Below are 72,089 nucleotides of genomic sequence, written 5' to 3'. Positions count from 1 at the left end.
AGACGGTAGATAAGAGAGATCAGACCTCTCGTCCCTGTGCCCAGTCTGCACAATGGGGTAGGAAGTGACACCTTAAGCGAACCAAAAGTAGTGCTCACATAGTGATAAACCTAGAGGTAGTGGAGTCCCTCCATCACCGGTAATTTCAATTGGTCCTGAAGTTGCGCAAAGGACCTCAATGTCAGAGTAGAGACGTCTACAATGTCCGCCAGATGGAAGAGACCCAACGACGACCAGACCCGGACCATGGGGGCAGTCAAGCTAGAGGGAATAGCTGGGTTGTAGAGAAAGAAGATCATAGAGGAGTGCTGAGAAGCTAAGGCAAACCGTCAATGGCAGGTGTACCATATGTGTTTGGTAAAGGCCATAGGCCCCAGGAGGGGATTGTGGGGAGCTACGGGGGCCCGCTGCCATGGCAGGATGTTCGGATGAAGCTGGGCAATCCAGGGTTTTTCGATTTCTACCCATTTGGTGTATGCCTGCTTGGACGCTCAAAAAGGAACAACACGCAAATGAGAAGCCCAGTAATAGTGTATGATATTTGGGACAGATAGGCCGCCTCTATCTGTGGCCGCGAACATAACCTTACGGAGGATGCGGTGACGTTTATATTGCCATATAAAGTCGAGAATGGCCTGTTGGAGGAGGCGTAGTTCTGACATAGGGATTTGTACTGAGAGTGTCTCAAAGTAATAAAATAATTTTGGGAGGGGGGACATCTTCACCGCTGCTATGCGGCCTAGCAATGATATGTATAGGCGTTTCCATTTTGTGAGGAGGGACTGAAGTTATCGGAAGAGGGAAGGGAAGTTACTGGAGTACAATGAGGCATAGGTAGGAGTAATATGAACCCTTAGGTACTTCAGCGTGGTGTCCGACCATCGATAAGAGAAATTGCTCTGGAGCAATGTTAGATCACGGGTGGGTATAAGGATTGGAAGGGCTTCTGACTTAGAATCAGTGACCTTGTATCCCGAAAGGTCGCCGTAGTGAGTAAAGGCTTTTTGTAGGTTTGGTAGTGTAATGTGGGGATTGGTCAGAGTGAGGAGGACATCGTCCGCATAAAGGGAGATCTCAAATTTCCTGTCCCGTACTTTAAGTCCCTGAATGTCGGGATCAGTCGTATGTGTGCTGCAAAGGGGTTCTATACACAATGCAAAAATAAGCAGTGAGAGTGGGCAGCCCTGATGTGTACCATTAGAAATATTGAACGGAATAGAGGAGCTGAAGATCAACTTGACAAACGCCGAAGGGGCAGAGTAGAGGCTGAGGATGGCTTGCAGAAAGGGTCCTGCGATACCAAAGGTTTGGAGGGTTTTGAATAAGAAGAATCAATCGAGTCGGTCGAAGGCCATTTCTGTTTCAAAACTCAAAATAACTTGGGGGGGGGGGGGGGGGGTCGAGGTACGCATCGCTACAGCAATCAGGTCAACAACCCGGCGAGTGCTCTATCTGCCTTGTCGATAGGGGAAAAACCTCACCTGGTCCTTGTGGACCAGGCTGGGGAGCTACACATTCAGGCGAGCGGCGAGAATACGGGTGAAGATTTTCAGGTCTGCGTTAAGAAGGGTGATCGGTCTATAGTTAGCGCAGTCCTGAGGGTCTTTACCCATCTTGTGGATGACTACAATATGGGATGACAGCATAGACGGCTGGACCAATAGCCAGCAAGGCGAACTCACTGAGCCCCACTGTCTGGAGACCGAACCAGTCACGTCCCGAGGGGGGGGGAGAACTTGAGCAAAACCAATAGGTCAGAAACAGAAACCAATTGTGACCAACAGGCGGCAATTACGCTACCATCATAGCTTCCTAGGCCTTGAGTGGGCAAAAAACGGTGGCGTCACTAAAGGGAGACAAAAAAAAAAAACAGAATGTCCAGGCACGCCGATGAGCTCGGGTTCAGGGAACGCCAATCTCTGTGAAGGGGATGCTCCCCCAGGATCAGCAGACCTCACTTTTGGCGAGGGCAGTCGACGTCTCTTGTGACACCCCGTCATCTGCCAAGCAAGAGGAGTGGGCAGGGATGTCGTGGCAATCTCCCAATTAGAGAGGTAAGGTACTGGCAAGTCCAGCGCGGCACAGAATGGGCCGAGGTCAGCGTAGAAGAGTAAGGCCACAGTGCGGCCATTTATCCAGGCGTTCAAGGAGAAGGGGAACCCCCAGCGGTACGGGATCCGATGGTCCCTCGAGGTGTCCAGCAGAGGGCGAAGATGGCCCCCTGAATGTCCACAAAACAGGAGTCTCTGGCTTTCATCATGATCGTCTCTTTCCGGGCGAAGTCGTAAATGCAGCAAATAATGTTTATGGGTTGGGGGGTGGATCCTTTGGGTCGGAGGGCTCTGTGGGCCCTGTCCAGTTTAGTGGTATGAGATGGGGGGGTGCCCCATAATTTTGTTGAAGAGCACGTCCAGGACTCCCTGTATGTCCTCCTCCCCTGGGGGCTCTGGGAGATCACGGATTCTGATATTATTCCTCCTCCCACTATTGTCTAAGTCCTGTATATGACTAAGCTGTATAAACCAGTGTCAGGCAGCTGCTGCCAAGGCCAATAAGATAATGGGTTGCATCAAAAGGGGCATAGATGCCCGTGATGAGAACATAGTCCTACCACTTTACAAATCACTAGTCAGACCACACATGGAGTACTGTTTACATTCTGGGCTCCTGTGAACAAGGTAGACATAGCAGAGCTGGAGAGGGTACAGAGGAGGGTAACTAAAGTAATAACTGGAATGGGGGGACTACAGTACCCTGAAAGATTATCAACATTAGGGTTATTCACTTTAGAAAAAAGACGACTGAGGGGAGATCTAATTACTATGTATAAATATATCAGGGGTCAGTACAGAGATCACTCCCATCATCTATTTATCCCCAGGACTGTGACTGTGACGAGGGGACATCCTCTGCATCTGGAGGAAAGAAGGTTTGTACACAAACATAGAAAAGGAGCACTGAGACTATGGAACGCGCTGCCTGAGGAGGTGGTGATGGTGAGTACAATAAAGGAATTCAAGAGGGGCCTGGATGTATTTCTGGAGTGTAATAATATTACAGGCTATAGCTACTAGAGAGGGGTCGTTGATCCAGGGAGTTATTCTGCTTGCCTGATTGGAGTCGGGAAGGAATTTTTTTCCCCTTAAGTGGGGAAAATTGGCTTCTACCCCACATATATTTTTTTTTGACTTCCTCTGGATCAACTTGCAGGATAACAGGCCGAACTGGATGGACAAATGTCTTTTTTCGGCCTTATGTACTATGTTACTATGTTACATAGACTTCTATTATGATGGAAACCAAAACGGAATGCCTTTTAAAGGCTTCCATTTTCACTTCCGTCTTATGGATTCTGTTTTTTCCGTTATAACCATGTTATAACGGAAAACAATAACGGAATCCATAACGGTGATGTGAGCCCGGCCTTAGTTACAGGTGCTAGGGAAGATATCAGTGTAGGCACACAAACTATCAGATGTCATAAATTAGGCGCAGCATCTGGTTAAATCTGCCCATATTATTTTGCAACACCATTAGGGCTCATGCACACAAACTTTTTTTTGTCCACATCCGATCCACATATTTTGCAGGTCAGATGAGGACCTATTCACTTGAACGGGACCGCAAAAGATGCGGACAGCATCCATATGTCCATTCTGTGGCATCCGCAAAAATATAGAACATGTCCTATTCTTGTCCGGATTACAGACAAGGATAGGACTGTTCTATAGAGGCCAGGACATTCCGTTCGGCAAAATGCAGAATGCATGCGCCCGGTATCGTTTTTTGCAGATCCACAATTTATGGACTGCAAAACAGTCTATGGTCGTGTGCATGAGCCCTTAGTAACATTCCATCGGTACTTATTATTTCTTTCAGTTAGAGTCTGAGCAGTTTGTCTACAAACCGGATTCCAAAAAAGTTGGGACACTATACAAATCGTGAATAAAAACTGAATGCAATGATGTGGAGGTGCCAACTTCTAATATTTTATTCAGAATAGAACATAAATCACGGAACAAGAGTTTAAACTGAGAAAATGTACCATTTTAAGGGAAAAATATGTTGAATCAGAATTTTATGGTGTCAACAAATCCCAAAAAAGTTGGGACAAGGCCATTTTCACCACTGTGTGGCATCTCCCCTTCTTCTTACAACACTCAACAGACGTCTGGGGACAGAGGAGACCAGTTTCTCAAGTTTAGAAATAGGAATGCTCTCCCATTCTTGTCTAATACAGGCCTCTAACTGTTCAATCGTCTCGGGCCTTCTTTGTTGCACCTTCCTCTTTATGATGCACCAAATGTTCTCTATAGGTGAAAGATCTGGACTGCAGACTGGCCATTTCAGTACCCGGATCCTTCTCCTACGCAGCCATGATGTTGTGATTGATGCAGAATGTGGTCTGGCATTATCTTGCTGAAAAATGCAAGGTCTTCCCTGAAAGAGATGACGTCTGGATGGGAGCATATGTTGTTCTAGAACCTGAATATATTTTTCTGCATTGATGGTGCCTTTCCAGACATGCAAGCTGCCCATGCCACACGCACTCATGCAACCCCATACCATCAGAGATGCAGGCTTCTGAACTGAGCGTTGATAACAACTTGGGTTGTCCTTGTCCTCTTTGGTCCGGATGACATGGCGTCCCAGATTTCAAAAAAGAACTTCGAATCGTGACTCGTCTGACCACAGAACAGTCTTCCATTTTGCCACACTCCATTTTAAATGATCCCTGGCCCAGTGAAAACGCCTGAGCTTGTGGATCTTGCTTAGAAATGGCTTCTTCTTTGCACTATAGAGTTTCAGCTGGCAACGGCGGATGGCACGGTGGATTGTGTTCACTGACAATGGTTTCTGGAAGTATTCCTGAGCCCATTCTGTGATTTCCTTTACAGTAGCATTCCTGTTTGTGGTGCAGTATCGTTTAAGGGCCCGGAGATCACGGGCATCCAGTATGGTTTTACGGCCTTGACCCTTACGTTCAGAGATTGTTCCAGATTCTCCGAATCTTCGGATGATGTTATGCACAGTTGATGATGATAGATGCAAAGTCGTTGCAATTTTTCGCTGGGTAACACCTTTCTGATATTGCTCCACTATCTTTCTGCGCAACATTGTGGGAATTGGTGATCCTCTACCCATCTTGGCTTCTGAGAGACACTGCCACTCCGAGAAGCTCTTTTTATACCCAATCATGTTGCCAATTGACCTAATTAGTGTTAATTGGTCTCCCAGCTCTTCGTTATGCTCAAATTTACTTTTTCCAGCCTCTTATTGCTACTTGTCCCAACTTTTTTGGGATTTGTTGACACCGTGAAAATTTGAATCAATGTATTTTTCCTTTAAAATGATACATTTACTCGGATTAAACGTTTGATCTGTCATCTGCGTTCTATTACAAATAAAATATTGACATTTGCCATCTCCACATCATTGCATTCAGTTTTTATTCACAATTTGTTTAGTGTCCCAACTTTTTTGGAATCCGGTTTGTAATATATTATAACCCACAGTTACATTCTAAGAGCTCATGCACACGAATGTGTACGCCCATGCCCGTGTTGCGGATCAGAAATAACTCCGTAGTGCTTCCGTTGTCTTCCGATCTGTGCCTCCGTTCCGCATCTCCAAGACTGGGGACCCATTCATGCGCCTGTGTATTGCGGACCCTCTGTATGCGGCCCGCAATAAAGCCACGGCCGGGCAACGGCCGTGTGCATGAGCCCTTAGTAAACCTTACTGCATTATATAAATCAGATTATGAAGTTCTAAGTGCATTTTGACTCCATATATTAACATATATGCGATCTGTGACCTGCGCCCTGTGTTTATATCCCAGCACAAGACTCAATGAGGAGTGTCTTTAGTAGGTCTCTGCCTCTTCTTCCCCTTCCAGCTGGAACTATCCCCTACCAAGCAATATTGTACAGCTTATTATGATTACAGGGATACCAAATACTGTTTTAAGATATTTCAGGATGTTACAAAAAGTTTAATGGGTTTTGCTTTGCAATTTTTTTTTTTTAACAATACGTTTCCAGAAAATTGTAACTTTTACCAAAAAAGATGGAAAGCAATAACGTTTAAAAAAAAGAATATTTTACAGCAAACTTCACCCACTCCTGTATAGAAAAAGCTCTGCTGTGAAGATGGGATTTTTTTTTATACCTTATAGTTTTATGTTTTTTTAAATTAAATATCACAAAACAGTATTTGATGTCCCTGTAATCATAATAAACCGTACAATAAAGTGAACATATTATTTAAGGTGATTGGCAAACAGTGCTAATAAAATGGGCAGGGGGTGGGGGGCACATGGTTTGCCTGAATGGAGCACTAAAATTTCTGATGGCCTCCCTGGATCCAAGCCTGCTTGAAGCCCTGCTGGAAAAAAACCAAACCTAAGACACGGCATCATTGCTGTCATCGCGTTTACAGGGCATGGTCCAGGAGAATGAGCAGAACACTGCTCTGAGAGGCAAGATCACCGATGTTGTGTTTACAGGGCAGGGCCTTACAAGCCTCGGATGTAGACCTTATTAGGATAGGGAACCAACATAGTGGAAAATGTCACGTGACCATGATGGAGTGCAGGAAAACAGGGCATTACGAAAAAACAATCACTATTAGTAAGTGACAATATGTGTTGTTTCTTTTCAATGCTGATCTGACCATCTAAAACATTAGGGGCGAGTGCCTGCTGCTGAGCTGACCATCTAAAACATTAGGGGCGAGGGCCTGCTGCTGGTGTGACCATCTAAAACATTAGGGGTGAGGGTCTGCTGCTGAGCTGACCATCTAAAACTTAAGGGGCGAGTGCCTGCTCCTGATCTGATCATCTAAAACATTAGGGACGAGGGCCTGCTGCTGATCTGACCATCTAAAACATTAGGGGCGAGGGCCTGCTGGTGACCCTCTAAAACATTATAGGTGAGGGCTTGCTGGTGACCCTCAAAAACATTATGGTTGAGGGCCTGCTTTTGACCCTCAAAAACATGATGGGCGAGGGCCTCGCCTACCTTTGGGGTCTGTTCATACTGGTAGTCATTCCGGATTTTGGTTAGGGTTTTCACTAGGAGGTGTCCATTTTCCTTCCCTAGTTCTCAGGCCTGATTCCCTGTCCCCCCTTCCCTTCTATGCTCGGTGTGGTGGGGAAGGGGGGAACAGGGAATCAAGCCTGAGAAGATCTAAATAACTGTTACTACCTACTATTTATTTGAAAAAAGTTTTGGGGAAAAAAAGTTTTGATAGTCTCTCTCTGTATAGCTATTAGTCTAAATACTCTGCTTGCTGAGAAGGGTGACATTCTGCAAACTAAAGCCCCTATTCATTAAGGTGGGTGACAAAGTCAAGAGCCCTATCCTCTGTCCCATCCCAGGTTTGTACATTACGCTGTGATGTGCCCGCACATGGTCTCCAAAAATGTATGACTCCTCAAAGTGGCCCATATACAGATTTGCATAACTGGGGGCAAAGTGTGTACCCACTGCAGCACCCAGAGTCCACCCGTGGATGGTACCTTCTAAGGCAAAAATATTGTGGGTAAGTATCAAATAAATAGCGTCCAGAATACATTATTTCTGGGCTAATGGCATCCAAGGTCCTCGGGCCAAGAAATGTTTAACTGAATTTATACCTCTACCATGTGGAAGTTTTGTATAGAGGCATGAGACATCTGATGTTATGGTAGTACCCTGGCTGTCACTGTTATGGGAGCACTGGCAGTCTCTGTTAAGGAAGGACTCTGGCAGTCCCATTTGTGGGAGCACTTTGCCAGTCACTCTCATAATAGTTCCCTGGTAGTAACTGTTGGGATACCTCCTGGCTGTCACTGCTATGGGGGCACTCTAGTAGTCACTGTTAAGGTAGTACCCTGGCAGTCACTATTATATGAGCACTCTGGCAGTCACTATTAAGGTAGTACCCTGGCAGTGACTCTTATGGGAGCACTCTGGCAGTCACTGTTAAAGTAGTACCCTGGCAGTCACTGTTATGGGAACACTCTGGCAGTCACTGTTTGGGCACAACCTGGCAGTCACTTTTATGGGAGCACTCTGGCAGTCACTGTTGTTGGGAGCACTGTGACAGTCACTATCATAACAGTTCCCTGGTAATCACTGTTTGGACCTATCCTGGCTGTAACTGTTGTAGGAGCACTCTGGCAGTCACTGTTAAGGTAGTACCCTGGAAGTCACTAATATAGGAGCACTCTGTCTGTCACTGTTAAGGTAGTACCCTGGCTGTCACTGTTAAGGTAGTACCCTGGCTGTCACTGTTATAGAAGTAACATGACAATCACTGTTATGGGAGCACTCTAGCTGTCACTGTAATAAAAGCAGGGGTGTTGCTAGGGAAAAACATTCTGGGCCTGGGCCCCTGATGTTTTGAGGATAGGTCATCAATAAATAGAACTTGGACAACCAGGACAACCGCTTTAAGCAATCACATTCCAAATCATGTTAGGAGTCAGCATACACCTGCCATCATTTAAAGTGCCTCTGATTAACCACAAATAAAGTTCAGCTGCTCTAGTTGGTCTTTCCTGAATTTATTTTTTTTGTTGTATCCCACAGCAAAAGCCATGGTCCACAGAGAGCTTCCAAAGAATCAGAGGGATCTCATTGTTAAAAGGTATCAGTCAGAAGGGTAAAAAAGAATTTCCAAGGCATTAGATATACCATGGAACATAGTGAAGACTCCATCATCAAGTGGAGAAAATATGGCACAACAGTGACATTACCAAGAACTGGACGTCCCTCCAAAATTGATGAAAAGACGAGAAAAAAATGGTATTGGAGGCTACCAAGAGGCCTACAGCAACATTAAAAGAACTGCAGGAATATCTGGCAAGTACTGGCTGTGTGGTACATGTGACAACAATCTCCCGTATTCTTCATATGTCTGGGCTATGGGGTAGAGAGGCAAGACGAAAGCCTTTTCTTACGAAGAAAAACATCCAAGCCAGGCTACATTTTGCAAAAACACAACTGAAGTCTCCCAAAAGCATGTGGGTAAAGGTGTTATGGTCTGATGAAACCAAGGTTGAACTTTTTGGCCATAATTCCAAAAGATATGTTTGGCCCCAAAACAACACTGCACATCACCAAAAGAACACCATACCCACAGTGAAGCATGGTGGTGGCAGCATCATGCCAAGGGGCTGTTTTTCTTCAGCTGGAACTGGGGCCTTAGTTAAGCTAGAGGGAATTATGAACAGTTCCAAATACCAGTCAATATTGGCACAAAACCTTCAGGCTTCTGCTAGAAAGCTGAACATGAAGAGGAACTTCATCTTTCAGCATGACAACGACCCAAAGCATACATCCAAATCAACAAAGGAATGGCTTCACCAGAAGAAGATTAAAGTTTTGGAATGGCCCAGCCAGAGCCCAGACCTGAATCCGATTGAAAATCTGTGGGGTGATCTGAAGAGGGCTGTGCACAGGAGATGCCCTCGCAATCTGACCGATTTGGAGTGTTTTTGCAAAGAACAGTAGGCAAATCTTGCCAAGTCAAAATGTGCCATGCTGATAGACTCAAAAAGACTGAGTGCTGTAATAAAATCAAAAGGTGCTTCAACAAAGTTTTAGTTTAAGGGTGTGCACACTTATGCAACCATATTATTTTAGTTTTATATTTTTTCTTCCCTCCACCTAAAAGATTTCAGTTTGGTTTTCAATTGAGTTGTGCAGTTTATAGGTCACATTAAGGGAGCATTTACACGACCGCAAGTGTTTTGCAGTCCGCAAATTGCGGATCCGCAAAACACGGATACCGGGCGTGTGCGTCCCACGTTTTGCGGACCGCACATGGCCGGCGCTATATAGAGAATGCCTATTCTTGTCCGCAACCGTGGACAAGAATAGGGCATGTTCTATCTTTTTTTGCGGGGCCATTGAAATGAATGGGTCCGCACCTGTTCTGCAAATTTGCGGAACGGATGCGGATCCATTTATATGGTCGTGTGAATGCTCCCTAAAGGTGGAAAAAGTTCTGAAATTATTTATCTTTGTCTCATTTTATTTACATTACAGAAACCTGACATTTTAACAGGGGTGTGTAGACTTTTTATATCCACTGTATCTACAAAGAGCACTATGGGGGTCTTATTACTACTGAGGGGTCTGTAGAGAGCTTTATTACCACTGGGGGAACAATAGGGGTCCTTATTTCTACTGGGGGCTCTGTGAGGGTATTATTAATACTGGAGGGCTCTTCTACTAATGGGGGCACTCTTGGCGAGCGTTATCACGGTTGGGGGCCATGTAGGGGGCAATATTACTATGGGGGCACAAATTTTTCTTCAGAATAGTATTTGGGGGTATTGGGGAGCACAGTGAGCAGCAGGATAACACTGTAGGGACACTGTTGGGAGATGATAGAAATGTGATGAAGCTAAGATATCTGTGTGTCACACTCTGCAGAGATGAGGCAGCTGAGAGAAGTTGTACGGACCGAATGGAGACGACGATGACAGAGAAGATCTACATCAGAGGAGACGTCACCTGGAGGCCCTGGATGTGACAGGTATGGGCTGCTGTATAGCGAGTACCGTAAAATAATACAGCGTGTGTGTGTGTGTGTGTGTGTGGGGGGGTGGGGGGGGGGTGACTTAGAGAACTGGGTCAGACTCATATTCATTGGGGCTTGGGCCCCAAATCTTTTGAGACCCTAGCAAGAAGAAGTAACCTTGCAATAACTATTATTGGGGCACCCTGGCAGTCACTGTTCTAGAAGTTACCTGACAATCAATGTTATGGGCGCACTCTCTCTGTTACGGGAGCACCCAAAAGTCACTGTTATAGAAGTAACCTGACAATGACTGTTATAGGAGCACTCTGGCTGTCACTGTTATGGGGGCACCCTGGCAGTCACTGTTCTAGAAGTAACCTGGCAATGACTGTTATAGGAGCACTCTGGCTGTCACTGTTATGGGGGCACCCTGGCAGTCACTGTTATAGAAGTAACCTGACAATGACTGTTATAGGAGCACTCTGACTGTCACTGTTATGGGGGCACCCTGGCAGTCACTGTTATAGAAGTAACCTGACAATGACTGTTATAGGAGCACTCTGACTGTCACTGTTATGGGGGCACCCTGGCAGTCACTGTTATAGAAGTAACCTGACAATGACTGTTATAGGAGCACTCTGGCAGTCACTGTTATGGGGGCACCCTGGCAGTCACTGTTCTAGAAGTTACCTGACAATCAATGTTATGGGCGCACTCTCTCTGTTACGGGAGCACCCAAAAGTCACTGTTATAGAAGTAACCTGACAATGACTGTTATAGGAGCACTCTGGCTGTCACTGTTATGGGGGCACCCTGGCAGTCACTGTTCTAGAAGTAACCTGGCAATGACTGTTATAGGAGCACTCTGGCTGTCACTGTTATGGGGGCACCCTGGCAGTCACTGTTATAGAAGTAACCTGACAATGACTGTTATAGGAGCACTCTGACTGTCACTGTTATGGGGGCACCCTGGCAGTCACTGTTATAGAAGTAACCTGACAATGACTGTTATAGGAGCACTCTGACTGTCACTGTTATGGGGGCACCCTGGCAGTCACTGTTATAGAAGTAACCTGACAATGACTGTTATAGGAGCACTCTGGCAGTCACTGTTATGGGGGCACCCTGGCAGTCACTGTTATAGAAGTAACCTGACAATGACTGTTATAGGAGCACTCTGGCTGTCACTGTTATGGGGGCACCCTGGCAGTCACTGTTATAGAAGTAACCTGACAATGACTGTTATAGGAGCACTCTGGCTGTCACTGTTATGGGGGCACCCTGGCAGTCACTGTTCTAGAAGTAACCTGGCAATGACTGTTATAGGAGCACTCTGGCTGTCACTGTTATGGGGGCACCCTGGCAGTCACTGTTATAGAAGTAACCTGACAATGACTGTTATAGGAGCACTCTGACTGTCACTGTTATGGGGGCACCCTGGCAGTCACTGTTATAGAAGTAACCTGACAATGACTGTTATAGGAGCACTCTGGCAGTCACTGTTATGGGGGCACCCTGGCAGTCACTGTTCTAGAAGTAACCTGACAATGACTGTTATAGGAGCACTCTGGCTGTCACTGTTATGGGGGCACCCTGGCAGTCACTGTTCTAGAAGTAACCTGACAATGACTGTTATAGGAGCACTCTGGCTGTCACTGTTATGGGGGCACCCTGGCAGTCACTGTTCTAGAAGTTACCTCACAATCAATGTTATGGGCGCACTCTCTCTGTTACGGGAGCACCCAAAAGTCACTGTTATAGAAGTAACCTGACAATGACTGTTATAGGAGCACTCTGGCTGTCACTGTTATGGGGGCACCCTGGCAGTCACTGTTATAGAAGTAACCTGACAATGACTGTTATAGGAGCACTCTGGCAGTCACTGTTATGGGGGCACCCTGGCAGTCACTGTTCTAGAAGTAACCTGACAATGACTGTTATAGGAGCACTCTGACTGTCACTGTTATGGGGGCACCCTGGCAGTCACTGTTCTAGAAGTAACCTGACAATGACTGTTATAGGAGCACTCTGACTGTCACTGTTATGGGGGCACCCTGGCAGTCACTGTTCTAGAAGTAACCTGACAATGACTGTTATAGGAGCACTCTGGCTGTCACTGTTATGGGGGCACCCTGGCAGTCACTGTTATAGAAGTAACCTGACAATGACTGTTATAGGAGCACTCTGGCTGTCACTGTTATGGGGGCACCCTGGCAGTCACTGTTATAGAAGTAACCTGACAATGACTGTTATAGGAGCACTCTGACTGTCACTGTTATGGGGGCACCCTGGCAGTCACTGTTCTAGAAGTAACCTGGCAATGACTGTTATAGGAGCACTCTGGCTGTCACTGTTATGGGGGCACCCTGGCAGTCACTGTTCTAGAAGTAACCTGACAATGACTGTTATAGGAGCACTCTGGCAGTCACTGTTATGGGGGCACCCTGGCAGTCACTGTTATAGAAGTAACCTGACAATGACTGTTATAGGAGCACTCTGGCTGTCACTGTTATGGGGGCACCCTGGCAGTCACTGTTATAGAAGTAACCTGACAATGACTGTTATAGGAGCACTCTGACTGTCACTGTTATGGGGGTACCCTGGCAGTCACTGTTCTAGAAGTAACCTGGCAATGACTGTTATAGGAGCACTCTGGCTGTCACTGTTATGGGGGCACCCTGGCAGTCACTGTTCTAGAAGTAACCTGACAATGACTGTTATAGGAGCACTCTGACTGTCACTGTTATGGGGGCACCCTGGCAGTCACTGTTATAGAAGTAACCTGACAATGACTGTTATAGGAGCACTCTGGCAGTCACTGTTATGGGGGCACCCTGGCAGTCACTGTTCTAGAAGTAACCTGACAATGACTGTTATAGGAGCACTCTGGCTGTCACTGTTATGGGGGCACCCTGGCAGTCACTGTTCTAGAAGTAACCTGACAATGACTGTTATAGGAGCACTCTGGCTGTCACTGTTATGGGGGCACCCTGGCAGTCACTGTTCTAGAAGTAACCTGACAATGACTGTTATAGGAGCACTCTGACTGTCACTGTTATGGGGGCACCCTGGCAGTCACTGTTCTAGAAGTAACCTGACAATGACTGTTATAGGAGCACTCTGGCTGTCACTGTTATGGGGGCACCCTGGCAGTCACTGTTATAGAAGTAACCTGACAATGACTGTTATAGGAGCACTCTGGCTGTCACTGTTATGGGGGCACCCTGGCTGTCACTGTTCTAGAAGTAACCTGACAATGACTGTTATAGGAGCACTCTGGCAGTCACTGTTATGGGGGCACCCTGGCAGTCACTGTTCTAGAAGTAACCTGACAATGACTGTTATAGGAGCACTCTGACTGTCACTGTTATGGGGGCACCCTGGCAGTCACTGTTCTAGAAGTAACCTGACAATGACTGTTATAGGAGCACTCTGACTGTCACTGTTATGGGGGCACCCTGGCAGTCACTGTTCTAGAAGTAACCTGACAATGACTGTTATAGGAGCACTCTGACTTTCACTGTTCTAGAAGTAACCTGACAATGACTGTTATAGGAGCACTCTGACTGTCACTGTTATGGGGGCACCCTGGCAGTCACTGTTCTAGAAGTAACCTGACAATGACTGTTATAGGAGCACTCTGACTGTCACTGTTATGGGGGCACCCTGGCAGTCACTGTTCTAGAAGTAACCTGACAATGACTGTTATAGGAGCACTCTGGCTTTCATTGTTCTAGAAGTAACCTGACAATGACTGTTATAGGAGCACTCTGGCTTTCATTGTTATAGAAGTAACCTTGCAATGACTGTTATAGGAGCACTCTGTCACCATTGCCATGGGAATACCTCGCTTGTCACCGGGAGGAGCTGTCACGTAATAAGGGAACCGGCTGCCCCTGCTATGGGCACAGCGCATGGACACGGCTGAGGTAAGGCTCAGCACATCATAATGTGTATTCGGGCCACAGTGACATACAATTACACTCCGCTCAGCCCCGATAAGTCTCAGTACTGCGAAGCCACGCCCACAGAACCCCACTGGGTGGGTTTACTGGTGTCCTACAGCAGCCAATAGGAGACTAGCGTGGTCAGCATCATGTGACCACAACAGGAAGTGGCTCTGGTCAGGCGCTCACTACTCTGGAACATGGAGGGTCTCAGGCTGGGAGTTTTCGTGCTGGGGATCATGGTCGTCTGCGGGACCCCTGTGCAGGAAAGAGGAGGGCCGCTGCCGCTGGTCATATGGCACGGGATGGGTAAGACGTGGATAACCATTCGGGGCGGTGCAGTCTCCTCATTAGTAACCACATGGTGTGTTTCTAGGTGACTCCTGCTGCAACCCCTTCAGTATGGGCAGTATTAAGAAGCTGGTGGAGCAGCAAGTCCCTGGAATATATGTCCTGTCCCTGAAGATAGGAAACACTATCGCCGAGGTGAGAGGAAAGGTTTCCTGTTTCTGTGCAAATGAACTAGCTGCTTCCTTCTAGATGTGCACAGCTGCACTGTTATATATAGTGTACTGCTGGGTGAATCTGTGGCAGAGCAGACAGAGGCGGATGCACTGACAACTCTAATGGGATTACAATCAGTCATGGCACGCTCATGTCTACAGTGCTAACGTAAAATCACCAATATCACCTTATTGTGGGACTGCTTTCTCGTGGAACTCCTTTATCCCCAGCCTAAACCCAAATTATTCAGTTTACATTCACGTGTGCAGATTTTGCTAATTTTTTTACGTAGTTTTTGAAGCAAAATTGGGTGTGCATCATAATACCAGAAAGTCTCACATCAGTAAGTAGCATGTCCGGTGAAAATCCCTTTATTGGGAACTGCTTACATGCAAAACGTGTTTACAGAAAAGTTGCTACGTTTCGGCTATAGCATAGCCTTTATCAAGCACAATGTGATCCCCAAATGACCCTGTTTAAAAAGTGCAAGCCACACCTCCACAACCGGACGTGTCCAATCACATGATTACATAATACATTACTCATCCACAATATATCCAGGTGTGTGTATGCATCTCTTAACATATACAAAGATATCCTCCCATGTGAAGAGTGAATCGCTAAGGAACACATACCTCCGCGATGCACGCTTCCATCGCATCCCCCGTAACTGGGGAATGATATACGATCCCTGGTCTTCAAGACTATTATGAGGATGTCTGTTGCCAGTGGCTCTGGGCGGGCGGTTTGTAAAGCGTCCCTAGTACCAGAGCGCAGTCTGGGGGCGGAGCTGGAGGCGGCTCGGCGGCATCATTGATCGCATGGACGGGTTTGTCTGCGATCATGTGATCAGCGCGGGACACGCGAGTACATGACTCCGCCTCCCCGGACATGCGCACTGGATGCAGGGGGACGCGATGGAAGCGTGCATCACGGAGGCATGTGTTCCTTAGCGATTCACTCTTCACATGGGAGGATATCTGTGGTGTGGCTTGCACTTTTTAAACAGGGTCATTTGGGGATCACATTGTGCTTGATAAAGGCTATGCTATAGCCGAAACGTAGCAACTTTTCTGTAAACACGTTTTGCATGTAAGCAGTTCCCAATAAAGGGATTTTCACCAGACATGCTGCCTCCATTATCGCTCATTGGACTGTATACTCAGGAGCCTCTGTGGATCTAGGGCTCCAGATGGGCCTGCTGCATTCCGGTTGACCGCAAGATCTGGCGAGTGCGACTCCCTATTGATGTATTGCATCCCTTCAGTAAGTGGCATTTATTCATGTAGAGAAAGTTTAATACAAGCCACTTACTAATGTATTGTTATTATTCATATTGCTTCCTTTGCTGGCAGGATTCATTTTTCCATCACATTATATACACTGCTCGTTTCCATGGTTACGCCCATCCTGCAATCCATCAGTGGTGGTCGTGCTTGCACAGTATAGGAAAAAGCATTAACCTATGTGTGCTCCCATGGTCCCGGCCACCAGAGAGGCTGATGCTTTTTCCTATAGTGTGCAAGCACGACCACCACTGAGGGATTGCATGGTCTGTAACCATGGAAACGAGCAGTGTATAATGTGATGGAAAAATGAATCCAGCCAGCAAAGAAAGCAATATGGACAAGCACAATACATTAGTAAGTACCTTGTATTAACTTTCTTTACATAATAAATGCCACTTACTGAAGTGAGAGAACCCCTTTAAGGACAGACATTACTTCTCTTTTTTCTAAGGTTTTGGCTTGAAAATCTGCATCAAAATACTCGATCAAATCCTGTGCATGTGAATGTACTGTAATAATTGCATCTAGAAGAAAATCATTGCAGTGTATCGATCATTTTGCTGACAGCAGTTTTTTTTTCTTTTTTTCATTTTTTTTTTTCTTTGCTAGCTTATCTTGAAAGGGTTTTCCAGGGCTATTTTTAAAGACTGAAAGGGGTTAAAAAAGCATGATTACTCCCCTCCATCAATCGACTTCTGTTCTGCCACCGCTCTTCATGGTCCTAGCTCAACACTCTGGAAAGGCCCACTCAGCCAGCCAATCGTAGAGCTGAGGTGGGTCGCCGCTACGGCCCGTGAAAACCTCTTAAAGGCGCCACCTGGCATAGTTTGGGTGAACACACATAAGATCCGTGTGGATTTATGTGCGTTTCTGCAGCGTATCTGCACCAAAATATACGGTAATATGCGGATTAGATACGGTTTGCGGCAGATCTCACCCTTCCATTGAAGAAAGGGGAAATCCGCAGCTTAAACCGCATAACATAATTGACATGCTGTGGATTTGGAAATCTGCACGGTAGGTCATTTTCCACATGGGAAAAATCCACAAAATGTAAGTAGTGTAATCTCGTACACATTGCTGGTACTGTAATACACAGTTTAGTTTTTTTTCCTATGTGGAAATCTGCGTGGAAAAAAGTGCGTATTCCGCAACATGTGCAGGTGGCCTAAAGACTATGGACCTCTTCTGGGTCTAAATTATTATTGATTTACCTTTGCTCAGGTTATTTGGAAAATGTGGAGGTTGTGCTTTGAATTGGGCATAAATCCGCTTAGATTTGTTCAGTTTTTAATGTACATTTTACTACTTGATAACTGTGCCCCATCACTTTCATGATTGCTTTGTGCAGATAGCTTTTTTTATTGTATCCCCAGGACATGGAGAACAGCTTTTTCCTCAATGTGAATAAACAACTGGATCTTGTTTGTGAGCAACTATCAAAAGACCCCCAACTTCAGAATGGCTACAATGGCATGGGCTTCTCACAGGGTGGGCAGTTTCTGTAAGTAATACACAGAGCTGGAAAACGTGTGTTTTTTTTTATTTTATTTTATTTTTTTTCATCCTTTTTGTAAGGCAAAGTTGAATTACAACCCCACCCCCCCCCCCTGGTAAGAATATAACAGATGCCACTATCCTGGGACCCCTTAGGATAAGCATAAGGCCGCATGCACACGACAGTATCCAATTTGTGATCTGCAACTCGCGGATCCCCCCATTGTGCATGCCACTATTTTTTCAAACTCCTGTAGAAATGTCCTATCCTTGTCTAAAAAAACGGAGACGTATAGGATATGTTCTATCTGTTTTCTGGGGCAGCAGAATAGACAAACATACAGAGAGCACACAGTATGCTGTCCACATATTTTGAAATCTGTGAGACTAGTCCACCAAACGGAGCTTTTTGCAGTGGCTCACCATTTTGGCTAATAAAAGGAGGTCCTTCCCTCAAGGACCTCAGTATGCCCTCTAATAGAGGCACAGAATTGTACAAACTACCCAACCGCTTAAATGGGATAGTCTAGCGTACTGCATTTTTTTTTTTTTGTGTGTGTGGTGCATAGTGAGTTAAAAATGGAAATTATTTTAACCTGTTCATACTGTACAAAGACAGTGGTCAGACACTGATACGACTGGCCACATGACTCCTAAACCCAGAAAGAGCAGAGAGGTAATATTTAAAAACGGAGTTGTACACAGCTATACATCAATCTGCTCAGCTCCTGCTGCTCTGTAACATGCTGCCTGCAGATTGCACTGCATTTCCAGTATGACAGGTTCACTGCCATCCAATCCAAAAGAATTGACATACATAGTATATAATCTGCTTCACTTACTTGCTGTTACAAAAACAAACACAATGCACTCTGCAAATACAAATAATAAAGTAAATACAATCGTGCCATACTCACTATAGAAAATGTGCTAATGCTAAAGCTACGTTATAGATGTGAGATTCTTTGCAAATGCATTTTGTACAAAATTATTTGTGCCTGTCCACCAACGACAAGGTGATCTCTTTAGGACAGGAACCTACGCTAAATACTACATCTTCTGGTGCCATAATGGCCTCCATTAAGTTCAGGGAATGCAGGTTCCACATGCATGCTGAGCTTTTATTTATTTTTTACTGTATACCTTTGTACGGAATAGCATAGGCTACTATGCTGTTCCATACTGCAAAAAAGGTATGCTGACCCATACCCCTATAATGTATGCCTAATGCCAATATTTTGGTGACTAGGGGAAGATTTCCCACATATGTGCTGAACATAGGAGCAAAACATTATGTGAACAGGGACTAATATCTATGACAAATGGCAGTCCATGGCTGTAATGTTCAACAAGAGTTAGAGTATTATAAACTGTACAGCTTGTTAATATGAACTGTATATTTGCTTTATTACCACATTTATATTGAACAAGAGCAGTGGAAATAGTTTTTAATGTTTATAGCTAACCAGTTTCTTTTATTTTATGCAGGAGAGCAGTTGTTCAAAAATGTCCTTCTCCTCCCATGAAGAATCTTATCTCAATTGGTGGACAGCACCAAGGTAGATTACATACGTCTTTTTATATAGACGCATAACATACGTCATAAAGTAATGGGATATTGATGGGTTATGCCATCACCTTAAGATCAGTGTGGGTCCTGCCTCTGGGACCCTCACCAGTCCTGAAAATTGAAGGGATCACAGTGTCAAGAAATGACATGCCACTTCTTGATGTTGATTTCAAATCTGTGGCCATGTAAACGGCAATGCAGATTCTCATTGAAAACTGCGGGACACAGATTTGATGAAATACATGCCGAAATCCAAGTGAAAATTCTGCCATGTGAACATACCCTTGCAGACCACAGAATCGGGAAGTAAAACCTATCATGCTGCTCTCCCAACTTGAAGTAAGCATTATGTCCCAAATATTATGTATGTGGCAGAAAATAACTTCGCCACTGGGTTTTGGAGGAGCCCTTTTGCCTCAGGATTATGGTCCATATACTAAAACTTTGAAGGAGAAGGTAGACCGGCCGCACAGCCTAAATCTGTGGAACTGTTTTGGTCAGGAAAGCCATGCGGCTTCCATGGAATTCGGGAACCCCTGCTCGGATCTGGGTTATTTCTGGATATGTTGTTGGCCCAGATCAGAGCTTTCCAGGAATGTAAAATTTATGGGGATCTGTGGGGCTTTGGGGTGTTTTCTGTGTTTTGGTGAAAAATGTGTGTTTTCTGCCTGTGAGTGATTTTAAGTCAGCCCATTGTGGTTGGGGGGGGGGGGGGGGGGGTTGTGTACAATTGCTGGGAGTGTTTCCATACTGTAAATTCATGTGATTGGCTAATATAAAAACTGTCTCAGTCTTCCACAAGGTCCCCAGGGGAATATCCCTTGCTGGAAGACCTGCATAAAAGGCTGGCATGTAGCCCCATTAAAGAGTTCCTGTTTTACCCTCAACATAGAGCCTCGTCTCATGTGTGTGGGGAAAAGGCTGCATTTACACTGGGGAATGCTATATGCTGTATAATCCCTGAGCTCTTCTGAGAGCTTGTTCCTGCATCGCTCTCTGAAGGAAGAGAGGTTCACCCACTGGAACCTGGAAGCCTTGTCGTAGGTCCAGGGTGGGAAGAAGACGGCGAGATCCCAAGCTGCTGTGTTTTTTGGGGTCGGCAGTGCTTGCGGTGTCAAGTGGAGTGCTTGGAGCCCTTGGGAAGCACTAGGAGCAGCCATCAACTGGGGTACCCAGTCAGGGTGCCAGGAGATCCGTTGCAATGTACATTATAATATACACTATAACACTTCAATGGCATCTGGAACACCCACAAAACAGCCCTTCAAATGGTGCTGTCAAACACAGTCCTGAGTCAGCAGCAGCAGCTCTGGAAAGGAAGATCATTTGATGCAGTCCATGACTTTTATTTTAGAGGATTCGATACCTAGTTGTTGTCTAGCTGAGATGGATGATGTGATACACCATGCGACTTTGCAGGACGAAGACGTACTTTCTATTTAGCCTCTCTCTTTGGCATTTTGATGCGCTGTTTAGTAGATGCAAATGCTTTAGTGCGAGTGTTTCTCACCTTTCGGACGCTGTCCATTCAGCTCCCAAGATAAGTGCCAGCACAACATAAAATGTGGGATAGTTCCTCACTGCTCTGACACCGTCCGTGCTGATTGGAAAGCACCAGTGCGGTAAAGAACGTTCTCACCTGAGATATGTCAGTAGGCAGTATAAAAATTGAGACTAGTCCTCTTTAAAGGGGTTTTCCACTTTTTAGATACTGATGACCTATCCTCCACATCAATATCGGATCGGTGGGGGTCAGACGCTTGTCAACCTCACCATTTAGCTGTTTGCAGCAGGCACTAGAGCTATACCAGTGGACTGAGCCGCAAGCAGAAGGCTCTGTTCAGTATGTAGTGGCTATGCCGGCATACTGCAACTCAGCTTCCATCCACTTGTTTTCTTCCCCTCTCCATTACTTTTGCATTAACTCACCTGACATTTCAAGATTATTCCTTTAAAAGTCCTATTGTCCTGCATTATATGGAAATGGGAGAAGTAGTGCAAGATGAAAACAGATTCCGCCTGCTTGAGCACCAAGGAAAATCTTCAGTGGTAGATTCATGAAATCACTATCGCAGCTAGTCACAGTACATTACCAAAAAGAAACATGGGGAAGCAGTAAGTCGGCTTGGGGTGAAGGACGCATGAGTACTCGGCTCCGGTTTTACAAGAGAGTTTACAACGCAGCGGTAAAAAGGAAGCAAAAGCACATTGTACTGCCATTTGTGTAGTTTATCATAGAGGGACTTCAGAACAGTGCATCATCCATTCCTCTTGATTAGCGACTGCTTGGGCCAGTTTCACACAAGAATATCATGCGCACGTTTTTTGCTACTGTAATACGGCAAAGTGTCTCGGCCTGACAGCTTTCACAGGGGTGTACTTGGTCATTATTCTGCATCAGTATTTGGAGACCCGAGAGGGTTCCCCAACATGGCAGAAGAGTGCAAATCTTTCCCATATGCATTTTCCTCCGTTTATGTTCCACTTTGGCTTGCAAGTATTGTTGCTCAATACTGCCCATGAGAAAGTGGCTCTAGTGTCATTATAAGGCATGCATACATGTAGAAATAATAGAATTATTAAAATGTTTGCTATGAATAAGAACATGCTGTACAAGTTTTCATTTTGATGAACATAGTGCAAAATTGTGGTAGTAGGGGACTTGATATTATGTCGTACTTCCCCGTAGTGCCTTTTACCAATTTCTACAGTTGCGGCATGCCTTTCGGGCACAGTTTAAAACATGTTCCGCAACCTGTGAAGTGATGCCTATTATGCAACAGATCCTAACTTGAGGCTCCATGAAAGGGTTAATATCTTTAATTTATAGAAACCCACTTATTGATTCTATGGGAGATGGAACACTTCCGGTCAAGCAGAAGTGGGAGAAAGATGTAGCTCCCATATCGGTAAACCAATGGAAAGAGGTGTTAGCATTGACACCACGGCTCTCAGTTTGTGAGCGTCAGCTTATGTGACAACTACTGCTCCTTCACCGAGTATACAGAACTCCTATTATTTTTATATAGGATTGGGGTCCGACCTGATCCTTCCTGTCCGAGATGCAGGACGGGCCCTGCATCTACATAAGTTATGGGCGTGCATGCGTCTTTTGGATGAGAGTTTTGAAGACTATTTGGGATGCTTATCATGTCCGAATCCCGCTCAATCCCAGGGCTTTCATCCTAGATATTTTAGGACCATGTACCCGGGATCACAATGTACTTTTAAGTGTGAAACAATTATTATTTCAGGCCCAGAAGATGATTGCACGGCACTTGATTTGCCCGCATCGCCCCCCCCCCCCCCACTATTAATGAGATCCTTGGTAGGGTAAATGAAGTACTTCACCACCTTGAGAAAGGAGTATATACAAGGAGAAAATGTGTTTCTAAATTCACAGCCCTGTGGGAAAAAATGGTTCTCTGCTAGTAGGGAGTTTCCTCCTTCCCGACCTGTCTGATCCTTCCTGTAGATTGGGGCACCACTCCTTCTATTGTATATGTGTGGCCTACCTGAATTTCGCTATGTTGCACAGGAAAAGTCCTGAGTATGGTAGAAAAGCTGGGTGGGATGTTCTAGTGAGGTATGGCACATTCTGAGCTCTAGAACATCTGTGCTGTTGGATATATCTCAACAAGATATAGATGTGGCGCATTCTTATCTGTCTCTTCGCTTGGAGGTGGGTGAAATGTGTACCTTTTTTTTTTTTTTTTTTTTTTTTTTTTTTTTTTTTTTATTTATTGATTGGTATTTTATGGAATGCTGATCTAAATGTTTAATAAAAACTTTTTTTATTTTTATTTTTTTTAAGTGTCGTTACAAAGCTGACATATTGTCACAGAAATGTAACTTATGGCGCACCAGTCCTGTAAGATATCATACATTCATGCAGTGTTCCACCATTTCCAAAGAGAGAAAAGAAGAACCATTTACCCAGCACTATCTTATTGCGAAGGCCATATAGGGTCATAGATCCATGCCCTTGGTGAAGTGTTGTGCATGTACTGGTACATGTGTGATGGATTGTCACTTTGTTTCTTATTTTGCCCTTCTCTTTAGGTGTATATGGCTTCCCCCGGTGTCCAGGAGAAAGTACTTACATTTGTGACTTGATCAGAAAGACTTTAAATGCTGGTGCCTACACAAAATTTGTACAGGAACAGTGAGTATGAAGAGCTATTGTTCTCAACACTGGTCACTGGCTCATTCAGACAAATGATTTTCGTGTCCCGGTGCCGTATGAGTAACACCTGGACTGAACTGACCCAGTGAGGGACATTTATCAAGACTGGTGTTACCATAAATTAGGCACATCTATGCCCTGTCATGTGCTAGATACTGAAGTCTACACCTGCTACAGGCTGGCGTAGACAGCTATATCTTACACTGCTTTCTGGCGAATCTTCTAGTAATCCACTAGTGAAGCCCCCTCCCGCTAAGCCCAACCACTTTTCTCAGCACTTTGGAAAAGTGCTGTGAAGCTTTAAAAAAATCCCAAATTATGGTGCTCCTATGGCGTTCACCGTGATTTGCGACTTTTTTACTCCACGATAGTGGCTTATTGCCCTTAGTAAATGTCCCTCAGTGGGTCTGTTCACATAAGTGCTTTTTTATCAGATCATGCAAAAAAAATGACATTATGCACCATCCAGCTCTGTAAGAGTCATTCACTCAAGTCAAGGGTTTCTGAGTAAAACGGAAAGCACACAGACGTCATCCACGTGCCTGGACCACGTACTACTGGACCACGGATGAGTTTAATATCATTCGTCTGAATGGTGCTTAGTTCTCCATTTATAGGTGACAAGTATAAAATTAGCCCATGGTAAACATTTAGCTTTTATTCTTGTTGGTAAATGAAAGGAATGATGGGACTGATTACTATGTGGAGTTGCTCCATTCGTATCTGTACTGGTATAAAGTAATTTCATAATTTGTGTCTCTTTTCAGTTTGGTACAGGCAGAGTATTGGCATGACCCGCTGAATGAAGACCTCTACAGAAATGGCAGCATTTTCCTCGCAGATATCAACCAGGAGCGTGTGAGGTTTTTTTTTCAAGTTTTTTTCCCCCCCTGCATTTAATTACCTGTACCTGGTTTCAGGATTAACCTGTGATAAAGAACGGGTAGGGAGATTCCTGCCAGATCCTGCGCTGCCACACTTCTCTCGGCCAGGCGCTATTTACCTGGCCTCATAGATGCACCTGAAGAGACCAATAATTAGGGTAAATAGAGCCTGACTGGGAGAACCAGAGTGACAGCACGGGATCTAGCAGGTAGGTACTTGCCCTTTTTTTAAATTTATTGCAGGTTTATCTGGAGGGTTGTCTGGTTTTGTTCTGAAACCGCATAACCCCTTTAACACTGGAAACAGTTTGGGTGGCAGTTTGTTCTTTTCTGTGATAGACTAAAAACTTTGTCTGAAGTACATATTCTGTGCAAAAACATAAGGAACAATTGTTAGAAAAAAAAACCCCTAGCAATTTTGCTTGCATTTTTTTGTTAATTGGTAATTACCGTATTTATTAATTACCGCTTTATAAGACGCACCTGATGTTAAGACGCACCTAGGGTTTAAAGGAGAAAAATAGGAAAAAAAAATATTTTGAGCCAAAAGGTGTGCTAATGGTGGTCTGTGGAGGAGGCACTGTTATGGGGGGCATCTGTGGAGGAGGCACTGTTATGGGGGGCATCTGTGGAGGAGGCACTGTTATGGGGGGCATCTGTGGAGGAGGCACACTCACAGCAGACTTTACATCAAAGTGGCGGGCAGGCCGGCAGCGTAACCTGACTCACTCATTAATGCTCCTCCCACTTCATGAATGGAGCAGGAGGAGCATGCATGAGAGAGAGGTTATGCTGCCGGCCTGCCCGCCGCTTTGATAGTGAGTACTACTACAGAAGATTACGCTAGTTTAACAAACCAGAACCACTGGTTTTAGGATTAATAGCCAGGCAGCACAGAGGAGAAGGCGATTCTTCTGCTGCTCTGGCTGTGGTGAGTGAAGGACGTGCAGGCTGGCGGGAGTACAGAGCATACAGAGAAGCCGCCAGCCCGCCCAACAATACTAAATGTCATAATTGGAAGCGCGGGCTGCCAGCATTATTTAGTGAAGACGCCAGTCAGCGCAAGGTGCTGCTTAGTGCCGCGATTTATACGCGGGCTGGAGGCTTCTGCTGCCAGCCTGCGCTAACTCCTGCTCGCCCACAGTTTCATGGCAGCTCAGGAGCCGTTAGTGAGAGCTCCTGAGCTAGCGCAGCCAGCACATTTGGGGTCACCCTGCGTTTATAAGACTCGTTGACTTTTCCCCTCCACTTTGAAGGGAAATAAAGTGTTTCTTATAAAGCGAAAAATACGGTAACTTTATTCTATAGGTAGATATGATAATGACCATACCACATGCTTTGTATAGCTTGAGAAAAGGAATAAAATTTATTTGGCACCCTTTTGGGATGCATATAATTTATGATTTTTATTTTATTTAATGTCAATAAAACAGCAATGCTATTGTTTTTTTGCAACTTTATTTTTAAATTTTTTTTTTTTTATATCCTCATTTAAAGGGGTACTCCGGTTACCATAATACAACTTATGTTTTAGACTATTTCATCATCAATAATTACCTAATATATTGTAAATTTCACATATTTACCGTTCAGTAGTTATAAAAGCAGTTTTCTTCCTCTGCTACCCACTGTTTCCTCATAAATTACCATGGCATCGACCTGTAGTTCTAAGCCTTTGTTAGGTCGAGCATGCTCAGTGTGTTGCTATCAGTTCTCCAGCTAAATGTCTTGTGAAACAAAGGGCGTGTTAGTGTGCTGGTGATTACTAAGTTGGGGGGGGGGGGCGTGACTGGGCTGTGTATCAGGCAGTCAATCAATAAACATGAACACTCACAGCCGGAAAGCTAGGGATTGTGGGAATTGTAGTTTTGTGAGGGAAGATCAGGCGCCATGATACTCTGTGCGTTGCAGGCTCACACGGAAGCTAGACAAATGGATTGCAAGGTAATATGTTTTAAACAAAAGCATTTTAATGAATTAAATGTTTTATTTTTATCTAAAGGGGTAACGCCATCAAAATTGTTTAACCCTTAGGATACCGGAGGTTATTTCATTTTTGCATTTTCATTTTTCTTACCCGTCTTCCTGGAGCCATAACTTTTTTTTTTTTTTTCCGTTTCTATGTCCATATGAGGGCCTGTTTTTTGTGGGACAAGTTGTACTTTCTAATGCCACCATTTAATATGGCTTACAATGTAGTGGGAAGCAGGGAAAAATTCCAAATGGGGTAGAATAGGAAAAAAAAACGCAATTCCTCCACAGTTTTATGGGTTTTGCGGCAAAAATGTCTGTACAATTACAACAATACTACATATGTATAGGTTTTAGATTTCTAAATACTGAAAAATTAAATTACATCACCATATTCTGACCCCCATAAACTTTTTTATAGCTATATCTACAGAGCTGTGTGGGGGCTCATTTTTTTGCGGGACCATCTGTAGTTTTTATTGATACCGTTTTGGAGTGTGTGTGACTTTTTGATCACAGTTTATTACATTATTTTGGGTAGCAAAAGCGATGAAAAATTGGCAAATTGCCAATCTTTATACTTTTTTCCGTTACGCCATATTTTTATAGTTTAATAGTATGGGCGTTTTTGGACGCGGTGATCCCCATGATGTTTATATTTTTTTAAGTATTTTTTATTTTTATTTTATTGTCCAGTACCTTTTATAGATTATTTCTATACTCCCATAGGGTGTATAGTATTACATGAATTCCTGTTTTCTTATGTTGGCCTGTCACCTGCTGGCCAACATAGGAACTGCACATCTAATACGCTGGGTCTCTTCAGAGAGACCCAGCCTATTAGAATTCATTACTGGCATCCCTGTTTGGCACACGGGGATGCTGGTATTTACACTTAATCACGGCATCTAAAGGCTGAAATGACTGCAATCGGAATTTTGGTTAGCCTCTGCTGAATGCGTGAGTGGTTGCCATGTTTAAAGATCCATGGTAGCGAGAGGGGTAATCACATATTAGCAACCAATATTTTCTGGCTTTTTAACTTCCTCTTTGTTTGAGCTTTTAGCACATATGCCGCCTTTTAGGCCCAGCCTAAGAGCATAAGGTGTCCAGTTCAGGGAGAGCAGGCATGTGAAAAGTTTTACTGGTTTAAGAGTGTAATGTGTCTAGTCATTTAGGGCCTGGTAGGAGTTTTAGGGTGAGCAACTAACTATTAATGCAAAATGGGATTTTGTCCAAAGGTTCCAGGTGTTACGGAATTTGTCTCTAGACCTAGTCTCCCAATGAGCTAGTCCTTCTAACCTGTAGATTTGGTTGACCTGGTCAGCCCAAGTTTGGACCAACGGTGAAGTTGTTCAGCACCAGAGTAATGGGATTAGTAATTTAGCGACTGTCAAAAGTAGCATGGGTAGGTTATGCCTATGCTGGCAAATGATGAAAACGGGCTTCTAGGAAGAACCAAGGCCAGGGATAGTGAAATGGAGGTGGAGCAGTTTGCATTCATATTGACTTCCATTATCTTCCAAAAGTCATGTAGCAGGGGACACAGAATATCTGAGAGCATACCTTAGCTGCGTCACATCGCCAAGACGTGTCAGGTATAAGAACTGGGGTTTTATACCACCTAATTAGTAGTTTAAAAGCGTACTCTTGTGCTTTAATGCATCGGGAAAAGCCATGTGATTTAGCAAGAATAAAACATAGTCCTGGATTAGTTATCTGTATAGAAGTTTGTGTGGTGAATCTAGTGTGAACAATCATTCATACATAGAAACTGATATCTTGTGGGGTGTGGAAGCTGATGTTAAGAGAGATTCCAGCCAGGTTTTGGGGTGACTGCAGTTTGAATGTAATGGTATGACCATTTGTGGGACAAACGGGGGGTAAAAAAATTTCCTTGTTACCAAACAAGATCCACCTAATATGTCCAATGCTGGTGCTCATTAAAGGGGTTGTCCAAGTTATATTTATTGATGACCTATCCTCAGGATAGGTCATCAATATCAGATCGGCGGGGGTCCGACACCTTGCAACCCCGCCGATCAGCTGTTTCAAGAGAAGGTGTGCGCCGTGCCAGCGCTGCCTCCCCTTCATTGTTTTCCTCCTCACTGTCTCATCTGCAGTGGTGAGCAGTTGTAATTAACACCCAAGCCGTCCCATTCATTTCAATGGTATGGATCGATATTATACAGCGATCCGTACCATTGAAATGAATGGGACGGCTTGGGTGTTAATTACACCTGCTCACCGCTGCAGATGCGACAGCGAGCAGGAAAACAATGAAGGGAAGGCAGCGCTGGCACTGCACGTGCCTTCTCTTCAAACAGCTGATCGGCGTGGGTGCCAGGGATCGGACCCCTTTAACTCCATCCCAAAACCAGGATTCTCTTATACGGGGGGTTAGAGTAATGTTTGCTATTATGCAGGGAGCCATTAAGAATCAGTGCTTCTCTGCAGCAATGAATACATTGGGTTCTGAGAGGGAATCAAAAGAACAGCAGGGGGCATCATAACAAGTATGTAACAGCAATAGCTAGACACAGGATTCCTGAAATGATTTCAATTCAAAATGTATTAGAGAATGTAACATAGTAAATTTAATGCTTAATCCTTGCAATATTCCTTTTCAACATTTTGAGCTTCATGTAAAACCTAGTGCAGGCAAAATGTGATGCAATTGGATATCGTTATTAGAGATTACAGCTTTAAAGGGATTTAGCGAAAATTGGGGCTAAGTCAGTGGATGGTATAAAATATCAAGATAAACTCTCATAGCGCTAACATATTCTGCAGCGCTTTATAGACAATATAATCGCTTGCTGTCTCTAATGGAGCTCACAATCTAAATTTCCCACCGGTATGTCTTTGGAGTGTGGGCCGAAACCCACGCAAACATGGGAAGAACATACAAACTGCATGTAGATGTCTTTTGTCAGGTTCCAGCCAAGGACCTCAGTGCTGCCTTGCTTGGCTGTTGAATCGCCCACCTCTCCAGTGTTACTGTTCCCGTCCTGCCCAAAGGTCTTTGTTAACCGGGCTGCCACACGGTTTACATTCAATAACTGGCATCAGCAGTGTACTCGTGGGGAGGACCTGAGTGGTAGGTGATTTAACATGTAAGTAATGCTTATTTTGTTACAAGCCCCTTGGATTTTCCAGAGAGAGTTTAGGAATGAAAGTCGCTGATGCAACGTGGCATGATGGTCCACACGTGACTGCTCTACAACTGTACAGCTATTATTTGTATATTTGGGATATCTGGAGGTGATGTTTAATACAGGTACCCTCCAGAGTTGCTCCCAGCTTCATCTACTGCCAGAAGTTAAAATATGATGGCAAGAGACATTACTGCACATAAAGTGGTATTGGCGCTGAAGAAAGTTTCTGGCCTCATATACTGTAGTTTCCTCGGCTACAACACTACTGTTTCCTGCTGCTGTTACCGAACATTTATGGCATTGTGCTGTGTAGTTGGTGCCAAACTTCTTAACCCCTCAAAGGGGTTGTCTCACTTCAGAAGATGGCATTTATCAATATACAGTATATATTGTATAAGTTAATACAAGGCACTTACTAATGTATTGTTGTTGTTCATATTGCCTCCTTTGCTTGCTGGATTTATTTTTTCATCACATTATACACTGCTCTTATCCATGGCAATCCCCCAGCGGTGGCCGGTTGTGCTTGTGTACTATAGGCAAAAGAGCCAACCTATTCACACTGCTGCAGTCCCGGCCACTAGGGACGCTGGTGCATTTTCTTATAGTATGCCAGCACGGCCACCGCTGCTGGATTGTAAGGTGATTGGAACCATGGAAACGAGCAGTGTATAATGTGATGGAAAAATGAATGAAGCCAGCAAAGGAAGCAATATGGACAATCACAATACATTAGTAAGTGGCTTGTATTAACTTTCTCTGCATTATAAATGCCATTTGCTGAAGTGAGACAACCTGTTTAAGGACTGGGCCTATTTTCGCATTTGCATTTTTGATTTTTCCTCCCCGCATTCAAAAAGCCATATAACTTTTATTTATTTATTATAACATAGCTATATGAGGGCTTATTTTTTGCAGGACAAGATGTATTTTTAATGGCACCATTTAATTTACCACATCTTGTATTAGAAAATGGGGGGGAAAAAATCTTTTTGGGGTAAAATTGAAAACCCCCAACAATTCCACTGTGCACAAAAAATTACATGACGTCCTTATTCGGTGGGTCAATACGATAAAATTTAGATTTTTCCAAAGGTTACAATTTAATTTGCATCGCCGTTTTCTGATAGGCATAACTGATATTTCCATCTACAGAGCTGTATGACAGCTTATTTTTTGGCGGAACGAACTGTAGTTTTTATTGGTACCATTTTTGGGGTACATAGCACTTTTTAATAACTTATTCAATGTTTTTGGGAGGACAAGATCACAAAAAATGGCGAATCATGTTTTTTTTTTTTTTTTTTAACGGCATTCACCGCGTAGGAAAAATATTTTAGTTCAGACATTTTTTCGGATGTTGCAATAACTGTTGTGTGTGTGTGTGTGTGTATGTATATATATATGTATTTTTTATTTTTTTTTATTCATGTTTTTAAATGTAAAATTGGGAAAGGGGGGTGACAAACCTTTAATATTTTGATCTATAGAGATATATATATATTTCTTTTTACTTGCAGCCCGCTCCATACAAGCCCTTGCACATAATGCTGTACATGTACAGCATTATTGTGTTAAGGGGTTAAAAGGGTTGGACATTTAGGACATCAAACGGATATGCCATAAATGTCAGATAGAGGGGACTCACTCCTGTCTCAAGCACAGGGCAACAACGTGAATGGACACTGCATGCATGTCTTTCTCCATTCACTGCTATGAAACTTTCAAAAATGGCCCAGCAAGCTTACATAGCTATTTTTAGAAGTTCCATAGCAATGAATGGAGAGGATGCCACACATGCTTTTCATTTTTGTTGGGGCCCTGTGAGATAGGAGCAGAACTCAATCCAATCGTTCATTATGACATATCCTACTGAATATGCCAGAAACATCCAAATGGGACACCCCTTTTGAATTCACCTCCTGCATTGTTGGGGATAGGGAAACAGTCTTGGCTATTTATCCCCTTAGATGCTGCAGTCAATAGCGACCATGGCATCTAAGCGGTAAAACATTGGCTCCCCTGCAAAAAAAAAAGCTGTGTTAATAGAAAATCAGGCTATGTTGGAATGTGGTGGCATATTTTTAAAGTGATTTTATTAAAATCTTTAAAGAGGCTGCAGCCTCTTCAAACAGCTGATTGCTAGGAGTATCGGGAGTTGGACCCCCACCAACCAGAGGAGATGTCATCAGTATTTAACTTCTGGAAAACTCTTTTACATTATTGGCAGTAATTAATGTTGAAAGGAGGAGTTGCAGTGTGTGTGTATATATATATATATATATATATATATATATATATATATATATATAAAATAATTTTTGGTTCTACCATTAATTTAGATTTTATCTTAATAGGGTGTAAATGAGAGTTACAAACACAATCTTCAAACTCTGGAGAAGTTTGTCATGGTGAAATTCCTCAAGGACACCATGGTGGATCCTGCAGACTCCGAGGTTAGTAGGAGTTTACAGTGTAACTAACATACTTATTGTATACAGTCTGAGCCCCAGGTTTAATGTTCACAACTGTTTCTTCTAGTGGTTTGGATTCTACAAACCTGGACAAAGTAAGGAGATTATTACGTTACAAGAGAGTTCTCTGTATACTGAGGTAAGCCGCTAAATATTTATACTGCTTCAGACTATATTTCCTTAGCACCTTCCAGCATTTTGTATAAAACTCCTTCTGCTTACACATGGTCATTCTAGTACTAAAGTAAGAGTTTACCTTACAAGAAATGTAACTGGAAACATACTGCTTCTCAAAGCCATATAAGGGCTTGTTCACAGCTCGTTCCAGGCGTACGTTCAGCGCATGCCCTAGTGTATATGTTGACCACATCCATATTCCCCTTGTTTACGAGACGTTTGCCAAAAGTGTCCTATTGGCGTATGTGAGGTTATTTTTCAGCAGCATACCTTTTCGGTATGGAATAGAATAGTCGACTATGCTGTTCTACTCAGTAAAAAAAACATACTTAGTAAGTCTTTATATCCTTTTCAACCCCGGAGTTTTTTTGGGGGGTTTTGTGTTATTCACTCCCTACCTTTCTGTGACCATAACTTTTTTTTATTTTTCCCTTCACATAGACGTATGAGGGTTTGTTGTGGAAAAGTTGCACTTTTTAATTCCACCATTTAATATTGCATACCATATAGTGGGGAGCTGGAAAAAAAAAATCCAAATGGGGTGAAAATTGGGGGGCGGGGGGGAAAGCTATTCCCCAACAGTCTTATGGGTTTTGTTTTTAGAGAGTTCTCTATACAATAAAACTGACCAGTTACTTTCATTCTTCAGGTCTGTACAATTACGATACCACATATGTATCGTTTTTCTTGCATTTTTATACTGAAAGTTTTATTTATTTTTTCATTGCCATGTTCTGACCACTATAATTTTTTGGGTAGTTATGTGTATGAAGCTGTGTGAGGGCTCACTTTTTGCGGGGTGATCTGCACCTTTCATGGATACCATATTGGGGTATGGATGACTTTTTGATCACTTTTTATAAAAAAATTTGTGGGAGAAGCAACAACAAAAAAAAAAAAAAGTAGAATCCACCACTTTGCTGTTTTCCGCATGGGAAGTGTTTTCAAATGTGGCAGGGGCTCCATAGGAACTAATGTGCAGCAGCCTCCTGTCACAGGACAGGGATTGCTGCAGTGCACTCATACACTCCGGCTCCCCCTGACCCCCACTCCTGGGTTTTAGCGCATACGGATGCAGTCGTTACGTTTGACCACAGCAGCTGAAGGGTTAAATGTCCGCAACCTGCATTACCTGCCAGTCACAGAAATTGGCCGTGGGTATCTGCACCAAATGCGAGTGTGAAAGTAGCCTTATATGTCTGTATATCCTTCCAAGGTATACCTCAGATGGAAGGATCTTACCAAGATGTTAACAGAGCCTAAAGGTGCCCATACGCCTTCAATAGTTGACAGGTAGCCAAGATATCACTGCTGACTCACACTGTTCACACGTGTGTATATGTCTTTAATCAGGAGAGAGGAGAAAGCTGCTGCCAGACAGTTCTGGTTGTGGCTCATCTCCCAGGACAACAAACGGGTTAGGCACAAAAAATGTTTTTTAAATCGTCTGATCTCTCTCCTGACATCTATTTGGCGAGAGTGGGGAGCTTCCCATTCACGTTAGATTGTCAGCCAGTCCCTCTGAATACAGACAATACACTAATTTGTATGAGGGCCAGAGGCTGCTGATCTCATCAAAAGGTATGATTGTAGCAGATATAATCTTTTTACTTTAGCGGACAACTTTGTGCAATACAGTTTTACAGTACAGTTGTCAGGAATTTTGCATTTAATTAATACAGTATCAATCGTTATCTCCTTAGGATCGTTTGGGTTTGAAGGAAATGGACAAGGCTGGAAAGTTGGTGTTTTTGGGTGCAGATGGAAACCACTTGCAGTTTTCTGAGGAATGGTTCAATGAAAACATCTTACCCTTTCTGCGTTGATTTTTTTTTTTTTGTGCATCAAGAAAATGTTCTTGCAGAAAAGCTCTTAATAATTGCACTGGAGTAGTACTTTACTACAACTCAACTGCTGGCAATAACTGGAATCAATCTGTGAATAACATGCCCTCTAGATGCAATATAATACTTGAACAATTGTTAGCTAGCTGGTTACAGGATTATGTGTCCCTGTTCTGTGGTTGATTATATATGCTGGATGCCCCCTTTGCAATAACACCTGATTAACATGAACTGCAAACCTTACATTAACCAATAGTACAGTGTGTACACAAAGAATAACTTATGGCCAATTATATTGCTTGCAGTGTGTGGTCCTATTCTGACAGGATCGCAGAGATTTATCAAACTGGTGTAAGGTACAACTGGCTTAGTTGCCCATAGCAACCAATCAGATTCCACTACTTTGAAAAATTGCCCCTGGGTTGTCCTGGAATCTATTGCATTACTCTGATACAATAGATTCCAGGACACACTGTCTTTTAAATACACAACTCTGCAGTCCTGTCAGAGTTGCGGAGATCAGAACGGGACATCACACTGACACATGCTGCGAGTTCCTGGCATTTAACTTGTTCATGTGTCTGGCCTTAGGCTTTCCCATCTTAGATGGCAGATTGATAGGGTAGGTATTGTCCCCAGGACATAAGCAGCTGCCAAGCACCTCTGGCAGATCTTATCCACTGCTTTCTAAGAAAGAAAAAAAAAGCTTTATTCACACAGCAGAATTATGTTCAATATGTTTCATCCAAAACCAGAAAGGGGGTCTAAAATACACAAGAGGTGACAATTCTACTTTCTATCTGTAGATTTCCACTTACAGATGCGGTGGCATTTTTGCAGAATAGTGGCAAAAACTGCACCACATAAAACCCAGCTTTACCATGCCTTTTACATGAATAAATCACCAAACATTGATCATTATGGAACACATTAGATAAGCCTACCGATCTTGTGTATGGAGTCTTCCAAAAGGTCTCTCTGCAGCAGATATGTGGTAATGTCTCATTGTGGGTAGATAGCCATTGACTAAAGCCGAATGCACACGGCTGTGAGCGGTCCGTGGTACCCCGGCCTGGATGCCTGCTGAGAGGAGGAGCGCACGGCATCATTGGTTGCTGTGCACTTCATGCCACACTACAGTAATTCACTGGTATGATCTATAAGAGTGTATTACTGTAGTGCAGCAGCGGCATGAATCGCATGGCGTCATAGCAACTATTGACACCGTGCGCCCCCGGCTCTCAGCAGGAATCCAGGCCGGGTTACCAGACCACTCACAGCCGTGTGCATTTGGCTTAAAACAAATTGTTGGCTGAGGACCATCTAAAATTGTGTATGGTTTGTTTAAAAGTTATAGTCCAGTATTTTACTATTGATGGCATATTTGCATGATATAGATTGTAAGCTCTTGTGGGCAGGGTCCTTTACCTCTCTGTACCAGTCTGTTAAGTTTCTTGTATTTCTATATTTGTTTAACCCCCATCTGGATGTACAGCGCAATGGAATTAATGGCGCTTTAATAGAAACAACAATGATAGACCACAAATATGATCGTCAGGGATCTAACAACCAGCACTCTGCTTGCCAATTAGCCATTTCAGAGTCGCTCAGTAACTGGAACTACATAGCTTCTCCCACTGTTTTGTGCATAGAGCTACTGCAGAACAGTCAATCAGCCAGGGAAAAGGTGTCAGTTAAATCTTCACCTGAGCATAGGCCATCAACAGTAAAATCCTGGACAACCGTTCTAAGGCTCCATTCACACGTCCGTAATTCGCAAAACATGGACACCGGCCATGTGCACATGGAATGCGCTATTGTGGACAAGAATAGGACATATTCTATTTTTTTTGTGGAAACGAAAGTGTGGACAGCACATAGTGTGCTGTCCGCATCCATTCTGGCCCTGTTGAAAATGACAGGGTCTGCACCCGTTCTGCAAAATTGCGGAACAGATGCAGACCCATTTTGCAGATGTGTGAATGGACCCTAAAGCAGATAAATTTTATATTCAGTTGGCAGTTATTAGACACAGAATTTTACTTTGTAATATGATTTTGTTGTACCTCACAGGACTGTAGTGTTGGAAACACCAGAAATAAAAAAATTCTTACACCTTATAAATTATCCATATTTCCATTAATAAAACACTGGCAACTTTTTTTTTTTTAACTTTCAATCTTTAATAAAATGCTCGATTTGTAAACTTGTGTGTATTCCACAGTCTATGCAAGGACTGCTCCTGTTCCCTTAATATCGGAGTAGAACCCGCTTACAACATATTGGAAATGTTCAGTACATTGGCATTACATTAGTTTATGAATCAGTATAGAAGTGGCAGGCCAGGACAGTAATTCAGAGAAGAGGGAAAACCATTGCATATTTCTGAAGACAGTTATGTATAAAAAGTAAACCCTGGAAGTGCTGAAAAGCATTGGCCAATAATAAGGAGCTGGGAGCTATATTATTCCATGTATGGAATGAACAGGATCCATTTACAAAGTGCTCATAAGCCATTTAAACTTTGGTCCAATTAACATGTTACCGGTCATCCAGCCTCTATCCAGAATTATGTGTTTGATGGTCAGAGCCTCTCCCTTTTAATTGGCACAGGAGGGGTAGGATAGCAGATTAGAAGAAGCAGCTCTCTGCACTTCTGGCACTAATTAAGTGTAGTACAGTAGGAGATTTATCAGCACAGAGCTGCGAGGATCAGGTCCCTACCTACAGCTAGAGTAATCCTCAAGAAAGAAGCAGCAGAGAGAACACAGAGAGCTGGAGAGGACATGGTGCCCAGCCCATGTCACTGCAGGCAGGTCGCTGCCTCTACCCTGCAATCTCAGTAATTGTTGTCACCAACTTCTCGCCATTCCAAACAGTCTTGAACTGTTCTGGTACAGGAAACTCACTCTGCAATGAAACAATGTACACCGTCAGCACTTCAGAAGACAAGAACTGTCATGAAAAATGTCCAAGCAACTAGATATCTATGGGATACTTTTAATAGGCAAGTGCGCTTTCCTCCAAAAAACCACACCCATCCACAGGTTGTGTTTGGAATTCCAGTTCAGCCCTATTAACGGACATAAGCAGTAATATCAGATACAACCCATGGACAGGTGTGGTGCTGTTCCAGGAGGATAGCTACCATGTAAGGCTACTTTCACACTTGCGTTCAGAGCGGATCCGTCTGGTGTCTGCACAGACGGATCTGCTTCTATAATGCATACGATGGGATCCGTTCAGAACGGATCCGTCTGCATTATAGTTCAGAAAAAATTCTAAGTGTGAAAGTTTCTCAGACGGATCCGTCCAGACTTTACATTGAAAGTCAATGGGGGACGGATCCGTTTGAAATTAAGCCATATTGTGTCAACTTCAAACGTATCCACCCCCATTGACTTCCATTTTAAGTCTGGACGGATCAGTTTGCCTTTCGCACAGCCAGGCGGACACCCGAACGCTGCAAGCAGCGTTCAGGTGTCCGCCTGCTGAGCGGAGGACAACCGGTGCCAGACTGATGCATTCTGAGCGGATCCGCATCCACTCAGAATGCATTAGGGCTGTACGGATCCGTTCGGGGCCGCTTGTGAGAGCCTTCAAGCGGAACTCACAAGCGGAGCCCCGAACGCTAGTGTGAAAGTAGCCTAATCCTGGACAACTTCTTAAAATAGTGGAACAATAGCCGGCCAGAGAAACCATACTTACAAATTCCCCTCCACTGCCTGGGACCAAAATGTTCATTTCTGAAGATTTGGCGCTGATGATCTCACAACAGAGACTGTCCTTGCTTAGGTAAACATGACAGCCATCAGTCTTATTGATTGATATTGTTGGTACTTTACCCAAGACCTAACAAAAAAAAAAAAATTAAAAAAAAAAAATTGCAAAATTACAATGTTTCAAAGGAAACCAGAGAAAATTAATATTTGTGGTTATTGAAGCAAGAGAGGACAACTGCATGTACACCATTGGGAACCATTTTTTCATTGGTTCAGTGCATCTAACATAAAAGTTAACCTAGTGAATAGAAATATATATCCGTTTTGTGTCCACAGCTACTAGGCAGATATCTATGTTTACAAGGTTACAAGCCACTAAAGGATAAATTCACATGCGGCAGAATTTCTGCGACTGTCCTATTCTTCTGATTAGGGCTTGCTGTCAAAACAATCCCATTTAGTTCAATGGAACTGCCTGGAGCTGTTTAATACAGAGTGCGCACCCGAAAGTCCTCATATTCAGGAACTCCCAGATCTCCCTAAGCTAAGGGTATCTGCCACCAGTTTATTCTATCCACCGATACAGCAGCGCAAAACTGGGGACAGATTGCCTTTAAGCATTAACATAAAACTATAAAAATGACCCAGAATGGCTGCTCTATTCATTCAATGGCCAAAACATAAAGGGGGGTTCTCACCTGCACTTTAACATCACGAGCGTTAATGATTTCCACAATGCCTACTGCATCTGAAAAAACTAAGCCAAGCTTCTTGCAGCTATCTGTAGAGATATAAGAACAGAGCTATAACACTAGGAAATAATGAATTTCAGGTAAGTTTTATTATGAACACTCTGCCTTGCTTACAAACCGATAATTATAGAGTTGATCTTTCCCTTGACTTGCAGGGTGCTGTTCACACACTTGTATACATAAACCACCTGCTTAAGCTCAGTGTCACTTATCACCAGATTGGATGCATTGTCCTGGTTTTCCTGTGAAGGCAAACAGTTTGTGTGAGTGTGTGAAGCGAGCCCAATACACCGCTCAATGTCATTGGGGAAGGGGTACAGTAATCACACCATAGGCATGTATAAACCCTGCCACTATGAATTGTTCACCATGATAAAGCTGTTGATCCCAACCTGCATATCGCAGAACTGGCAGCCACCTGAATATGTCCAAGAACCTCTAGACCAGTGGTTCTCAACCTGGGGGTCGATCGGCCCTTATCATCGCGCACAGGAAGTGAAAGGAGCCTGACGTCTGGACGGGTAAGTCGAGCCACCTGTCTGCTGAGGTCCAAGTTTTTTCGTTAATGACACCGCCGCTGAGCACCACTGCCACCAATGATTTAATTGAGCAAGGCTTAATTTATTTGGGGGGACATGAAGCACCGCTTATTTATTTGGGGGAACCCTGAGCACCGCTGATTTATTTATTTGGGGGAGACCTGAAGCCCCGCTGATTTATTTATTTGGGGACCCTGAGCACTTCCGATTTATTTATTTGGGGGGGGACTTGAAGCACCATTTCAAGTACCCAACATTTTGTCTTTGTGATTAATTACTCTGCTTTAATTATGTTCAATTTGTAGCAATAAAAATACATCCTGCATATCAGATATTTACATTACAATTCATAACAGTAGCAAAATTAGTTATGACGTAGCAAGGAAAATGTAATGGTTGGGGGTCACCACAACATGAACTGTATTAAGGGGTCACGGCTTTAGAAAGGTTGAGAACCACTGCTCTAGGCTGTCCTCCAGCCGCCGACATCAGGAACCAAGACTGGCATGTTACATTTTATCAGAAGTGTATGGTAGCAGTTTATTCCATGCTATGCACCCTCTATAACATGGCAAGTGTACATGTAAATAGGGCAGTAGGCAGGGATTGCAAATGGCTGAACGAGTATTTGGCCAACACTAACAAATGAAGGAGGTAATTATTTGTGAACCATTGCATGCATGACTGCTCCAAGATATGAAAGATCCTCCAGGCTGTAGAGAGACCAGACATTCCCTGAACTGCAATCCTGTTTGACCTAAGTCCTAGCACCAAATGACTGGTTTGCACTACAGCATGCCAACAAGGATAGGTTGTTGGTTTGCCAACATAGGGAACTTGCAGCAATCCACAGCCTAATCTAGCTTCAGGGTCCCTGGACAGAACACAGTATCAAATCTTTGGTGAACCTTCCTTTTTATACTTACCACCCTCCATTTCTTGCCTTCTAATTCAAGCACAGGAGGTTCCTTCTTGGGAGCTGGTTTGGCTGGATGAGAACCAATGTTTGTTGGTTTAGGACTTGTGAATGGTTTAGGTCCACTTCGGACTGGTCCACTTTGTGACTTCAAAGTAGGATTTTTGTGAGTCTTCATATCATCAGACACATGTTTTAGGGCTAGAACACAATGAAGAGCAAAAAATTGTTAGTGTTAGAGTTGATAAAGCTAAAAGACACATATCAATCAACTGCAACCTATAATCCTACAGTGTTGATCCAGAAAGAAAAAAAAAAAAAAAAAAAAAAAAAAAAAGGCAGAAACACCTGCGAGGCAGATATCAAATTGTCCCACATTAGGATAATAAAATCCTTACCAACTCCAAATATGACCTTCAGAAAAAAAAGAAAAAAAAAAATCTCTGGATTGTCTATCGTACATATTACTCATTCAGTATGCACACAAGTATTCTCTGTATGACTAATAATGCTTATCTCAAGATACACAATGGAGACTCTGTTCTCGTCTACCTGTACACAGCATTAAAAGGAATGCTTCGACCTGCACCGTGTTTCACAATAAAGAATTAGGGATCCGCAAAACACTGACACCGGCTATGTGCGTTCTGCATTTTACGGACCGCACATGGCCAGCACTATAATGGAAATGCCTTTTCTTGTCAGTGTCTGCAGACAAGAATAGGACATGTTCTATTTTTTTGCGGGGCCGCAGAACGGAAATGCGGATATGGACAGCACACTGTGCTGTCTGCATCTTTTGCGTCCCCGTTGAAAATGAATGGGTCCACACCGGTTCCGCAAAATTGCAGAATCGATGCGGACCCATTTAGCGGATGTGTGAATAGACCCTAACAGTGTCATTTATTGAGAACAAGAACACTTGGACTACTCAGTGCCTCTCATGTATAAAACCAAAGAAGGTGGTTTGACAGCCCTGTTTACACCCCTTACTCTTAACATACTACGATTATGGATATACTTCTATACTGGCATTAAACTTCTAGCTTCAGAATCAGTTTCATTACAATACTTTAAACTAAGGTGGAAGTTTATCAAGATCTGCACTCCAGAATTCTAATTTCTTGGGCTTATTAGCAACCGTTTGTGATTTTATGCTGCTCTCTGCACTTTCCAAAAAGTGACTGTTTAACTTTGTTAATTAGGGGTATGGCACATCTCTACATTTAAAGATACACCAAAACTTATTTGATACATTTGGTGCAAATAATGGCAATGCAGACACAAGAAAACAGACAAAAAATAAATAAATAAATCCCAAAATAAATTTCCCCCTAAATGTTTACTTATAAGCGTAGCCAGAACTCTTGACTTAAAGAGGACCTTTCACTACTGCACAAACTAAAAACTAACTATATCAGTGGGCAGAGCGGCGCCCAGGGGTCCCCCTGCACTTACTAGTATGCCTGGGCGCCGCTCTGTTCGCCCGGTATAGGCTCCGGTGTCTGCGCTCCCTCTGACTGATTTCTTGTAGGAGGCGTGTCCCTTGCTGCAGTGCTGGCCAATCGCAGCGAACAGCTCATAGCCTGGCTATGCACTGCAGCAAGGGACACGCCTCCTACAAGAAATCAGTCAGAGGGAGCGCAGACACCGGAGCCTATACCGGGCGAACGGAGCGGCGCCCAGGCATACTAGTAAGTGCAGGGGGACCCCTGGGCGCCGCTCTGCCCACTGATATAGTTAGTTTTTAGTTTGTGCAGTAGTGAAAGGTCCTATTTAAAGCAGGCATGCTCAACCTGCGGCCCTCCAGCTGTTGCAAAACTACAACTCCCAGCATGCCCAAACAGCTTACAGCCATAAGCCTACAGCAGGGCATTGTAGGAGTTGTAGTTTTACAACAGCTGGAGGGCCGCAGGTTGAGCATCTCTAGAGGATAAAAAAAAAAATTATTTGCTAGTTTATTAGAGCTAGGCATGTATACCTGAGTTAGTCTGTCAATGATTGTCAAAAGATCTGTAATGACCTTATAATAACAGCTTTCATTAATGTCTCCTGTCCCTGTCCACTACTCCCTTAACCACCTCCGGACCGCCTAACGCAGATGTGCGGTCCGGAGGTGGCAGCCCTGCGCTCAACGACGCATATACGCGTCATCTCGCGAGGGCCGGGATTTCCTGTGAACGCGCGCACACAGGCGCGCGCGCTCACAGGAACGGAAGGTAAGCGAGTGGATCTCCAGCCTGCCAGCGGCGATCGCTCGCTGGCAGGCTGGAGATCCGAATTTTTTAACCCCTAACAGGTATATTAGACGCTGTTTTCATAACAGCGTCTAATATACCTCCTACCTGGTCCTCTGGTGGTCCCTTTTGTTAGGATCGACCACCAGAGGACTCAGGTAGGTCAGTACAGTCGCACCAAACACCACACTACACCCCCCCCCCCCCGGTCACTTATTAACCCCTTATAAACCCCTGATCACCCCCCTGTCATTGATCACCCCCCTGTCATTGATCACCCCATCCCCCCCCTGTCATTGATCACCCCCTGTCATTGATCACCCCCCTGTCATTGATCACCCCCCTGTCATTGATCACCCCCCTGTCATTGATCACCCCCCTGTCATTGATCACCCCCCTGTCATTGATCACCCCCCTGTCATTGATCACCCCCCTGTCATTGATCACCCCCCTGTCATTGATCACCCCCCTGTCATTGATCACCCCCCTGTCATTGATCACCCCCCTGTCATTGATCACCCCCCTGTCATTGATCACCCCCCTGTCATTGATCACCCCCCTGTCATTGATCACCCCCCTGTCATTGATCACCCCCCTGTCATTGATCACCCCCCTGTCATTGATCACCCCCCTGTCATTGATCACCCCCCTGTCATTGATCACCCCCCTGTCAGGCTCCATTCAGACGTCCGCATGATTTTTACGGATCCATGGATCGGATCCGCAAAACACATGCGGACGTCTGAATGGAGCCTTACAGGGGGTGATCAATGACAGGCGGGTGATCACCCATATACACTCCCTGATCACCCCCCTGTCATTGATAACCCCCCTGTAAGGCTCCATTCAGACGTCCGCATGCGTTTTGTGGATCCGATCCATGTATCCATGGATCCGTAAAAAATCATGCGGCTGTCTGAATGGAGCCTTACAGGGGGGGTGATCAGTGACAGGGGGGTGATCACCCTGATTACCCCCTGTCATTGATAACCCCCCTGTAAGGCTCCATTCAGACGTCCGCATGCGTTCTGTGGATCCGATCCATGTATCCATGGATCCGTAAAAAATCATGCGGATGTCTGAATGGAGCCTTACAGGGGGGGTGATCAATGACAGGGGGGTGATCAGGGAGTCTATATGGGTGATCACCCCCCTGTCATTGATCACTCCCCCCCCTGGTAAGGCTCCATTCAGACATTTTTTTTGGCACAAGTTAGCGGAAATATTTTGTTTGTTTTTGTTTTTTCTTACCAAGTCTCATATTCCACTAACTTGTGTCAAAAAATAAAATCTCACATGGACGCACCATACCCCTCACGGAATCCAAATGCGTAAACATTTTTAGACATTTATATTCCAGACTTCTTCTCACGCTTTAGGGCCCCTAAAAAGCCAGGGCAGTATAAATACCCCACATGTGACCCCATTTCGGAAAGAAGACACCCCAAGGTATTCCGTGAGGGGCATATTGAGCCCATGAAAGATTGAAATTTTTGTCCTAAGTTAGCGGAAAGTGAGACTTTGTGAGAAAAAAAAAAAAAAAAAAAAAAAAAAAAAAATCAATATCCGCTAACTTATGCAAAAAAATAAAATAATTCTAGGAACTCGCCATGCCCCTCATTGAATACCTTGGGGTGTCTTCTTTCCAAAGTGGGGTCACATGTGGGGTATTTATACTGCCCTGGCTTTTTAGGGGCCCGAAAGTGTGAGAAGAAGTCTGGGATCCAAATGTCTAAAAATGCCCTCCTAAAAGGAATTTGGGCCCCTTTGCGCATCTAGGCTGCAAAAAAGTGTCACACATGTGGTATCGCCGTACTCAGGAGAAGTTGGGGAATGTGTTTTGGGGTGTCATTTTACATATACCCATGCTGGGTGAGAAAAATATCTTGGTCAAATGCCAACTTTGTAAAAAAAAAAAAAAAAGGGAAAAGTTGTCTTTTGCCAAGATATTTCTCTCACCCAGCATGGGTATATGTAAAATGACACCCCAAAACACATTGCCCAACTTCTCCTGAGTACGGCGATACCACATGTGTGACACTTTTTTGATGCCAAGGTGGGCAAAGGGGCACATATTCCAAAGAGCACCTTTCGGATTTCGAAAGGCCATTTTTTACACATTTTGATTGCAAGGTACTTCTTACACATTTGGGCCCCTAAATTGCCAGGGCAGTATAACTACGCCACAAGTGACCCCGTTTTGGAAAGAAGACACCCCAAGGTATTCCGTGAGGGGCACGGCGAGTTCCTAGAATTTTTTATTTTTTGTCACAAGTTAGCGGAAAATGATGATTTTTCTTTTTTTTTCTTTTTTCCTTACAAAGTCTCATATTCCACTAACTTGCGACAAAAAATGAAAAATTCTAGGAACTCGCCATGCCCCTCACGGAATACCTTGGGGTGTCTTCTTTCCAAAATGGGGTCACTTGTGGGGTAGTTATACTGCCCTGGCAATTTAGGGGCCCAAATGTGTAAGAAGAACTTTGCAATCAAAATGTGTAAAAAATGCCCTGCAAAATCTGAAAGGTGCACTTTGGAATATGTCCCCCTTTGCCCACCTTGGCAGCAAAAAAGTGTGACAAATCTGGTATCGCCGTACTCAGGAGAAGTTGGGCAATGTGTTTTGGGGTGTCATTTTACATATACCCATGCTGGGTGAGAAAAATATCTTGGTCAAATGCCAACTCTGTATAAAAAAAATGGGAAAAGTTGTCTTTTGCCAAGATATTTCTCTCACCCAGCATGGGTATATGTAAAATGACACCCCAAAACACATTCCCCAACTTCTCCTGAGTACGGCGATACCAGATGTGTGACACTTTTTTGATGCCAAGGTGGGCAAAGGGGCACATATTCCAAAGTGCACCTTTTGGATTTCACCGGTCATTTTTTACACATTTTGATTGCAAAGTTCTTCTCACACATTTGGGCCCCTAAATTGCCAGGGCAGTATAACTACCCCACAAGTGACCCCATTTTGGAAAGAAGACACCCCAAGGTATTCCGTGAGGGGCATGGCAAGTTTTTAGAATTTTTTATTTTTTGTCGCAAGTTAGTGGAATATGAGACTTTGTAAGAAAAAATAAAAAAAATAAAATCATCATCATTTTCCGCTAACTTGTGACAAAAAATAAAAAGTTCTATGAACTCACTATGCCCCTCAGCGAATACCTTAGGGCAGTGATGGCTAACCTTGGCACTCCAGCTGTGGTGAAACTACGACTCCCAGCATGCTCCATTTATTTCTATAGAGTTCTGAGAGCAACCAAGCAAGGGGGGCATCTTGGGAGTTGTAGTTTTACCACAGCTGGAGTGCCAAGGTTAGCCATCACTGCCTTAGGGTGTCTACTTTCCGAAATGGGGTCGTTTGTGGGGGTTTTCTACTGTTTGGGCATTGTAGAACCTCAGGAATCATGACAGGTGCTCAGAAAGTCAGCTGTTTCAAAAAGCGGAAAACGAGATTTTTGTATAACTTACCAGTAAAATCTCTTTCTCGCTCTTTCCTTGGGGGACACAGAAGACCTTGGGTATAGCTCATCTCCATAGGAGGCGTGACACTAAGTGAAAACTGTTAAGCCCCTCCTCCACAGCTATACCCTCAGCCTGGAGAGAGAGACTGCCAGTTGCGTGTCCAAGCAGTGAGAAAAGGCAAAGTCCAACAAGGAACCAACAAGCCAACTACCCAACGGGTAACAAAAACTTGGAAACAGTACAGAGAAAAACAATGAATGGGTGGGTGCTGTGTCCCCCAAGGAAAGAGCGAGAAAGAGATTTTACTGGTAAGTTATACAAAAATCTCGTTTTCTCGCCCAGTTTCCTTGGGGGACACAGAAGACCTTGGGACGTTCAAAAGCAGTCCAAAAGGGGGAGGGACCACAGCACCAAGGTGAAGCACCCGAAAGGCATCAATGAACCGCCGCCCGCAAACCCAGGCGGGGCAGGCAGCATCTGCCAAAGTCAGAGTATGCACCCTGTAGAACTTGTCAAGGCGTGCAAGGTAGACCTGTGGCCGCCTTGCCCAAATGCATGGCCGAAGCCCAATGCCTCCGGCCCAGGAGGCACCGACCGCTCAGGTGAAATGAACGGTGACACCAAGACAGAACCCTGCCCTAGGTGCGGGAACCTCAGCAATAGCCAATCTGAGCAAGCGGAGGACAACCACCCTGGAGTCCGTCAACCCTATGCACAGACCTCCTGGAAACCCAAGAGGCCGAACATCTACAAGAGTCGGAGAACTCCAAGGAAAAAAACGGCAAGGCCCAAACAACGTCCAAATAGGTGAGGTGTTGAAGCGAAAGGCAAACACCACCTTCAGAAGGAAGGAAGGAAGGAACGAACGAACGAAGAAAAACGGGATGTAGAACAGCCCTGTCCTGGAAAAGACAGAAGGCTCGTAACAAAAGAAGGGCCATTCCGGCACCCGTCAGAGAAACGACTGATACAGAACACAACCGTACCGGACAGAGGGGGTAGAGAGAACCTCTGTAACGGCCCCAAGGACAAGATTGGAGCGCCGAGAGCTCAGTATATAGTCCCAGGGCGGTACCGAAGGACAGTACAGAGGAACCAAAGAGCCACTCCGAGGAAGGAGGTCTTGGCAGGCCCAGAGGGCCGGGAACGCTGGAAGAGGAAGAACAGCGCCGACACAAGACACCCCAAGTAAACGACAGAACCATGGGGAGAGAAATTCAGAGTGGGGAATGCACAGCTCCCCACAGAACCCCATACAAAAAAACCCCAAGCCTTACGACAGATCCTGGACGAAACACAGCCAGGAGTGGACAGTAGCGAACCCGCTGGAGTCGCCTGGAAAGCGGGCGAAAACCCAATGTGATCAGGCGCAGACCAGTAACACGGGCAGAAGGGTCGACAAAACTAGCCCCGTCGGCCCTCGAACAACGTTGTCCCGTATCCACCCGAGTGGGGGAGCAGAGGACAGATGGAAAAAACCCAAAGGATCCGCCAGATACCAGGAGAAGACAGGCAAAAGTCCATGCTGATGTAACCACGTTGTACAGCCCCGGTGTGGGAGATCAAAGGACAATCTGGATCGAAAAAGGTAGTCCCCCCAAGTTATCAAGAAGGCAAGTCTACAGCAGGACCATGCAATCTGCACTCAGCGGGAGGACAGCACGCGGTAGACTCAGTAAATAGGCACACAGCTAATACAGCCAGTGTGAACCAGGGAGACAGCACGAGGCCAAAAGGAACACCGGAACCATCCACATGAACAACCATGCTCTCCCCAGAGGGGAGGACAGTGAAAGAACAGCCTCTGAAGTCCGGCGGGAAGCCACATCGGAGTGATCCGTACCGAGCGGGAGCCAAACAAAGCCGGCGAGATAAGGCAGCGGAGACAGAGGCCGGCATAACACCCTCCAACCGAAAGGAGGAGGGGAGGGCAACAGGGAAGCCATAGGCCAGCTGAAAAGCAGAACCCGCTACACTGAGAGACGCCCGGTCCACCGCCTCGCAGAAGGCGAATACCTTGGCGAACCCAAGGCGGAGGTCCTCCGGACCTGGGTAATCGAGCACCCAAGAGAAGTTGGGTGACCTTCCAGAGAATAGCAGCCCGAACCTGGCAGCAGATCAGACAGAAGCGCAGAGGCGCCAAGACGAAGGACTCATACCACACTGCATCCGAAGAGGAGGAAATTGCAGCAGGCAAGGGAATCGCAGTCCTGTACGAGCCAACGAAGAATTCGAGAGGCGCTGCAGACAACAGCACTCTCGAGCATGTGACCACTAGCGCAGGGGAACAATGCCGCGGGAGAACGAATGGGTACGCATCTAGGGACCACGAACACACCCCGGGCGGAAGGGCCACGAAAGGAATGAGTACCACCCAGCCAGGTGCAGTAGCGAACAAGTAGAGCCCGTCTACTGATAAAAAAGGTAGGTACCTTGAATACATTGGGCATTCATCTGCTGTTTGTTGGACACCACCTCAGGCCCACACAGTTGGACCGAATGAGCTCTTTAGAGAATAGTGCAAGGCTTGCTGGAAGCACCATATCCCAAGAGAAAAAAGTACATCTCAGGATAAAGGGGGGCATACGGACGAGCAGCCCCGTAAGCAGTGAGAAGGCCAACCCACCAATGGGAGGAGAAGGCATACACGGCCCAAACAACGGATAGAGCGCACAAGAAAGTCCGCCCACTGCAAAAATAGTCACTCAGCGAAGAATCAGCCAGAGTCCAACCGTAGCAATGGAAGTGCAAAGTGCAACCCGAAAGGTAGTCATGCACAAGACTAGCACGGCATGCGATGGAACGCAAACAGTCCGCCCAGAAAAGGGGGAAAATGTACCTGGCAACCACTGCAGAGGCCTGCCCAAAAAAAGGGGGGGATGCCAAGGCCAGAACCTACTCCGGAAAGGTAGGACATACCATACTCCGCCCAGAAGGGGGCCATGCCCATGGCCGCACATATCCAGCAGAACGCAGGAAGGTCCACTTTAGTGAAAGGGGGCATGCACAGGTTATTCTATCATTAAGTGATTGTGCAAAAAAAATCCACCCAACACCGAATGTCGTGAGAGTGCACCACTCCTCCAATGACGGGGGACGTGTACCAGTCCAGCACAGCATAAACAAGGACAGCCGTGGATCGTGTGAGCGTGCAAAATGCCGCCCATGGAATAATGGGGGGTTAAGCACAAGACCAGCACCGTATCCAATGGAAGTGCCAGCATTCCACCCAAGTTAGAGGGCAGGCTCCTGACCGGCAACGCATCCAGTGAGTGCAGTATTCCGCCCAGAAAAGGGGGTCATGCACATGGCCAGCCACGCATCCAGTGAGAGCGCCGCCATGGATGAGAGTGCACGTATGTCGCCTGAGGAAAGGAGACATGTCCATGGCCGGCAGCGAATCCAGTGAGAGTGCGGCACACCACCTACGGAAGGGGGGGTGGTCATGCAGATGGCCTGCAACGGATCCAGTGAGAGTGCAGTGTACCTATGAAAGGGGTTCACGCACACGGCCGGCACCGTATCCGGTGAAAGTGCAGTATTCCGCCTATGGAAGGTTTCATGCACATGGCCGGCAGCGAATCCAGTGTTCCGCCCATGGAAGGGGAACGTGCACAAGGCCGGCACCGTAACCGGGGAAAGTGCAGTACACCTCCTTATCCGGGGAGAGTGCAGTAGACCTCTCATGGAAGGGGTTCATGCACATGGCCAGCACCGTATCCGGTAAGAGTGCAATATTCCACCTATGGAAGGGTTCATGCACAAAGCCGGCAGCGAATCCAGTGAGTGCAGCGTCCCGCCTGTGGAAGGGGGTCGTGCATATGGCCAACACAGCATCCGGCGAGAGTGCAGCAGTCCGCCTAGAAAAGGGGGATCATGCATGAGGCCAGGCCGCAGCCAGGGAGAGTGCAGTATTCCGCCTAGGAAGGAGGGTCATGCACCTGCAGCCACCAGAACTGGAGTGGGTGACGAAGTCTGGTCAGAAAAAAATCTGCATGCACTTGGCCAGCGCCGAATCCCGGGCGAGGGCAAGAAAAAACCGCCTGGGAGGCGCCGCGGCCGGGGAACACGACACACCGCCTAAGAGAGGGGGGCATGCATACAGACAGCAGTACTGAATGATGAGGCTCCCGCATCCTGCGCAGCCCACAAGTCCAGTTATTTAAAACAAAATAATAGTATTTTTTTTTTTTTTTTTATTATTATTATCATTTATTTATTAATATTACAGCCTCCCTGAGGCAGAAAGGGGGCCACCATACAGGGGCACAGGCCCTCAGGAGCCGGCCAGTACCCCAAGGGTTAACCGGCATCTGGCCTGGGGGCGGCGCAGCGAACCCCTGGGGGTGGGGGAACCTCCAGGCGGGAAGAATCCGCGCCTGGAGAGTTCCCGCCCCCCCCCCCCCCCAGAGGCCAGAATGTTGCGGCCTAGCAGGCCGTGAAGCCGGGGCCTAAATTTTTGCGTCGCCCGGCTGACCGGGGCCGCAAGTATTTAAAGTATCGGCCGGGCCTAAGCCGGCCGCGGGAGCACCCGTACCGGTCGCGGGTGCCCAACCCGAGCGCCGGAAGTGCGCAGCAGGCCGCTAAACAAACTATGCAGCGCCCCGGCCGGCCGCGCCGCCATGGATGAGAGAATGCACCGACGGCCGGCCGGGACCCGTTGGAACACAGCGCTATCCAATGCCGGCTGCGGGAGCCCACCCGGCAGCCGGGAGAATCAGGGACCCGAGAGGAGCGTGAGGTGCGGCCCAGTAGGCCGCGATGTCTGGGCCCAAAGTTGCGGCGTCCGGCCAACCGGACGGATGGTCGGCCGGCCCAGTTATAGCATAGTGCGCACATGCAATGCAGACCGCGGGTGCTCACCCCGCGGCCCGGAAAAGTCAGGGGCCCGAGGAAAGAGCACCGGATGGTGCGGGCCAGCAGGCCGCGAAGCCTGGACTAAATTTTGGCTGCGCCCAGGATTACCCATGCCGTCAGGAGCGGCAGCAGGTCCTGAGCAGCGCACCGGTAAGCGCCCCCTCTTCGGTATGATCTATGGCGGGAGAGAGAGGGAGCAGATTGCCGCCTTGCGGCACCCCAGGGACCACCCTAGGTCCAGCAGGGCCACCCTATAGCCACTCTGCTATAAGAGACAAACATATGAAAACTGTCTTAGGTAAAGCAATGGGTAATGCCTAAACCTTGCACCTCTCCGCTCTCGGATAGGCTACCAGTATGGGGGGTCAGTCACGCAGGAGACCGGGGAGGGAGGGGACGTAGGGCTGGAGAAGCCACTCTCTCACCACAGATGTCTTCGCCCTCGGTCCGTTCCAGCAGGGTCGCCCCTTCAGCTACTGGCACCGTAGTGGCAGGACGCTGGAAGAGGGGCTTGGCGTGCGGGCGACCCTTGCGCTGGCGGGATGCAGGGGAGCTGGGCTGCCCTGGTCCACCTTGCCTTCTGTGGGGGAGGCAGCAGTGCGGATGACCGGCACTGGCGCAGCTCAACCCCGGGAGAAACAGAGAGGTCTAGTGCGTCTCTGTTGTCCCGTATTCTGGAACAAAAAGAAAAGAAAAAGTAAAAATCAAAAATTTTAAAAACAACAAAGGAGAAAAGAGCCCTGCAGAGCAGGGAGTGTCTTGCCTCCTTGGACACTAAGCAAAAACTGGCAGTCTCTCTCTCCAGGCTGAGGGTATAGCTGTGGAGGAGGGGCTTAACAGTTTTCACTTAGTGTCACGCCTCCTATGGAGATGAGCTATACCCAAGGTCTTCTGTGTCCCCCAAGGAAACTGGGCGAGAAATTCACATTTTTGTACCATAGTTTGTAAATGCTATAACTTTTACCCAAACCATTTTTTTTTTTGCCCAAACATTTTTTTTTTATCAAAGACATGTAGAACAATAAATTTGGCGAAAAATGTATATATGGATGTCGTTTTTTTTGCAAAATTTTACAGCTGAAAGTGAAAAATGTCATTTTTTTGCAAAAAAATCGTTACATTTCGATTAATAACAAAAAAAGTAAAAATGTCAGCAGCAATAAAATACCACCAAATGAAAGCTCTATTAGTGAGAAGAAAAGGAGGTAAAATTCATTTGGGTGGTAAGTTGCATGACCGAGCGATAAACGGTGAAAGGAGTGTAGTGCCGAAGTGTAAAAAGTGCTCTGGTCATGAAGGGGGTTTCACCTAGCGGGGCTGAAGTGGTTAAAAGACCGTTGCTATTGCTCATCTGTCTCTGGCTAAGAAGACGGAGGGGCGGTCCTTCACGCTGCATACCTGCATTAGGCTTCAGAGTGAGGAGGCGTGTCTCAGTAATCCAATCTGATTGGCTGGCAGGGAGCTGCTTGCTACAGCGTGTATGGGAAGTGAGGGAAAGCAGTTTTGGCCTCAGAGAACTGTCAGAGGAGTTATCTTGAGAAGGTCCTCATATGGCAAATGTTTAAACGGCCATAACTAAGGGGAAAACTCAAGGAAAACAGTGGTAAGTGAAGAAACTAAAGATTGCTTTACGCATAATGCTGCTGCTGCAGCAGTAACATATGCTAAAATTGATTTTTTTTTTTTATGAAAATACGATGGCTACACTTTACATCTGTCCTTCCTTAGTTCAACCAAAGTGCATGTCTTTGTCATATCCAGGATGGACTACTGCAACACCTTATCTTGGGACTAAAGTACACTGTCAGAAGCCTTAAACTTTGTCACGCTCATGTCTCCTGCAAATCCCCACTCCTTCGGAATTCTGTACAGCACTGGTCAGTGCTCCTTTCAAGACTTTGATTGAAAAATCTCAGCTTTAAACAAAACAGACTGAGCCAGAACCCTGGCACACATGTCTGGCATTTATTAAAGGTTTCGGGCACTTTCTGGTGAAGCCATGTCCCCTTCTACTAATCCACCCCTTTGTTGGCCACAGCAGAAAGAGGTGCGACTTAGGATGCAACACTGTCATAATTTGTGCCGAAATTCTGACGTAAAATATGCCAACTATTAACTGATATAAATTTAGGCTAGACAATCTAACGGTGCGTCAGATTTATCATCCAGCATCAGCCAGTGATAAATCTGGTGCATTTTTGACAGGATTTCTGCCGCATAGCCTTCTACCACAATCCAAGTACGACCATCCACATTATCTAACAAGCTATATACTGAAATGTCCATGCCTCTGGTTACTATAATACTTTGCACTTTAAACATGTTCGGTTTTCTTCTACTGTCTCTGTGGCCATGGTTGAGCAGTCTTGCCCTGTAATTTTATTCACACTCCACTTTATCATATCAGGTGTGCCACAGAAGATGGTGGCAATGTGCAAATAGTAATAATTACCCATTGATGGCATATGAACCAACATTATGTTGTTTCTGACCTTGTTATGCACAATTGGCAAAACCAATTGAAATAGTTTTCAGCAGCCACATCATCTCATCTGTACCACATTGTAAAGAATTAATTCCCGTTTCTTACCACTGGTAATATTCTCTCCCTGGTTAAGTTGTGCAAACAGCTGGGAACGAGCCACAGAGTCATCACTGGGAGCTGATGCTGGGGCTGGTGGAGGAGGGGGAGGTGGTCCTCCAGGAGGTGGAGGTGGGGGTCCAGCTCTGGGGGCAGAAGGAGCGCTTGGTGCAGAAGTGGTGGGTCCAGCCTTTGGGCCCTGAAAATAAAACAAAGAATATATGTATATACAACTACTTAACTGTAATATTTAAAAAAATAAAAATAAAAAATTAATTAGATAGATAGATATATTTTACACATACACACACTTACAGTCTTTCTCCAACTTAAGCCTGTTGTATGATGTTCCTTGATGTAGTTCTGAAGCTCCGTCCAGATGTTCAGATACGAGCGGACCCAGTCTACATGTTTCTTATCACTGTCAGGAGCACACAAAGTATTAATGCACTAATTCTGTTCTCACATGTGCACCATACATCATGACAAATGATACCTAGGAGCTGCTCCTGACATAGGTGACCATTTTAAGATCAACTTACACATCCTTGTACTCCTTTAAGATTCTGTTGGTGTAAAACGTTGCTGCATCAGTCATTTCCTTCACATAAGGAACAGGCTTGGGAGACTTAAAAATAGAGAGAGAAAATAAATAAAAATCTCAAATTTACTCAATAAAGCTACAAAGTTCAATTAATTGGAAAATTCTGGTAACATCTACAGGTTCTTAATATAATCACTCAGTCTTTCAGACTTTCTAGCTGATGTTTTTTTCCAGACTCATTGTCTATATCCAGTGTCGTCAGTAACAGAAGTGCTGGAAGCATATATTCCTAGTTACAATACAGCACTAAGACTAGAAAGATGGGCTCTCGGGTAGCGGGGAATAAGACCATGCTTAGAATAGTTCATTGGCACAATGCTAGTCATTCTTTATAAAGCGATGGGGGAGCATACACACACCCACGGTGCTGTATATGGCTAGAATAAAAGAAGAAAGGAGGGATTGGAGAAATAATGGATGAATGACAACTCACCACGGCTACCCATCCAAGAGCAGGAACACTCTCACTGAGAGCTGAAAGATGATTGAATAGTTTGCTGCCCCTGTTTTTCTCTCTTAAGTCTTGAACCGCCTGAATCTGTTTGGATAGAGGAGCTAAGATCGCAGAAAGATCCTTCTGTAGGAGATAATCGCAAAAAAAATTAAGAAAAATTTGATATAATAAAATAGAAAACGGTATCTATTTAGTGGTATGTTGTCAATATATGTTCCTACTAAAGAGGAAATGCAATAAAAATAATGGAATATTTCAGCAGAACTCCTATGTTTTACATTATTAATCGGCTCTTAGCAAAAATAGGACAACTCAATTATTCATGAAGTTTTATTATAGAAATAACATGAAATCAATGCAATCACATGGTCGATTTCATCTTCCATCCAAGTGATGTGAGAAGACCTCCTAGACCAACCTAGTGGTTCTGACTACTTGTTACAGAGGCAGGATACAACTGTGCGCCAACTACAAACCTGTATGATTAGATGGCGCCTAGATAGGCTGCCATTTCTGATTTTCCATGTACCAGTCAGCGATATAAATCCACATTTCAGGTTCCTAAAAATGCGCCATAGGAGAGGGCAGCAAATTACAGGGATAGGTCCAGTTTGTTCTTTACCAAAACGCCATAAAAATGGCCAAAAGGAGCAATCAAAGAATACAGCAAATGCAAATTATTGTTTGCTTCTCCGCTATACTTTTTGATCACTTCTATTAGCTAAACGGCGCAATATTTTTGGAGAACATACCTATTCCTGTAATATGCAGTTCTATGAGGCACATGGAATGTGAATCTCTACCACTGAGGGGTACATCGAGTAGTAGGTTGTGGTTGGGACAAAGTAAATTTCGCACATAAGTCATCAACGGTTGTACATAAAAGTTTACAAAAAAAAAAAAAGGAAGAGAGTTTGAACATGCAACAGGAAATGCTGATCTGTAAGAAAGGAAATATTGAGTCAGAAGAAAGTGTACCTCGTCTGGCTGCTGACACTGAGATGCTTTAGCCAAGATGTCACGCTGCGTGTTCAGGCCCAAAAGCAACAGGCCAGCCTGAAAAATAAGAGCGCAACGTTTAAGTGTGTGGAGCCCTACTGCCAACCGCATATGTTCTAACCTGTAGTGCAGCGGCGTTCTTCCAATGGGCGGAAAATGGCCATCAACCAAAGGGGCTGACAGCTATACATTTCTCCCTCCTCTAAATAGAAATAGCTAATGCACAGGTCAATCAACATTTCTGAAGGGCTGGAGATGTAGACCTTGCCATTAACCCCCATACACCAAACCTGAGCTGTCATCACTGCACTTATTCCCCATCATACCATGAAAATACATACTGCAATAGACATTTCTCAAGCTCCTACATACTCTGCATTCAGAAACCCACAGAGCTGGGATCAGCAACCTCCAGCTGTGGTAAAACTACAACTCCCAGCATGAACACTAGCACAGCTGTTTTCTGAAATCCCACAGAAATGAATGGAGCATGCTGGGAACTGTAGTTTCACAACAGCTGGAGTGCCGGAGACTGCTAACCCCTGCCATAGAAACATATTCCATACTCCAGTTCTCAGCCAAACTCACAGAACTACTAGTCTGACTATATACACATTGCATCTCCCATAGACTATAATGGAGAATACCCCAGCACGCACAACCAACTCTATTCCTCTTCTCCCACCTTGGTATAAACAGGACATGGGACCCTAGTCCCAGTGCTCAGACACCCAACATTGAACAATTATGACATTCTCTATGGATATGCCACAAATGTTTGGTCAGAATACCGCTAGCCCAATTTTCTAATACACAAGTATTACACTAAGTACAACTGCAGTACACACCTACCACAGATCACGACAGGGTATACTCTGACCCTACGACAATTCGACTGCATCTACCAAAGAGCTTTCTAAGGATAAGGTCAAACTGGGTGGTAGTGGAAACCATCATAGTACATGGCCACTGCGTTTTTTAAATTTGCTGGGAAACTGCTGTTTTGCCCTCCAAATCATGCAGCCATTACAATCAGTCACAAGGTTTTGCAAGTGAAACTGCTGTTTCTAGGCAAACTTAAGTATCTTCCACATACCACTGTGGCTATTGGCCGCTTCAACGCTGCCCCTTTATCATTACCCACAGTGCTGGAAAATTATCAGTTCATTACATTCAGATGTAAACGGGTGTGAAATTAAGGCAGTATTACAGAGCCCGATGTAGCAGACGATTGTCGGGAGGGAAGCGTTCCCTCCCTGCAATCGCCTACTCTCTAGCGGAGGAGACCGCTGCTATTACATGCAGCGATCTCCACAGCATGAAGAGCTATCGCTATGCGATCACTCATTCCCATGCTGTATAGTGGTTTACCGGCAGCAGATTGGGATTAGACACCACGATCTGCCGCCTGCAAACAATTTTTTAACATGTCTTTTTGGATTGCACGATAATCAAGTGTTTGCTTGTTAATCAGGCAATCGGCAACAGTATTGAGTCTCATGCACATGGCCGTTGCCCAGCCGTGGCCGTATTGCAGCCCGCATACAGCGGGTTTGCAATACACAGGCACAAATGGGGCAGCACGGTGGCTCAGTGGTTGCTGGCTGGATTCATCTTTCCATCACATTATACACTGCCCGTTTCCAGGGGTACGACCACCCTGCAATCCAGCAGTGGTGGTCGTGCTTGCACACTATAAAAAAACAAAACAAAAAAAAAAAAACCACTGGCTTCTCTGGTGACTGGAACAATGGGAGTGTGCTTAAGAGGTTCAGCAGCTCCCTTCCCGGCCACCACATATCTCCGCTGCAGCGCTGGTCGCAGCCTCTGTATGTGAGCAGTGTATAATGTGATGGAAAAATAAGTCAAGCCAGCACAGGAGGCAACATGGACAATCACAATACATTAGTAAGTGCCTTGTATTAACTTTCTTTACATGATAAATGCCATTTGCTGAAGTGACACAACCCCGCTAACTAAATACTGCTGTCCTCAGTTTAATTAGGACCCACTGTGGTCTGTATAGCTGGGGGTTACCCTGCAGCCTGTGGTTGTACCCTTACGGACCCCTACACCCAGGTTTTAATTCCACTCACCTGCGTCTCCACATCTCCACCTATTTCCTTGCTGATTTTCATAAATTCTCCTACAGCTTTGCTAACAAGAGCATCATAGGCCTGAACAAACTGTGCAGTGTCTACAACCAAATCACACAAGAAGAAGAAGATTAATAAATGATGAATGGATACTTTCACACTGGCGTTTTGGCTTTCCGTTTGCGAGATCCATTCTGGGCTCTCACAAGCGGTCCAAAATGAATCAGTTTGACCTAATGCATTCTGAATGGAAAAAGATCTGCTCACAATGCATCAGTTTGGCTCCGATCAGTCTCCATTCCGCTTTGGAGGCGGACACCAAAACGCTGCTTGCAGCGTATTTCTGTCCGCCATGTGGTGTGGAGCAAGACGGATCCTGGCACACAATGTACGTCAATGGGAACGGATCCGTTTTCTCTGACACAATAGAAAACTGATCCGTCCCCCATTGACTTTCAATGGAGTTCATGACGGATCCGTCTTGGCTATGTTACAGATAATACAAACGGATCCATTCATGACGGATGCATGCAATTGTATTATTGTAACGGATCTGTTTTTGCAGCTCCATGACGGATCCGCCCAAAATGCGAGTGTGAAAGTAGTCTAAATCTATGAGTACAGGCTGATAAAACATTAACCTCACCTGCAGATCCACCTCCTCCTGATCCTCCTGCAAGAAGCTCCAGCTTCCCCACTGCTTTTTCCAGGCGATCAACTAGATTCTGCAGGTCTGCCATGGCTTATAACCTATGAAAAAAAAAAAAAAATTTTTTTTTTTTTATATATTTATAAAATTATAATAAATAAAAAATATGAATTATAAATGAGAATTTACTAATTCTACAGAGAAACCTGAAGACAGAAAAGCTGCTTTCACGAGGACTAACAGTAAGGAGGATGTATGCAGACCACAGACCTCACTGACTGCAGCGCAGAATGAGGAAGTCTCCCAGTGCTGCACACATAGCTGTAGGCAGCCTATATTAATACTACAGGAAGTGACTGAGCGTGTCAGAGCAGATACCGAGGCATTCCACAAATGCAAACACCACCTTTTACTTTCATGGCGCAAAATAAAGTGCAATCCAACCGTGCGGCATGCCACTCATCTACAGACGCCCTCATCACACTGATCATTAACTACTTTACTGATACATTATTTAGTGATGCCACTTACTGCAGCGCTAGAATGGAAAAGTAATCGCATAAAGGAAAACTAAACCTAAAGTATCAAATAGTACAAGAGCGAGATCCCCCTAAAACAACGGCATGATCATAAGGTTTACATGTGACAGGAGTAATAAATGGGGGTCCCCATTACTATGATGTCAACTTACAGGAGCCTCCCCACACAGTAGGTCATTTTTGGGGACCTTAAAAAAAACTTTCTAGTTTATCTAAGCAGTCATGACGTCATCCACAGTGAAGACATATGACTTCTGACAACTAGCCATAACTACAATAGGAGCAAATCTGACAGCATAAGATGTGACCCAGATGACGGGGGCAGACATGGTCCATAAAACCCCCTGTCAGTAAACACTACTAGGCTCACTGCACACTAAGAGCAAGCAGAGATACTATTGCACACACTAATAACGCAGCGAACCCGCGTCTTTCACACACGCACAGCCCAATGCAAATATAACATGCAGGTACACACGTCCCCGAAGCCACTACCATACCGGCAAAAGGCACCGGTCCCCAGCACAGCCCCGCCCTGCTCACCTCCGCCGCTGCTCCCTTTCTGCCCCACTTCCGGTAGTCGCCTCCCAGTATGCGCAGCGGGAAATTACTTCCGCGAGATGAGCCGTGGGCGGAGCTTAGGGCTGGGTGAGGAAACCTGCGGCTGCTTTCACTGTTCGAACGCGTCTAGCAAATTCCGTGTAAAATAAACAGAATGTATCTCCCCCTCCACCGCCCGGGATTAAGTAAAGCCAGGGGGCGACGTCGTGCCATCTCTGACTGTATGGAAAACACGTTCGTTGCCCAATTTAAAGATGGCGGGTGCACTTAGCCTTAGAACCACGGGAAGTGGGCAGTTGCCATAGCGATAAAGAGGATCAAGCCGTGACGTGGTCTGCCGGATGACATCATGTCGACCAGTCGGCTCATATTCTGTTACCAAAGATGGTCAGAGAGCTGGCAGGCTGCGGGGCGGGGCTAGCGCTGGTCACAGAGGACGCGCACTTATCAGGTGTCTCTGCGGACCTGTGAGCCCTGGAATCTGTATTACTATACAGACACGTCCCAGTCTGATAGTACTAAGCCCAGCAGCACCAGCCGGGCTGGTTTACTGGTACTGGTTAACGCTGTCCTGTCTCAGAACACACATCCCAGTCTTAGGGCTCGTGCACACCACTGTTGGATGTTTTGTGCTCCGCATATTGGATCTGTAAAACAAGGATACCGGCCGTGTGCATTCTGCATTTTATGGACCGCCCGGCCCTAAGGCTGGGTTCAGACCTGAGCGTTTTACAGCGTGTTCCTACGCGCTGTAAAACGCTCAACAGGCAAGAACCAATGCTTCCCTATGGGCTTGGTTCTCACCTGAGCTTTTTACAGCGCGTACGATCACGCTGTAAAACGCCCGACGCCCCAAGTAGTACAGGAGCTTCTTTGGGGCGTCTAGTCGCGCGTTCCCGTACATAGACTTCAGCGAGAACGCGCGACAATGGGCGTTCGCTTGTCTCTGTATCCGCGATTGCAAACGCCCGTACAATCACGCATACAGAGCGTACGTTCAAGTACGCTCAGGTCTGAACCCAGCATAATAAAACTGTTCAATCCTTGCCCGTAATGTGGACAACATAGGACATAGAGTCATTTCCGTTTTCTCTTGCGCTCCGTTAAACTGAATAATTACAAAATGTGGCTGGTATGCAGACCTAAACAACGTTTGTGTGCATGAGCCCTAACACTGACAGCATTATGTAAGTGTTATCCAATGCATTCCAGAACTGTAAGGGTTACATAGCATCATAAATCAGTATAATGGTATGCGATCCCTGCAATGCTCCTTAGGTCAGGACAGGAGCTCTTGCAGATACACGCTGCGAGGTCAACGCATCGGACTCGGGCCTCATGCACACGGATGTTGTTTTGGCGGCTCGGATGCGGACCCATTCACTTCAATGGGGCCACAAAAGATGCGGACAGCACTCTGTGTGCTGTCCGCATCCGTTGCTCCGTTCCGTGGCCCCGCAACAAAAAATAGAACATGTCCTATTGGACAAGAATAGGCATTTCTTCAATGGAGTGCCCGTTCCGTTCCGCAAATTGCGGAAGGCAAACAGGCGACTTCCGTTTTTTGCGGACCGTAAAACGGAATGGTCGTGTGCATGAGGCCTCACTTGTATGAAACCAGCCTTAAAGTCCTTTTTCACGTGAACCAATTTGTCAGTCAATTAACGGGAATGAACCCGTGACCACCGGGACTGGGGAGTGCAGGAGCTGCTGGGTCTTCCATAGACCACTATCAGCCCTACACGTGTGAATGGACCCTTACAGTGCAAATATACCCCCCAGAGAGTCTGTACAGCATAATACAGCACTGTACAGCCTCTCTGGGGGGTATATTTCCACTGTAACGGTCCATTCACACGTCCGTGTGTGTTTTGCGAACCGCGCATCGCCGGCACTTAATAGAAAATGTCTATTGTCTGTAGGACATGTTCTATTTTTTTCGGGAACAGAATTGTGGACCCCGGAAATGCGGGTCCGCAATTCTGGATCTGGGGAGCAAAATTCTATGAAACACTTGAGTGAAGTGCTCGCTACACCCCTAAAAATTCCTTAGGTGGTGTAGTTTACAAAATGTGTTATTTTTTTACTGTGGGGCTACCTCAGGGTCTCTTCAAATGCAACTTAGCACCAAAAGACCATTCCAGCAAAATCTGCCCTCCAAAACCATACGGCGCTCCTTGCCTTCTGTGCCCTGTGTATACGACCTCATATGGGGTGTTTCTGCAAACTGCAGAATCAAGTCAATAAATATTGAGGTTTGTTTTGTTGTTAACCCTTGATGTGTTCCAGGAAAAAAATTGATTAAAATGGAAAATCTGCAAAAAAATACATTTTCAAATTTCACCTCTATTTTGCTTTAATTCCGGTGGAATACCTAAAGGGGTAACAACATTTCTAAAACCAGTTTTGAATATTTTGAGGGGTTTCGTTTCTAAAATGGGGTCATTTATGAGTTGGTTCTATTATGTAAGCCCCACAAACTGACTTCAGAACTGAACTGGTCCTTAAAAAAGTTGACTTTGGAAATTGTCATAAAAATTTCAAAAGTTGCTTCTATAAAATTTTAAACCTTCTAATGTCCTAAAATTATTAAAATTATGCCAACATAAAGTAGACATATGGTGAATGTTAATTAATTAATATTTTATGAGGCATCACTATCTGTCTTAACCACTTCAGCCCCGCTAGGTGAAACCCCCTTAATGACCAGGCCACTTTTTACATTTCGGCACTACACTCCTTTCACCGTTTATCGCTCGGTCATGCAACTTACCACCCAAATGAATTTTACCTCCTTTTCTTCTCACTAATAGAGCTTTCATTTGGTGGTATTTTATTGCTGCTGACATTTTTTGTTATTAATCAAAATGTAACGATTTTTTTGCAAAAAAATGACATTTTTCACTTTCAGCTGTAAAATTTTGCAAAAAAAACGACATCCATATATACATTTTTTGCCAAATTTATTGTTCTACATGTCTTTGATAAAAAAAAAATGTTTGGGCAAAAAAAAAATGGTTTGGGTAAAAGTTATAGCATTTACAAACTATGGTACAAAAATGTGAATTTCCGCTTTTTGAAACAGCTCTGACTTTCTGAGCACCTGTCATGATTCCTGAGGTTCTACAATGCCCAAACAGTAGAAAACCCCCACAAATGACCCCATTTCGGAAAGTAGACACCCTAAGGTATTCGCTGATGGGCATAGTGAGTTCATAGAACTTTTTATTTTTTGTCACAAGTTAGCGGAAAATGATGATGATTTTATTTTTTTTATTTTCTCTTACAAAGTCTCATATTCCACTAACTTGCGACAAAAAATAAAAAATTCTAAAAACTTGCCATGCCCCTCACGGAATACCTTGGGGTGTCTTCTTTCCAAAATGGGGTCACTTGTGGGGTAGTTATACTGCCCTGGCAATTTAGGGGCCCAAATGTGTGAGAAGAACTTTGCAATCAAAATGTGTAAAAAATGACCGGTGAAATCCAAAAGGTGCACTTTGGAATATGTGCCCCTTTGCCCACCTTGGCAGCACATCTGGTATCGCCGTACTCAGGAGAAGTTGGGGAATGTGTTTTGGGGTGTCATTTTACATATACCCATGCTGGGTGAGAAAAATATCTTGGTCAAATGCCAACTTTGTATAAAAAAATGGGAAAAGTTGTCTTTTGCCAAGATATTTCTCTCACCCAGCATGGGTATATGTAAAATGACACCCCAAAACACATTCCCCAACTTCTCCTGAGTACGGCGATACCAGATGTGTCACACTTTTTTGCTGCCAAGGTGGGCAAAGGGGCACATATTCCAAAGTGCACCTTTCAGATTTTGCAGGCCATTTTTTACACATTTTGATTGCAAGGTACTTCTCACACATTTGGGCCCCTAAATTGCCAGGGCAGTATAACTACGCCACAAGTGACCCCATTTTGGAAAGAAGACACCCCAAGGTATTCCTTGAGGGGCATGGCGAGTTCCTAGAATTTTTTATTTTTTGTCACAAGTTAGCGGAAAATGATGATTTTTTTTTTTTCTCTTTTTTCCTTACAAAGTCTCATATTCCACTAACTTGCGACAAAAAATAAAAAATTCTAGGAACTCGCCATGCCCCTCAAGGAATACCTTGGGGTGTCTTCTTTCCAAAATGGGGTCACTTGTGGGGTAGTTATACTGCCCTGGCAATTTAGGGGCCCAAATGTGTGAGAAGAACTTTGCAATCAAAATCTGTAAAAAAATGACCGGTGAAATCCGAAAGGTGCACTTTGGAATATGTGCCCCTTTGCCCACCTTGGCATCAAAAAAGTGTCACACATCTGGTATCGCCGTACTCAGGAGAAGTTGGGGAATGTGTTTTGGGGTGTCATTTTACATATACCCATGCTGGGTGAGAGAAATATCTTGGCAAAAGACAACTTTTCCCATTTTTTTATACAAAGTTGGCATTTGACCAAGATATTTTTCTCACCCAGCATGGGTATATGTAAAATGACACCCCAAAACACATTCCCCAACTTCTCCTGAGTACGGCGATACCAGATGTGTCACACTTTTTTGCTGCCAAGGTGGGCAAAGGGGCACATATTCCAAAGTGCACCTTTCGGATTTTGCAGGGCATTTTTTACACATTTTGATTGCAAAGTTATTCTCACACATTTGGGCCCCTAAATTGCCAGGGCAGTATAACTACGCCACAAGTGACCCCATTTTGGAAAGAAGACACCCCAAGGTATTCCGTGAGGGGCATGGCGAGTTCCTAGAATTTTTTATTTTTTGTCGCAGGTTAGTGGAATATGAGACTTTGTAAGGAAAAAAGAAAAAAAAAGAAAAATCATCATTTTCCGCTAACTTGTGACAAAAAATAAAAAATTCTAGGAACTCGCCATGCCCCTCACGGAATACCTTGGGGTGTCTTCTTTCCAAAATGGGGTCACTTGTGGCGTAGTTATACTGCCCTGGCAATTTAGGGGCCCAAATGTGTAAGAAGTACCTTGCAATCAAAATGTGTAAAAAATGGCCTGCGAAATCCGAAAGGTGCACTTTGGAATATGTGCCCCTTTGCCCACCTTGGCTGCAAAAAAGTGTCACACATGTGGTATCGCCGTACTCAGGAGAAGTTGGGCAATGTGTTTTAGGGTGTCATTTTACATATACCCATGCTGGATGAGAGAAATATCTTGGCAAAAGACAACTTTTCCCATTTTTTTATACAAAGTTGGCATTTGACCAAGATATTTTTCTCACCCAGCATGGGTATATGTAAAATGACACCCCAAAACACATTCCCCAACTTCTCCTGAGTACGGCGATACCAGATGTGTGACACTTTTTTGCAGCCTAGATGCGCAAAGGGGCCCAAATTCCTTTTAGGAGGGCATTTTTAGACATTTGGATCCCAGACTTCTTCTCACACTTTCGGGCCCCTAAAAAGCCAGGGCAGTATAAATACCCCACATGTGACCCCACTTTGGAAAGAAGACACCCCAAGGTATTCAATGAGGGGCATGGCGAGTTCCTAGAATTTTTTTTTTTTGCATAAGTTAGCGGAAATTGTTTTTTTTTGTTTTTTTCTCACAAAGTCTCACTTTCCGCTAACTTAGGACAAAAATTTCAATCTTTCATGGACTCAATATGCCCCTCACGGAATACCTTGGGGTGTCTTCTTTCCGAAATGGGGTCACATGTGGGGTATTTATACTGCCCTGGCTTTTTAGGGGCCCTAAAGCGTGAGAAGAAGTCTGGAATATAAATGTCTAAAAATGTTTACGCATTTGGATTCCGTGAGGGGTATGGCGCGTCCATGTGAGATTTTATTTTTTGACACAAGTTAGTGGAATATGAGACTTTGTAAGAAAAAACAAAAACAAAAACAAACAAAAAATTTCCGCTAACTTGTGCCAAAAAAAGTGTCTGAATGGAGCCTTACCGGGGGGGGGGGGGTGATCAATGACAGGGGGGTGATCACCCATATAGACTCCCTGATCACCCCCCTGTCATTGATCACCCCCCCTGTAAGGCTCCATTCAGACATCCGCATGATTTTTTACGGATCCATGGATACATGGATCGGATCCACAAAACGCATGCGGACGTCTGAATGGAGCCTTACAGGGGGGTTATCAATGACAGGGGGTGATCAGGGTAATCAGGGTGATCACCCCCCTGTCACTGATCACCCCCCCTGTAAGGCTCCATTCAGACATCCGCATGATTTTTTACGGATCCATGGATACATGTATCGGATCCACAGAACGCATGCGGACGTCTGAATGGAGCCTTACAGGGGGGTTATCAATGACAGGGGGTGATCAGGGTAATCAGGGTGATCACCCCCCTGTCACTGATCACCCCCCCTGTAAGGCTCCATTCAGACATCCGCATGATTTTTTACGGATCCATGGATACATGGATCGGATCCACAAAACGCATGCGGACGTCTGAATGGAGCCTTACAGGGGGGTTATCAATGACAGGGGGTGATCAGGGTAATCAGGGTGATCACCCCCCTGTCACTGATCACCCCCCCCTGTAAGGCTCCATTCAGACATCCGCATGATTTTTTACGGATCCATGGATACATGTATCGGATCCACAGAACGCATGCGGACGTCTGAATGGAGCCTTACAGGGGGGTTATCAATGACAGGGGGTGATCAGGGTAATCAGGGTGATCACCCCCCTGTCACTGATCACCCCCCCTGTAAGGCTCCATTCAGACATCCACATGATTTTTTACGGATCCATGGATACATGTATCGGATCCACAGAACGCATGCGGACGTCTGAATGGAGCCTTACAGGGGGGTTATCAATGACAGGGGGTGATCAGGGTAATCAGGGTGATCACCCCCCTGTCACTGATCACCCCCCCTGTAAGGCTCCATTCAGACATCCGCATGATTTTTTACGGATCCATGGATACATGTATCGGATCCACAGAACGCATGCGGACGTCTGAATGGAGCCTTACAGGGGGGTTATCAATGACAGGGGGTGATCAGGGTAATCAGGGTGATCACCCCCCTGTCACTGATCACCCCCCCTGTAAGGCTCCATTCAGACATCCGCATGATTTTTTACGGATCCATGGATACATGTATCGGATCCACAGAACGCATGCGGACGTCTGAATGGAGCCTTACAGGGGGGTTATCAATGACAGGGGGTGATCAGGGTAATCAGGGTGATCACCCCCCTGTCACTGATCACCCCCCCTGTAAGGCTCCATTCAGACATCCGCATGATTTTTTACGGATCCATGGATACATGTATCGGATCCACAGAACGCATGCGGACGTCTGAATGGAGCCTTACAGGGGGGTTATCAATGACAGGGGGTGATCAGGGTAATCACCCCCCTGTCACTGATCACCCCCCCTGTAAGGCTCCATTCAGACATCCGCATGATTTTTTACGGATCCATGGATACATGTATCGGATCCACAGAACGCATGCGGACGTCTGAATGGAGCCTTACAGGGGGGTTATCAATGACAGGGGGTGATCAGGGTAATCAGGGTGATCACCCCCCTGTCACTGATCACCCCCCCTGTAAGGCTCCATTCAGACATCCGCATGATTTTTTACGGATCCATGGATACATGTATCGGATCCACAGAACGCATGCGGACGTCTGAATGGAGCCTTACAGGGGGGTTATCAATGACAGGGGGTGATCAGGGTAATCAGGGTGATCACCCCCCTGTCACTGATCACCCCCCCTGTAAGGCTCCATTCAGACATCCGCATGATTTTTTACGGATCCATGGATACATGTATCGGATCCACAAAACGCATGCGGACGTCTGAATGGAGCCTTACAGGGGGGTTATCAATGACAGGGGGGTGATCAGGGAGTGTATATGGGTGATCACCCGCCTGTCATTGATCACCCCCTGTAAGGCTCCATTCAGACGTCCGCATGTGTTTTGCGGATCCGATCCATGTATCCATGGATCCGTAAAAATCATGCGGACGTCTGAATGGAGCCTTACAGGGGAGTGATCAATGACAGGGGGGTGATCAATGACAGGGGGTGATCAGGGAGTGTATATGGGTGATCACCCGCCTGTCATTGATCACCCCCCTGTAAGGCTCCATTCAGACGTCCGTATGCTTTTTGCGGATCCGATCCATGTATCCGTGGATCCGTAAAAATCATACGGACGTCTGAACGGAGCCTGACAGGGGGGTGATCAATGACAGGGCGGTGATCAATGACAGGGGGGTGATCAGGGAGTTTATATGGGGTGATCATGGGTGATCAGGGGTTTATAAGGGGTTAATAAGTGACGGGGGGGTGTAGTGTAGTGTAGTGTGGTGTTTGGTGCGACTGTACTGACCTACCTGAGTCCTCTGGTGGTCGATCCTAACAAAAGGGACCACCAGAGGACCAGGTAGGAGGTATATTAGACGCTGTTATGAAAACAGCGTCTAATATACCTGTTAGGGGTTAAAAAATTCGGATCTCCAGCCTGCCAGCGAACGATCGCCGCTGGCATGCTGGAGATCCACTCGCTTACCTTCCGATCCTGTGAGCGCGCGTGCCTGTGTGCGCGCGTTCACAGGAAATCTCGCGTCTCGCGAGATGACGCATATATGCGTGACTGTGCGCCAGCCTGCCACCTCCGGAACGCACATGTGCGTTAGGCGGTCCGGAGGTGGTTAAAAGCAGAGAGATTTAGAAAACTGTGAATTTTGTAAATTTTCGTTAACTTTTGGATTTGTTTTATAAATAAAGGTAAAAGATATTGACTCAAATTTACCATTAACATGAAGTACAATGTGTCACGAGAAAACAGTCTCTGAATGGCTTGGATAAGTAAAAGCATTCCAAAGTTATTACCACATAAAGTAACACATGTCAGATTTGCTAAATTAGGCCTGGTCATCAAGGGGTAAATGGCCCGGTCTGGAAGTGGTTAAATAAACTACGATATTTGACATCACTTTGGAGAATTCCCCAGTATCTGTCTAGAGCCCCATTCATACTTATAGTGGATTTCAGAAATTTTCTGGAGTTTACCCGGAAGGACTGTGTTATGCTTCAGTGTGGGAGGGAAACACCACACCTAGCATAAGAGGGAAGGGGGGGGAACAGGGAATCAGGCCTGAGAACTAAGGACGGAAAATGTACACCTCCTAGTAAAACCCTAACCAAAATCCTGACTATCAGTATGAACATATCCCAGAGTTCCCTAGGGAATACCTAGAGTCCTATCTAGAGCTATAGTACCCTGGTACTAATGGCAGGGGTGATACTACCTGTTCCTCCAAAAGGAAGGACGAACAAGAGTCTCCCTCAGGCCTAATACAAACAAAAGGGAAAGGCAACACACAGAACCCAAACAAAATACAAAAGGGAAAGGAAAGACTTAACTTCATAGGAGCAACGGAAGCACCAGGAACTCTGCCGAGATCCACACACTAGCAATCCACAACTGAAACTGAAGCTATAAACCACACAGCATTGTGGGAGAAGCAACAATAAATAAGATAGGTTAAATCACCACATTAGCAACACTTGAGGCAAGGGGTGTGGCCATTACCAGAAACAACTCAGACGCATATTGATCCACAAGGAAAACCTGTCAGATCAAACCACATGTTTTCAGTCTCACTGATCTCCTGCCACCTGTCGGGGGAACGTCCGTGACAGTACCCCCCCCTGTCACTGGTATGGGGAGGGGAAAACACCAAATAAACACGACAGCGTAAATACAACAATCTAGGCCTCTAAAGCTAAGTAAGAGGGATGGTAACCTTCTAGCAATCCCTAGGCCTCTCCCTAACTCCTTCCAGTATGAACAGATCCTGAAGGTGGAAATGCTCATACGCCGGAAACCTGTAGCCCTGCTAAAGCTGACAAACCCTAGAATAGGGAGCAGTAGACGAGACTGCTGGTTCCTCCCCAGATGGAGGAACCCGTGTCTCCCTAAGGCCTAGAACAGGGATCAGCAACCTCCGGCACTCCAGCTGTTGTGAAACTACAATTCCCAGCATGCTCCATTCATTTTGATGAGAGTTCTTAGAAGAGCAGAGCAAGTATGCATGATGGGAGTTGTAGTTTCCCAACAGCTGGAGTGCCGGAGGTTGCCTACCCCTGGCCTAGAAACACACACCAAAGAATAATAAGCAGGGAAGTAACCAAATACTTAGCTTAGAGGAGAATGGAGAAGCTGGAGATCCAATACAACCAAGCTCAAGCTGCTCCGAGCAAAAAGTATCAACCGCATGGTTAGCAGTGTGAGGCGGGCCTAGATGGAGCCTCAAAACTGATAACGAGCGGCACCTGAGAAGAGGTGAGATCCTGCCAAATAACAACATACAGAGCCTCACGTGCAGCAAGTCTATCCGATCTCCTCACCTCTCTCACAAGAGGGACCATGACACCCCCCTTCTACGTGTGACCCCTAGGCCTCTAAAGCTAGGTAAGAGGGATGGTAACCTTCTAGCAATCCCTAGGCCTCTCCCTAACTCCTTCCAGTATGAACAGATCCTGAAGGTGGAAATGCTCATACGCCAGAAACCTGTAGCCCTGCTAAAGCTGACAAACCCTAGAATAGGGAGCAGTAGACGAGACTGCTGGTTCCTCCCCAGATGGAGGAACCCGTGTCTCCCTAAGGCCTAGAAACAGACACCAAAGAATAACAAGCAGGGAAGTAACCAAATACTTAGCTTAGAGGAGAATGGAGAAGCTGGAGATCCAATACAACCAAACTCAAGCTGCTCCAAGCAAAAAGTATCAACCGCATGGTTAGCAGTGTGAGGCGGGCCTAGATAGAGCCTCACAACTGATAACGAGCAGCACCTGAGAAGAGGTGAGATCCTGCCAAATAACAACATACACAGAAGAACACAGAGAGACCTGTCAGATAGCCTCACGTGCAGCAAGTCTATCCGATCTCCTCACCTCTCTCACAAGAGGGACCGTGACACCCCCCTTCTACGTGTGAACTCCGTGCACCCAGGACCGACATTATCCGGGTGAGACCTGTGAAAAGCTTTCACCAAACGACTGGCATTCACATCAGATGACAGTACCCACATTCTCTCCTCTGGTCCATAGCCCTTCCAGTGAACAAGATACTAAAGAGATCTACGGAGAACTCGAGAGTAAATTATCTTGACAATCTGAAATTCCAAACTACCGTCCACCATGACAGGAACGGGTGGCAAGGAAGATGGCTCCACATATCTCTTCAACATAGATTTATGAAACACATTATGAATTTTCAGGGCCTGAGGAAGTTCAAGATGAAAAGCCACAGGATTAATAATGGCAGTGATCTTATATGGACCAATAAACCTTGGACCCAACTTCCAAGAAGGTACCTTTAACTTAATGTTTCTTGTGGACAGCTACACAGAATTACCCACTCTTAGGTCCGGACCATTCATACGCTTCCTGTCAGCCACACGTTTATAGTTGTTGCCCATATTTATCAAGTTATTTAGAATTTTCCGCCATATAGATAACAATGATGTCGAAAAACGGCGACTTACCAGTGGCCTTCTGTCTACGATTGTTTATGGCAAACTCTGTCATAAAAACAAAAATGAAGATCACTCCTCCTGGTTCTCAGAGACAAAACATCTCAAGTAAGTCTCCACACTTTGATTAGTGCGTTCTGTCTGTCCGTTCGACTGAGGATGAAAAGCCGAAGAAAAGGACAGTTGTACTCCCAGTCAAGTACAGAACGTCTTCCAGAATCTGGAAGCAAACTGAGTCCATGATCCGAGACCACGTCAGAGGGAATGCCATGGAGTTTCACAATGTTGTCAACAAACACTTGTGCAAGAGTTTTAGAATTAGGTAGGCCCAGCAACGCTATAAAGTGCACCATTTTACTAAAGCGATCAACTACCACCAAAATAACTGTCTTTCCTGAAGAGTTAGGTAGATCAGTGATAAAATCCATGGATAAGTGAGTCCATTGTCTGGACGGGATGGGCAAAAGAAGTAGAGATCCAGAAGGCAGAGTATGTGTCACCTTAGCAAGTGCACAGGTACTACAAGCTGACACATAGTCCTCAACACACTTAGGCAACCCCGGCCACCAGAATCTATGAGAGATGAGGTCGGCAGTGGATTTACTCCCAGGGTGTCCCGTAAGAACCGTACAGTGATGTTCCTCAAACACCTTATGGCACAGTTTCCCAGAGGGACAAGAATTCGGTGCGTCTCCCTAGGCCTCTAAAACCTTGAATTCTAGGTCAGGGTATAGAGCGGATATCACCATTACCACCCCTTCCAACAGTATAGGACTCGGATTTTCAAAATCACCACCTCCAGGAAAACTACGTGACAAGGCATCTGCCTTGACGTTTTTAACCCGCGAACAATAGGTGACAATGAAATTAAATCTTGTGAAAAACAAAGACCATCTGGCTTGTCTCGGGTTCAGTCGTGTAGCTGACTCCAGGTAAGCCAGGTTTTATGATCTGTGAACACCGTGATCGGATGAATCGCCCCTTCCAACCAATGACACCATTCTTCAAAAGCCAACTTAATGGCCAGTAACTCTCTGTTACCCACATCATAATTTCTCTCTGCGGAAGAGAGGGGTTTTTTTTAGAAAAAAGGCACATGGACGCCATTTATCAGGTGATGGGCCCTGCGATAAAACTGCGCCTACCCCCCACCTCGGACGCGTCCACTTCCACAATGAAAGGTTGTGATACATCCGGCTGCACCAATATAGGGGCAGAAGAGAAGCATTCCTTAATCTCAGAAAAGGCTTGCAATGCCGAATCAGACCGCACTGAGACATCTGACCCTTTCTTAGTAATGTCAGTTAACGGTTTTACTATTGTCAAATAATTCTGAATACATTTTTGGTAATAGTTGGTGAACCCCAAAAAACGCATATTTTTGGGTCGATCCCGGTCCAATACAGCACAGACTTTCTCTGGATCCATTCGAAAACCTGAAGATGACAGCAGGTAGCCCAAAAACTGCACCTTGTGTACAGCAAAAACACACTTCTCTAATTTTGCGTACAATTTATTGTACTTTAGGGTCTGTAACACCTGTCTAACGTGATCCTGATGTGTTTCTACATCTGGAGAATAAATTAGAATGTCATCCAAATACAT

The 72,089-nt window shown here is 45.2% G+C and overlaps 2 protein-coding genes across 4 annotated transcripts; one reads left to right on the top strand and one right to left on the bottom strand.

The window, feature by feature from the left end:
• The first annotated feature begins 14,619 nt into the window (after positions 1-14,619).
• Positions 14,620-34,411, top strand: PPT1 (palmitoyl-protein thioesterase 1). The gene is made up of 9 exons (XM_044286387.1): positions 14,620-14,771; positions 14,839-14,948; positions 17,632-17,759; positions 19,241-19,311; positions 23,385-23,487; positions 24,276-24,366; positions 31,879-31,977; positions 32,063-32,134; positions 33,876-34,411. The coding sequence occupies exons 1-9, from the start codon at positions 14,663-14,665 to the stop codon at positions 33,996-33,998; spliced, it is 906 nt and encodes a 301-aa protein (XP_044142322.1). The 5' UTR covers positions 14,620-14,662; the 3' UTR covers positions 33,999-34,411.
• A 1,763-nt stretch (positions 34,412-36,174) lies between these two features.
• On the bottom strand, positions 36,175-59,131 carry CAP1 (cyclase associated actin cytoskeleton regulatory protein 1). 3 transcript variants are annotated; one of them, XM_044286383.1, is made up of 13 exons: positions 58,976-59,131; positions 57,891-57,994; positions 57,245-57,345; positions 55,128-55,205; positions 54,129-54,272; positions 53,634-53,719; positions 53,407-53,512; positions 53,101-53,290; positions 39,956-40,146; positions 38,609-38,732; positions 38,437-38,519; positions 37,725-37,868; positions 36,175-36,926 (listed from the first exon to the last, which is right to left on the bottom strand). In XM_044286383.1, the coding sequence occupies exons 2-13, from the start codon at positions 57,982-57,984 to the stop codon at positions 36,843-36,845; spliced, it is 1,425 nt and encodes a 474-aa protein (XP_044142318.1). In that variant the 5' UTR covers positions 57,985-57,994; positions 58,976-59,131; the 3' UTR covers positions 36,175-36,842. The 3 variants fall into 3 exon arrangements, with proteins under 3 accessions (XP_044142318.1, XP_044142319.1, XP_044142320.1); XM_044286384.1 differs by having other exon boundaries at positions 58,933-58,981; XM_044286385.1 differs by lacking the exon at positions 58,976-59,131 and adding an exon at positions 58,100-58,121.
• Between the last annotated feature and the right edge of the window lie 12,958 nt (positions 59,132-72,089).

The sequence above is a fragment of the Bufo gargarizans genome, chromosome 3 (genome assembly GCF_014858855.1).
Source record: "Bufo gargarizans isolate SCDJY-AF-19 chromosome 3, ASM1485885v1, whole genome shotgun sequence".
In the NCBI taxonomy this organism is placed as follows: Eukaryota; Metazoa; Chordata; class Amphibia; order Anura; family Bufonidae; genus Bufo; species Bufo gargarizans.
The sequence above is the reverse complement of the archived record's forward strand: the minus strand, read 5'-3'. Positions and strand labels throughout refer to the sequence as shown.

What these genes read in the sequence shown, in the direction of transcription:
- CAP1 (XM_044286383.1), bottom strand. Translation starts at nt 57,984, where the DNA reads ATGGCAGACCTGCAGAATCTAGTTGATCGCCTGGAAAAAGCAGTGGGG. An exon ending in AGTGTCAGCAGCCAGACGAG is followed by an intron (nt 54,273 to 55,127) that starts GTACACTTTCTT and finishes TATCTCCTACAG; the next exon opens with AAGGATCTTTCTGCGATCTT. An exon ending in AAGGCAAGAAATGGAGGGTG is followed by an intron (nt 38,733 to 39,955) that starts GTAAGTATAAAA and finishes TTGCCTTCACAG; the next exon opens with GAAAACCAGGACAATGCATC.
- PPT1 (XM_044286387.1), top strand. Translation starts at nt 14,663, where the DNA reads ATGGAGGGTCTCAGGCTGGGAGTTTTCGTGCTGGGGATCATGGTCGTC. An exon ending in ACAAAATTTGTACAGGAACA is followed by an intron (nt 23,488 to 24,275) that starts GTGAGTATGAAG and finishes GTCTCTTTTCAG; the next exon opens with TTTGGTACAGGCAGAGTATT. An exon ending in AGAGTTCTCTGTATACTGAG is followed by an intron (nt 32,135 to 33,875) that starts GTAAGCCGCTAA and finishes TTATCTCCTTAG; the next exon opens with GATCGTTTGGGTTTGAAGGA.